General features: G+C 31.4%; 5 protein-coding genes across 10 annotated transcripts; 2 read left to right on the top strand and 3 right to left on the bottom strand.

The window, feature by feature from the left end:
* The first annotated feature begins 15967 nt into the window (after positions 1–15967).
* LOC137812067 (protein yippee-like At5g53940) lies at positions 15968–21095 on the top strand. 2 transcript variants are annotated; one of them, XM_090298822.1, is made up of 6 exons: positions 15993–16126; positions 16217–16277; positions 19379–19422; positions 19752–19860; positions 20567–20622; positions 20702–21095. In XM_090298822.1, the coding sequence occupies exons 4-6, from the start codon at positions 19789–19791 to the stop codon at positions 20865–20867; spliced, it is 294 nt and encodes a 97-aa protein (XP_090154948.1). In that variant the 5' UTR covers positions 15993–16126; positions 16217–16277; positions 19379–19422; positions 19752–19788; the 3' UTR covers positions 20868–21095. The 2 variants fall into 2 exon arrangements, with proteins under 2 accessions (XP_068470056.1, XP_090154948.1); XM_068613955.1 differs by having other exon boundaries at positions 15968–16277.
* Positions 21096–22317: 1222 nt separating this feature from the next.
* On the bottom strand, positions 22318–28602 carry LOC137812065 (receptor-like protein 4). Of its 5 annotated transcripts, none has more exons than XR_016518753.1 (10): positions 28260–28477; positions 26388–27443; positions 25688–25835; positions 24906–24988; positions 24729–24800; positions 23958–24034; positions 23747–23818; positions 23591–23668; positions 23277–23458; positions 22318–22782 (listed from the first exon to the last, which is right to left on the bottom strand). XR_016518753.1 is itself a non-coding variant. In XM_068613954.1 (9 exons), exons 1-9 carry the CDS (start codon positions 28327–28329, stop codon positions 22658–22660), a joined length of 1875 nt encoding a protein of 624 aa, XP_068470055.1. In that variant the 5' UTR covers positions 28330–28602; the 3' UTR covers positions 22318–22657. The 5 variants fall into 5 exon arrangements, 1 of the variants encoding a protein (XP_068470055.1); XR_016518752.1 differs by having other exon boundaries at positions 23963–24034; XR_016518751.1 differs by lacking the exon at positions 24906–24988 and having other exon boundaries at positions 28260–28489.
* Positions 28603–31829: 3227 nt separating this feature from the next.
* LOC137812064 (uncharacterized) lies at positions 31830–33054 on the top strand. The gene has a single exon (XM_068613953.2). It carries the CDS (start codon positions 32081–32083, stop codon positions 32894–32896), a length of 816 nt encoding a protein of 271 aa, XP_068470054.2. The 5' UTR covers positions 31830–32080; the 3' UTR covers positions 32897–33054.
* A 10119-nt stretch (positions 33055–43173) lies between these two features.
* LOC137809771 (putative E3 ubiquitin-protein ligase RING1a) lies at positions 43174–46638 on the bottom strand. Its single transcript, XM_068610855.2, has 6 exons — positions 46538–46638; positions 46374–46410; positions 44223–44281; positions 43981–44062; positions 43768–43888; positions 43174–43580 (listed from the first exon to the last, which is right to left on the bottom strand). Exons 1-6 carry the CDS (start codon positions 46611–46613, stop codon positions 43305–43307), a joined length of 651 nt encoding a protein of 216 aa, XP_068466956.2. The 5' UTR covers positions 46614–46638; the 3' UTR covers positions 43174–43304.
* Positions 46639–49882: 3244 nt separating this feature from the next.
* Positions 49883–56229, bottom strand: LOC137812063 (putative E3 ubiquitin-protein ligase RING1b). Its single transcript, XM_068613952.2, has 10 exons — positions 56098–56229; positions 55912–55957; positions 55772–55818; positions 51645–51726; positions 51423–51540; positions 51294–51338; positions 50982–51074; positions 50653–50760; positions 50393–50578; positions 49883–50140 (listed from the first exon to the last, which is right to left on the bottom strand). Exons 1-10 carry the CDS (start codon positions 56144–56146, stop codon positions 50117–50119), a joined length of 798 nt encoding a protein of 265 aa, XP_068470053.1. The 5' UTR covers positions 56147–56229; the 3' UTR covers positions 49883–50116.
* Between the last annotated feature and the right edge of the window lie 15860 nt (positions 56230–72089).

Below are 72089 nucleotides of genomic sequence, written 5' to 3'. Positions count from 1 at the left end.
ATTTGTGTCCATAATTTCTTTTTCATTTATTTTATTTTAGAGATCTAGTCATTATTGTTGAACCATGTTTTTTATTACATGGAGAACTTTTTAAGAATGATATATTTTATTTTAGATATCTGGTCATTATTGTTGAACCATGCATAGTGTTTTTTATTACATGGAGAACTTTTTAAGAATGATAGGGTAGTGGACAGTTTTATTTTAAAAACCATTATTTTTTAAACAATGGATAAAAAATGAACAGTTTTGAATAAGTATTGAATGATTTTTAAAAAGTGTTTGATGTTTTTTAAATTAACAAATTACAGTTCGGTAGAGTGAGTGGAGTTGAAAGATGAAGAAGATCGAGAAGTTAAAGGAGGCAAAAAAATATCGATTACCATGAAACGACATCGTCTAAAGTGAAGAGGACAAAAATTTTAGATTAAGAAACTTGAATGTGAGGTTGGTGTTGGTAGCAACAACAACGGTTAAAAGAGTGTGTTGAGGTGTGATAGAGAAACCGACGGATTAAGATTAAATACTTCCTAACTTTTTTAATGTAAGTAATTATTTATTAACTACTCTTAATTATATATAAAAAATACTATTAAATTGTTTAAAAGATTAATATTTTTAAATATTGTAATTCAGTGCATGATCCAACACCACTTCCCAAACCGAAAATGGTGACAAATTTCATAGATTCCATAATGGGCATATTCCATGTATGGAAACAAAACAATTACAAAACTTATAAAAACAAATATCAAAATAGAAAGAGATTGGTCATGAGACATTTTTTTAATAACAAAAAAAAACTCAATAACCTTTCTCTATTTATTTATGTAAATAAAATATTTTACTATTCATGTTCAGAAATCTGTTTTGGGAAACAATTTCTCAGCATCTTTTTTTAAACTTTTTGAAAAATTTGTTATTGGCGTCATTATTTCTGAAGGAATTATTTTGATTTTAATTTTAACAATTAGTTTAGTTTTTTGAAAAAATTATTTTTCAAATAAAAAATAATCAAAAAATGATTTTTTTTTATTATTTGGAAAATTCAATATTTTGTTTTAATAAAATTGAGGGCGTGGTTATAAATTAAAACATAAAATTATCTAGAATTGAAAAATAAAATAATTTTAGTTTAATAAAAAATATTTTTTTTGTAATTAATAAAAACTCTGTTTAAATTACATATAAGGATTTTAAAATAATAAATAATTTTGAATTTATAGTATAACCAATGTGACATTAATATAATAGATTTTAAAAAAATCATAAATTATTATGAAAAAAATAAATAAAATCATTCAGAACATGTTTTAAAAAATTATAATAAGTTTAAATTATATATATATATATATATATATATATTATACACACGTGTGTAGAGTAGATGGTTATAATTATTTAATTGTTAATTTATACAAATAGATAAATTAATTAACCTAATTATATAAAAAAGTTTTGATATTAGCTAAGATCAATATGTATATAAGAATAAAAATAATATTCATGTTTTTTTTTATATTGATTAAAATATAATAAACATTACTTATTAATTTTTAATATTATATATAAATAATAAAAATTAAAATGCGGATATACATCTATCGTAAATTTGGTAATTTTAAATGAACTGGATTAATTTAACTCCACATGGGTCAACTTGACTCTACATAGGTTCGGTGGCAAATCAATGTTGGTTCGGGATCACTTAGCTCGACATCTGTCTGGGTCGACTCCACTCGACATCGGTCTGGGCTGACTCCGCTCGACATCGATCCGGGCTGACTCTACTCGACATCGATCCGGGCTGACTCTACTCGACATCAACCCAAGTTGACTCCTATCGACATCGTCTCAGGCCGACTCCGCTCGACATCAACCCGGGCAACTCTGCTCGACATCGACCCGGGCGACTCTGCTCGACATCGACCCGGGCGACTCTGCTCGACATCGACTCGGGCCGACTGCGCTCCACATTGACCTGGGCCGTCTCCGCTCCACATCGACCTGAGCCGACTCCCCTCGCCATCGACCCGGACTAACTCCGGAAATCGGCCCGAGCCGACACTCATCGACTTCTGCCCGGGCCGACTCCGCTTGACAACGACTTGTGCCGACTGCGCTTGACGTCAGCCCAGACAGACTCCCCTTGACATCAGCCCAGACAAACTCCCCTCGACATCAACTCGGGCCGACTCTGTTCGTCATCGACCCAGACCGACTCCAATCAACATCTGTCAGGTCGATTCTGGTCGACATAGGTCGGCCCAGGCCGACTCCGATCGACATCGGCTCAGGTCGATTCTGGTTGACATAGTCGGCCCCGGCCGACTCCACTTGACATCGACCCTGGCCTACTTTGATCGACATAAACCTAGGTCGATTCCGTTCGACATCGGTCGGTGTGGACCGACTTTGCTCAACATCGATCCAGACCGATTCTGCTCGACATCGACCAAACCGACTTTGCTCAACATCGACCCAGGACGATTTTGCTCGACAGTCGGACCGACCTTGCTCGACATCGACCTAGACCGATGTTATCAGTCCAAGTCGATGATGCTCGACATCGTCTTGAGCCGATATCGAACTAAATCGGCTCGGACCGACGTAGCTCGACATGAACCTTGACCAACGCGACTTGACATGGACCCGAACCGACGCGACTCGACATCATTCTGGGTCAATTCAGCTCGATATGAATTCTGATATATAGTAAAAAAAATAAGTTTTTATTCTATTCAATATAATTTAATTTATAATTATACTTATAAATGTTTAAAAACTGATGAAAGAATATTTTATATTTTTAATTAGTTAAAAATATTGATTTTGAAGTTCGTAAACTTTGATTTTTTTAATACCATATTTTTTTTGTTATTTTCCTAACAAGTAAACTATATATACAAGACTAGTTATTCGGAAATTCTGTATTGTTTGGAATAACGTTCAGAAACAACCCTGAATAATTCCAAATTCTCTAAAAGCCATTTTCTAATTATGTTTATCATTAAATTGTAATAAAATATTTTTATTTAATATGTAGATTGAATTTATTTTCTCATTTAATACTTTTTATTAAATAGAATATAAAATACATTAGCATTTAGTACAAACACGACTACTTAAAAAATGCAATAAATACTTGAAAGTTTTAAAACTATTATACTATAATATTTATATAGTGTATTAAAATTCTTAACGTTATTCCTAATTTGGTAATAAAAACAATTTTTTTATTTCCCTAACGACTCTAAAGTCAAATTTCACAGAGAAAATAAATTAATTTATTATTGTAAGTATTAATTAAGATGCATGTTAGTGAATAAAAATATATTTATTGCAACATAATCTTAAATCAATGGGAAACCAGCTACAGCTGTGTTGATTTGTTCATAGAACATTTTTTGTATGTATAAATCACACTGATAGAGGGCTTATGAGGGTGAAATAACACTGTGAGTTCTTCTCAATCAACACTCTTTTTTCTCCTTCAATGAAGAGAGAGATTGAGGCAATGCAGAAAACAGGGTCACATAGAAGCGATCATGTTGAGAAAGTATACTACAAAAAAGCCAGAAACTCTCTAATCAGTTGCACAACTAAGATCGTTAATCGACATGAACCAGCCTTTGATTCGAAGCAAAAACGAAAAGCTGCGTACGAGGATGCCGAAATGGACCCAGAAATTCAACATTTGATAAAAGCATTGTTCTGGGAGATTGATAATTTTCCTCAAAACCTATCTGGAGAAATGTCTATGAAGGTAAGCAAAACAGAGGAAGAAGCATGATGAACTCCCCAATAGTGCATTCATAAAACTGAGTGTTGTATGCAATGCTTTATCTTGTGTTTCTCACATGTAAATAAAACTTCTTCAATGGCCTTTCTCTGTAATTGGGATTGAATACTCTTCAAATCCTTTTTAATTAATGTTATATTTGCTTATAAATTTAAATACAATGAGTTACTTCAGTTGTTTGGTTGAAATCACCCTAGTGACCCCACTGAATTGCACAATGTGTGTCAAGGTGTAACAAAATTTAAAGGCAATACATAGAAATTGAAAAATCAATATAAAAAGAAGCTAAAAAATCCATCTTTTCTTGTATGTAACCATGATCAAAATTTAAAATAATTAATTCAGGGATTGCTCTCTTATTCTCTTTCAATGATAATATTGTTTTTACGTGTATCCAATTTGACTATATACTTGCAAATCACCATATCTTATTTCCTTATACTACTCGAGAACATGATAGTGTTGCAGAAAGTGTAATGTGTAGTTGTTGTCTATTGGTATCTCTATGTTTATCATTCTTGTTGAGACAAGGATGTTAGTTTATGTTAAATTGTGTAATTCAACTTATCCTTCTCTATATTTATTATTTTTTAATTTTAAGTTTAATTACTTTTTGTTTTATATATTTGGGATTAATATTCAATTTAACGGTGGTTTTAAAAAAAATCAAGTTGGTCTCAAGGTTTTTTAAAAATGTTCGATTTGATCCCTTCGGTTAAGTTTCCATCAACGGCGTTAAGTGTTGACGACGATGGCGTACCCAATGACATTAGTTTGCACACGTGAACTACTGAACGAAATTTTAGAAATTGAGAAAAGAAAATTGAGAGAGAAAGACGAAGACAAGATTAAGGGAGAGAGAGGCGGAGACGACATGTGGTGGTGGAGCCAAAACACTAAAACATTAACAAAATAATTAAGACTCACTCACAACAACCTTACAAAGGGAATCCGAACCAAATCAACATAATTGATAAAAAGCTTTGGGAATTCAAACTTTCAAAGTTGGTACTCATCGTTTTACCTTCTTCTCTAAACATCGTCTTCTCAACCTTCTTCTTTGCTTTGCTTACTAAATCTCAAAATAACCTTTGTTTCTCTGTCGCCGCCACCATCTCTTTGGACTTCTCCAATTTGTTCAACATGTAAATCAACTCCACCATTTCTCCAAAACTCAATCCAAAAGGCTTCCTCAACTCATTAACTCTAACAAACACCTCGCTCAACGTCACAATCTCATCCTCTTCCACCAAACTTGATATCTCAGGAACTATTGGGTCCACCACACGCCGCTTCCGCCTTTCTCTCCCTCAATCTTTTTTTTCTAATTTTTAAACCCTAAATTTGCGTTCAGTCTATCTGTGCAAACTAATGTCACTGTGTGCGTCACGTCATCAATAATTAACATTCTTGATGAAAACTTAATGGAAGGAACCAAATTAAACCTTTTTAAAAAAACCTTAGGACCAAATTTAATTTTTTAAAAATTATTATATTAAATCAAATATTGACCCTAAATGTAGGAAAAAAAATATAATTATACCTTAATTTTATTATCTATAAAATCATTTTCTTCTTTCTACGAGTATAATCTGAGTTTATTTCTAAATTAATGCAATTTAAAGTCAAAATTTTGAAAATGGACAGATTTGTTTTAAATGAGTAAATTTTATATGTCGAATACGATTTAATGGGAAGGAAATGGCCAGTAAGTTTTATTAGTTTGCAAAATTATGCAGAAATTGTATTTAACACATACTAGTTTGGCACAAAATGATTTATGTAGAAATCATATTAAAAAAACGATTTTAATTACACTATCGTACAATCCAAAAAGGATTTTTAAAAATTCAATTTAGGAAGAAATCATATATACAAAATACGAATTTAAAGAATATAACTTGTTTTTATATATATAATTAAAGAATGGTTGAAAGGATTATAAAAGTATTTTAAATATAAGTTTCGTTTAAGAACAAAATTATAAAACTAAATCTAATCCATAGGATAAAACCTAAATTGGTAAAAAAAAATTAAATTCAAAACCCTAAAAATAAACTGGAAACTTTATCTGGAAAACTAGAATTGATAACGCTAACCGGAAATTGATAATAATTAGATGTTTAAAAAAATATTAAAAATAAATAAAGTTTAACATTAAGTGAATCCATTATAGCTTAATTTAATTTGAACAATTCACGTAATTATTTTAATAAAAAATTAATAATAAGATATAATTTTACATAGAATCTTCTTCGATGTTTCGATAGATATCCTATAGAAATGAACTGTCATCGTCGTTATTTTTTCCTTTATTGTCATCCGTTAACACAATTTTAACTTTCTACAAATTAAATCATATTTTAAATATATGATTAATTTAATTATAAATTTTAAAAAATCTACCAATTTACAAAAAATTAACTTTAAATTGCACTAATTTAAGAAAAAAAATAGTGTAATCCAAACTTTGTGTTATAAAAACCTAAAAAAGTTTCCCATTCTTTAACGTCTTGGAATTTGTAGTGTAGAATTTCATTATTTTGAAATAAAAAAGTGAAAAAAAATGGACAGTTTCATTGAAAGAAAAGTTTGTATTCATTAGAGTTTTGAACCACACTTAACTAATGAAATTTCAAAATTAGGTTGACGTGTTTAAGGGGTCTTAGATAGCTCATAAAGTTTAAACTTTTGTTTACATTTATTGTAGCAGTAATAGATGTAAAATGCGAAATTTATTATATTTGTTCTGCTTGTCATCTGTGTTCCTTTTGAATGGTTTAATAATAACAAAAAAATACTTTTGAATAACGCTCAAATAATTTATGTAAAAAAAAAATAATCCATATAAAAATTTCAATTCTCAATTGTACAATAATTAAAAATAAAGTATAATTCTCCCTGTTTTTACACCTAAAAGTATTGTTTTAGATGATTGATATATTTAGGTTTACTAACCCGTCATTAGATGTTACTATGACGGATTTTTTTAACCGTCGTTAGTTTTATTCGTTTTTAAACTTCTTTTTACTAATGACAAAATTATTCAAATACCCATATTTTTCGTTCACTACTTTATATATATATTAATTAATTAAAAAAACTTAACACAGAAAGTCTCTATATATTACATAATCACTATTTAATTGTTTGAAAAACAGTACCATATGTACCTTATAAAGAAGCTTATTGTAAGTGTTGAAAAAGTACATTGTTATAGTAATAAGAGCATAGCTAGCTAGTGTAATTTAATCTAAATTATAATATTTAATTTTGTTCTCAAATAACTTTCTGAAGTTAAATTCTAAAAAGAAAAAATATTTTTCTTTTTTTTGAAGAGTTTTATTTATTTATTTAATTCTTAGGATAAATGTTAATAAATGAAAAATATAATTTGTTAAACAAAACCTATATTTATAACCTTAAGCATCTTAAATCATGTAAAAATGTCACGTTAATGAAAAATAAAATAAAATTAGGGTGCACCTATATTATTTTTTTCTCTATTACCCATCATATTCTTTTCCTTGTTGACTCTATTATATTTTCAAAACCTTGCTAACCAATGAACTAAAGTTTTCATTAAAGAATTAAACGAGGAACTTTTTTTTTTTATTGAAAGCCATAGGAACACTTTTAAAAAAATCATAGAAGAGAGTGATTTCTTTTGTTATACACACATACGAGACAATAAGATTTTTTGAATGGGGTTAGATAAAACTATCTACGTCTTTTTCCAAATATTTTAACTCGACATCAAATCTAATTAAATAATAATAAGTTACTCCTTTATTAGCCATCCAAAATTATAAATATTTAATTTCAGTAATTCCGTTAATAAATAAGAGTTTCTTTTCTTAATTAGTTATTAAATATATGGGAGTTGTTACCTTCCATAATTTTATATTTAAATGTTTCCAGTCAACATTAAATACGATATTTAATTTTTTTAATATCAACATTAAATATAATATCTAAATATTGAACGTAACATCGTCAGTCAACAGTCCAATTTCCTATTCCACCATTTTGATATGATATTTGTTAATTAGCAGGGGTTGAATATAATATATTATTTCACTTTGGAACCGTTGATCTAACTATTGGGTTATATTTTTTTTTTAAAGAAAAACTTTTAAATAATTTTATTAATATTGAATAAATTATAAAATATTTTACAAAAACATTCTTTATAAACACACAAGGACATTAAGATATTTCTAAATATTTTGTCTTAATTTTTTTTAAAACTAAGAATCGAAGTATTGTTTATTATTTCTTCTAACTAAAAAAATAATAAAAAACCTAAAGAATAATATTTGTAAAGAAGATACACAATGAAGAATTCCTTATACCATGTAACTTAAAAAATTAAGAGATATTACAATTTTTCTCTATACATCTCCCTTATATAAAAACTAGGGTACGAAGAATGTAAACTTAGATTGAAGTTGAATATTCCCTACGTTCATCTTGGTCTTTTATTTATAGTTATTAAAAAAATATTATGTTATGGAGCAATTTTATATTTGATATCATTGAATAATTATGACATTATTTTTCTTTAATCTTGATGTCTATAATTATTATAATTAAATGTGTGAATTCATTTGTGTTTTCTTATTTAATGTCTTATTTCATGTGTACATGATCAACATAAAGAAGAAGTAAGTTATTTTCAAACGAATGAGTAAAACAAGTATTATGATTACCATTAAGACTTATAAATAGAAAAAGATTAATCTTTACTAATCTAATCGCATTATAACCGCTAAACCTTATGGTAATAAGGATCATTCTTAAGTGTAGTTACTTATTATTATTAATTAACAAATAGGTATTTCAATACATGGTTATATAAAGGATAATATCTAATAAGCAATAATGACTTAAATATTTGGTCCTATATTTACCTATGGTTGGTGAATAACCTTCAATAGTAATATCATGGACAGTTGCAATTAAGATGCAAAAATTATGGCAACTGGCTACGTTGTTAAAGATTTAATAGAATAACTTTGGTCTCTTGTCTTTGTTGGTACATGACATTGATTATGTGATATATTTGATATTGTCGATGATGATGGTAGTTGGTGTGGCTGAGTTGGAAAACATGGTTGGGATAGGAATGCGCCCTTTTGAATATGAAAATGGTTGTTATTAGGAGTCATTCAATTTATTACTGTTACCAAATTTATACTACTATTGCTTGCTGATCTGTTAACATCATTTTCTGATGGCCTTTTATTTTGGGCTTAGTTATGGGCTGAGTGAAATGTGATTTTTTGGTTTTATTTCTGCTTGCTTGCTTATCTGTTAACATAATTCTGGTTTTGGCAACTTCTTCCTGCATCTCTACAAATTTCTCCCTGCACGCCCACACTTACGGAAAAGACTGTTTACCCCCTTTAAAAAATATTTTCAAAATATTCCCAGAACGTCTTTTCCAAAACATGTTTTATGAATTTCGGATTTATAAATCCAGAAACTAAAAAAGAAATGTGTTAAAAAAGTAATTATTTGTCTTCCAGATTTTATATTCTGAAAATATCTTTTGCTTACGGAACTACTATTCTGAAAACACCTAAAACTGTAAAGGATAATTTCGGTATTTTCGAAGTACGGGTGTAGAAAGAAAAGTGTAGAGGTGCAGGAAGAAACATTCTCTGATATTTTGGATTATGTGGATTGACTTGAGGGTGATATGTGACAAATTCTTCCTACACCTAATTTTTTGAACCTGCACCCAATACAGTTTTAAATTTTCAAAAATGTCCTTTATTCCGGAAATGAAAATCTAAAATTAAAAATAATGCATTTTGAAAAAATATATCTGATAGAGATTATTATGTTTCGGAAATAAAGATCCCGAAACAAAAATCAAAATCTCATTCTGATAAGAAAATCCACAATAAAAAAAAATTATTACAGAAAAAAAAAATCCAGAAACATATTGTGGAAAAGAAGATCCAAAATGTATTTTTATATGTACTTCATTGTATTTAAGGGTATTTTCGTCTTTTAATACTAAAATTGGGTGCATTGATATGGTGCAGGAAGCAATTGCCGTCATATGTAAAAGGGTCCAATCTATATATGGGCTACAGTGATTGTTTTTTTCACAATTTCTTCCTCCACCTTCATAGTTTCTTCCTGCACCTTTATAAATTTTTCAATTTTAAAATTACCCTTAAGCAAAATTATCCTGAATTTTAGACTTAAGGATTTTGAATACAAAATTGTATTCCGCATTTTAGGATTTAGAATATATTTTCGAATAAAAAATTCATTTCAAACTTTAAAATTTGAAATACAAATTTATATTTCAAATTTTAGATTTCTCCCTTATGAAATCTAACAAATGTTTACTTCAACTTTCAACATCTCCGTAATGAAAGTTTGTCCATTAATATCTTCCCAATGAAAGTCTGTCCATTAAGCTAGCAGAATGCGCATATGTATGCGTGTTTTTAAAATATTTTAAAAAATTGTTGCATTTTCTTTCTTATAGATATTATATTATAAATTTATAATAATTATAGTTTTATTAAATTAATATATGACGTAAATTTATAAATGTTTTAATGAATTTTATTTTATATATATAAACACTAATCTAGACTATGATAATTTTGTAATAATAAATTTTTTTATAGGAGATTAAAAAAGAATTAGTGATTATGAGTTATTTTTTAATGTAAAAATTAGATTCACATTTCAATTGTTATCACATAAAATAATATTATTATTAAAAAAAATAAAATCTTCAACTTACCTACAATTTTTTTAATAAATTTTAACAACAAAATGAGTATATTTTTTTTAAAGGATAAATTATCTATATTAAAAAGTAAAAACTATTATATATGTAAACATTATTTCTAAAAAGATAAATTATTCAAAATTATTTATTTTATTAAATAAATTATTTTTTATTAAATGTTGAATAATCTAAATACTGTACACTTTTTTCTTTTGAAAAAAATATATTATTATAATAAATATGAAAATATATTACTTAATTATAAAAAATATATCTATTATAAAAAAATTTATCTAAATTTTTATTGTATAGGTGGTTTTTTATTGGGAAGAGTTATTTGAATTTAAAAAACTAGTTATTTAAAGGGTAAAATTGTAAGAAATTGGATTTTTTATTTTTTTATTTTCAAATTCAATTTTTTAAATTTTTTAAAAAATCAAAATTTGAATGTAAAGTAAATAATTATTAAATTTATTATATTTTAATATTATAAAGGATAAAATTGAAAAAAAATGTGTAAACAAAATTATCAAATGTATTTAATAAACTTATTACATTGCATTAATTAGTGCTATAATTTTTTTTTCAAAATATAAGTAATTTTATAGAGTAATGGGTTAAGTTAAATAATGATGAGATAAAATAGTAGAATATGAGGAGTAAATTAAGAATGTATTTAGGGGTAGCAATATCTATGGATGATAATGTGGTACAGGTTATGCGGGTTGGTCTGCAATCAACTACCAATAAGCGTAGGATATACTAACTGATCTAACTCGCTAACCCATTTAAGTTTGTCTGCATAACCCACAGTCCATACGAACCAATATTGGAGCGAAGTGGTTTGGCTAGCTAGGTCTTGTAAAAAGTAATTATTTTATTTTTTCTGAAAAAAAATAAAATTAACTCACTCACCCATTATTGTAGCGTGATCTTTATTTTATTTTATTTTAAAGAAATTGAATTTAATGTACTAAAAAAATGAATATTTTAATCATATAAAGAAGTTAATATTAGGAGTAATAGTCAATTAAGTTTTAAGTAAAGTCTTATATTTAAAATTTGTTAATAAAAAAATATAAAATGGAGATTTCAATAAGATACTTGTTAAAAAATTAGTCATCTTCATTGAAATTAGTCATGTCATTTTGGTTGAATTGGATGCTAGTATGTTGTAAGAGTTTTAAGTATATATGTCTGTCAAATAATACTCTACATATCAATGTTTTATCTCTATTGATTCTTGTGGGATACATTTACATACACGTAGAGGGAAAATAGATGCAAAATGAAAAATTTAATTATTTTTAATCAAGCCTTATCAACCCTCATACTTGAATTTCTTTATATTTTTATTTTAGTTGAATGAATTGAAAGATGAAATTTTAATTTTTCAACAGCTGAAATAAGTTTTTTTTTTATAATTAATGAAATTTTATTTTTTTACAAAAAATATTTTCCTTATGCTGGCTACCTGTTATGCGGGACAGACCATTGAAATGATCCTACATTCCTTATGTGGGACGGGCCAACAAATTCAGTCTAGTCACTTTTGTTGGCCAAATGTGGGGCAAGCCAAAATGGGGCAGGGCAACCCTTATCAATTTCAAAATTTAATTTTCAGAATTTAATTTCCTTAAATGAAAATTTAGAAGTGGGAAAAAAACATTCTAGAATAACCTTTTCGAAACAATTATTTTACCTTTTGAAATCTGGAACAACTATTTTGGCTTTCAGAATTTGATTTCTAGAATTGATGGGATATATGAATATGAATAGATTTGATGAATGTTGAAAACCCTTCTTATTTACACGTGTTAGAGGCCTGGCTTGCCTCGACCTACCCTGACCCACACCTAGCTCGTGCAGGTTGTGGTTTATGCAAGATGAATCTAATTAGGCTTCTTCTTCTGCACTCTTACGTTTTTCTTCCTGCACCTCCACAATTTTATAAATCTCGAAACTGGTCTTGACCTTTTATTTGAAAAAGGAAACTATGATGGAGTTTGTTTGTCACGATTCATCTTCTTCATTCATCTCAAGCGCTGGTGGAGGGTCATTTTAGTTGCGTGGAGCAAGGTGGAGGAGTGGGTTGTGTTGCTGAAATGTTGTTTGGTTTCTAGAGATAAGAATTAAGTTTTTTTTAGGAGCATTGGTGGTTATGGAGTTTTTGTGGTTACCGAAAATCGGGATCCGGGAGTGTGCTATGGATTCATCAATCCATAAGTGAATCATTTTGTTTTCTAGATAAGGGAGTGTTATGAAAGCAATTTTTTCATAAATTGTTGATTTTCGGATTGCTGAATTCAGAAGCCTAATTTCTGTTACGGATTGGTGGATCCAGAATATTTCTTTGAATTATGGATTTCTGAATCCAAAATGCATATTTTGAATTACGGATTGGTGGATTCAGAATTACTTTTTTTGAATTATGAATTGTTGGATCCGGAAGGAATTGTTTGACTTATGGATTCATGTATCCAAAAATTTTGCGGATTCCATAATCTGGGATTTATGCGAATTCTATAATTTGGGATGTGAAGAAACAAATATAGATTCTCTATTTTGTAAACTATCAGATTGCATTGTTTGGAATAATACATACGATCTACATATCTGAAAACCAAAAAAATTACTTACCTTTTTATCCAGGGAAGTGTCAATAGAAACCACCCTTCTCCCACCAAGTTGCCGAGACACCACCCTAAACCACTAACAGAAACACGAGATGGAAAGACACCGCTGAGAGAGGAATGTAGGCCATGGAGAGTGGCCGTGCAATCTGTAGGTAAAGGAAAAAGAAAAGAATAGTGTAAGTCTTAAGTGCATTTTAGGATTTTAAAAAAGTAATATGGACAATTTTATCTTTACATAACATTGTAGGAGTGCATGAAAAAATTGTAGGAGTGCAGAAAGAAATTGTCATCTAATTAAATTAGCAAACAAAAATAATAAATCTATCCCACATTCTTTTAGCCGTCTTAGACGACTCATACAATATATCCCATTGTCATCCCTAATTTTATTATAATAGAATGTCACATTCACCGAATTCATTTAATTTTTCGTTTTAAATAGTTAATTGTTAATAGTTTTGCATTTTAATTAATAACTACATATAAAATTAAATTGTTATCACTCAAGATCAATTGAATCGTGATTAAATATAAATAATATTAAAATAAAAATATAATAACATTCAATAATAAATTGTTACACCTTAATTTTATAATAATTGTTTTAAAAATTATATTAAAATGTAAAACTATTAATATAACCAGTTTGATTTTAAAAAAAAATCAAATAAAATATAAAAACGATTATTCAACTTAGTCTTATTTTAATTAAATATAAAAATTAATTAACTTAAATAATATTTTACAATTCAGTTTAACTAGATTAGATTTTTAATTTTATAAACATAAATTTGTATTTTTTAAAATTCTAAAATAAAAACATAATATGTCTTCTATAATTACTTCATGTTTACAATTTTAATTTGATACATAAATTACTAATCTTACCATTATAAACTATATACATATTTATACCTTTGTTACCATATTTTCGAAATTACATGTGAAAACATACAATTTTGTTACCATATTTTACACTCTCAAGGATTTTGGTTTCACATTAGCAAGTCCTTACCATAAACATAAATTTATTATTTTATAAAAATTATATAGTACAATTTATAATCAATTAATAATATCAAAATCTATTTAATATTTAATGGATTAATTAATTAATAAATACTTATTATATATACTTTAATTACTATATAGATAAACACAAACTATGTTTAAATTCATTATTAATTAAATATATATATATATATATATATATATATCTTATTATTATACAAGCATATAATAAATGTTTATTAATTTTATGATACACGTAGTTAAGACTATTACAATAAATATTTAATTTATTAAAACAATCAATTAAATATTAAACTTATTAATATTTATATTTTATATAATATTTTAATAAATTATTTTTACTTCTCCTTTAAAAATATAATAAAGTCACACTAAAAAGGAAGTTTTGCCGTTTTGGTAAATATATTTTCTGATTTAAATTAATTAAAATAATCATGACTAATATTTATTAATTGAATTATACCAAAAAAAGAGAACATGAAGATGTGAGAAACTGATTTCAGCATGTTGAATTAGAAACACAAAAGAGTAAAAAATATTTTTTTCAATTTTTTTTATTAAACAAAAATATTATTTCAGATTTAATTTAAAATATTATAAAATATCAATATAATTTATTTTTTACTTATTATTGTTATTATTTAATAAATAAAAATATTGCCAACATATAAACTATGAAAGTTGAACACTCTTTAAATACAAAGATACACCCAAACAACTAAAGAAAAGAAAAAGAAGATGGAAGAGTAGTGGAATGAGAAAGGAGTTGCTTTAAATCTAGTCATTTTCATCGCCGCCCAATAAAAGAAACAACTCATCATAAAATGAACACACTATGAAAATGGTTGAATTATAAGCACAAAATAAATAATAAAAATAGATTTATAGCAACGCGTTGAAAATGAGGAAATAAAAATATGTTTTATTTATATTCAGAAAATCAGATTCAAAATCGCTCTACCTACTCAACAATAATAACAGAATGTTTTTTTTTTCATAATTTTAAAATTTAAGATAAAATAATAAAATAAAATATATTAATAAAAATAAATTTTAAAAAAATGACGAACACAAAAAGTGAGGAGAATCTCGTTATGTATTATTATATAGTGAGAAAATGACAATTTATTTTACTTAAATTTGGAAAATCAATTCAAAATTCTTCATATCTAACAACGACGAAATGTTATTTCTCATTATTTTAAAATTTAAAATATATTAATAAAGATAAATTTAAGAAAATTCTGTATAGATCAAAACACGAGTAGAATCCTATATATTGTTGTAATATAAATTATAAATAAATTTTAAAAAAATTATAATTATTATTCATTTATTTATTATTAAATAAATAAATTGTTTTTTATTTATTAAAAGATAATATTATCCAAAATTAAAAAATAATATTAAATATAACTTTTTTCTATAACTATTAATAATAAAGATTATTTTTGTAACAATTATTTAATGTACATAATTTATTATCTATTTTATCTTTACAAATGTATCTCATTTTATTAATTTATCTTCTAAATCTTATAATTATTTTTAAATTAATTAACTATTTACCATAAAAGTATTTGCTTATTTCATAATTATATTTTATGAATATATTTTTTATAAATTTAATAATAATAATTTATTTATTTTTTAATAAAAGAAAATAGACATGCATGCGGGTAGTGGCATGTGTTTTCACTAGATAAAAAAAAGGAAATGTAAGTTAAAAGAGGTAGTCTTTAAGAATTATTTTAAGAAAGAAAAAGGAGAAAGAATGAGAATGGAGAGATTATATATATTATTTGAGCTAAATACAGTTACAGTGGGATTGCTTCTTTGGGGTGTCTGGTGTTGTTGTGTTCTGCATAGGCTGTTTTGTTGCTGCTGCTGCTGGTTTGTGTTTTGTTTTGTTGTGTTGTGTTGTGTGGGTTTATGAGAGAGGGTTGACATGGGGAGGGTTTTTGTTGTTGATTTGGATGGCAGATCCTACGGATGCAGATACTGCAATACTCCTCTGGCTCTCGCTCATAACATTCTTTCTCGGGTACGTCTTCTTCCTCTTCTCTTCAAATTCAATTTCTTTTCATTCATCTTTTTTTTATTTCTCAATTTTAATACTTGTAAAAGAAACTCTGTTTTTTTTTTTTTTTTTTTTTTTTTCTGCTGTTGGTGTTTGTTTTGGGTATGAATGAACTCTGTTTAGAGTGATGAATACGATTGGTGAAAGATTTGATTATGGCCACTTCGTTTAAAAATCAATCAGAACTAGGAGGGGACCCATTAGTTGATCGTGCAGAAAGATTCTGTTTTTTTTTTTTTTATTATTGATTGAAGCTTATTGGGTTGCAATCATTTTCTGAAAACATGGAATCGATTGTACAGTGTCTGCCAGCAATGTCCAATGGCGCTTTCAGTAGTTAGCTTAGTCTTTCTGTTTTCATTAATGAAAAATTATGTGTTCAATTTGATATTTGGAGTCTGATCGTTTGAGTCTCTCAATTGTGTCAAGCGTGTAGTACATGCAGCTGCGGTTTGCAGTTTGGAAACGCCTACCTGATTGGGTTAGTGAAGATGATGCTTTTTTGAAAAAAGGAATTACTTTTGTGGAAATTTTTAGAAATGGAGGTATATCATGTTTTATTTTGTAGCTCCATGGTAAGCTTTTGTACTGAGATCGAGTCCATGGATTTGAAAATTGATTGAATAAAAGAGTGTATCGTGTATTCGATTTTTATAAGTGTACATTTTTCTATATTCTATATGACAAGTCCCTTTGCGTAGAGCCTGTGTCCGAAGGATGTACATTGAGACAGCAGAGTTTTTTTTCCAACTATCTCAATGCAGGACACCAAAGAAGTGACTAGGAATACAAGTTATTTTCCTTCTTTTTCAACACTTAATCCACTATAAAAGTTGCTAATTTGATATGTAAGACTACTTTTGATCGCTTGCCATTCTGTTTTCCACACTTCTACTGGGCATAATTTGAATTTTTAAAAGTCCATTCAAATCTAATCCAAATCCAATTAAATGGATTAGATTTGAAATCCATATCCATTTAATTGGATAAAATTGGTTTGTATTTTTTTTTAAATTTGGTTTTAAAACCAATTTTTGATCATATCCGGTTTGGCTTTAAATTTGTTTTTATATTGCAAACCGATTTTAAAATTGGTTTTAAACTGAACGCCGATTTGATAAAATTAAGCGAGACAAAAGTAAATATACTCTAGTCGAAGCCAAAGTAGTGATACTTTAACTGAAGTTAAGTTAAATATGTCCTACTGAATTTAACCAAGAGATAATTTCATCGAATTTGATTGAAAGATATCTTGATTGAAACTAACTGAGAGATGATTGGTGGAAAGATGCTCAGATTAAGGTCATCCAAAGATTCTTTGACTAGGTTGAATTAAAAATTCTCCGATTGAGCGAACAATGTTGTGATTGAGGTTGTGTTGCGCCAACAATGCCCTAGCTTTGGTCGAGCCAGCAGTGCCCTGGTTGAGGTTGAGGTTGAAGTAATGATGAGTAGACCATACAACTGAGGTCGAGCCGGAGAAGTGCAATTGAAATTAGTTGATGATGTTCTGATCAAGGATGAACCGATGATATCTCGACCGAGGCTGAGTTGACGGTGAACCAATCAGGGATGAGGGGCTAATGGTTTGACCAAGACCAACAAAACCTATCCCAATCGAAATCAAGTAAAAAATTGAGCTCAACCAGAGCTTCCCTTACAAAGATCAAGTAAAATATTTCCCAGTTTAGACCAACTGAAAGATGCCTACATCAAACAATGCTTTAGGATGGCCATTGAATTTTGGAGTTTTTAAAATCCCAAACAACCATGTTATTAATTGGATTGGATTCGAATATCCAAAATGTAGGTGTAGTTGACTCCAGAAGGGGGAGGAGTTGAATGAATACTTAGATTCTCTTTTTGTAGCAGTGAAATAATTAGATTGTCTAGTAGACCATCTAACAAAACGTGTAGTAACAATGTCTAACAGATCGTCTAATAAGATCATCTAGCAGATCGTCAAACAATGAGAGTTAACACAAAATAACAAGAGTAAAGAGATATCAACACAAGAAATGTTTAAGAAAAGATAAAATCTTAGAGATATCCGAAAAATAGGGATGAATAGAGTCACTGCGCGATTTCAAATCTTTACGTTTTTTGGTACAAAATCTCTTTGATTGAACGTGTATATAGTAGATATGTATATTCAAAAGATTTCGTTTAATTTGTTAATAAAATTGTCCAATTTATAAGATTGTCTATCACAGTGTCTAATGGATACTGTAGTCGTAGAAACACTGTTTAGATATTTCAATATTCAAGCAAATTATTCAAATAGTTTTTGTTATCATCAAAACATAAAATTATGATTCATGAACCGTTTAGTGTCTCATCAGACTATCTAGGCATATCATCTAGATTGTCCAGGGTCTCAACACAAAAGAATGGATTCGGATATGAAACCAATCCATTAAAATGAACTTAAAACGATTTAGATATGTGTAAATTTGGATTGATTTTAATTGTTTGAATTTTTTGCACACCCTTACTACACTTCCATTGTGGGTGAGATAGGGAGCTCTCCTTTAAAATGAAGCTTTCCTAATATCAAATTGACTTTTACAAGTGAGATAACATTGGGTAGATTTAGTTTATTTTGTGAAGTTTTTCTTTTCTTTTTTCATCTGTGGCTATAGAGGATACATAGATTAGAATTTTTCTATTCTTTTGCAATCATAGATGCACATCATTGTAGACTTGCCTTTTACCCTGATCCTATATGTAAAGAGTAGACAATGAGGCAACATCTGTGATTGTTGTTCTTCTTAAAAGGAAAGTGAATTATTTCATCTGTGATTGTAATATAATTTGCCTGCTTAATGAAGATATCAGCTAACTTTATCTTGGTATATTTTGCTTCATTTTTGTAATACTAGTACAGAAAGTAATAAATATCCAAAATTATAAGTTCTACAGTTAAATTTAGCCTTGTCCTAGATAACCATCGTTAATTGCTGCTACTTATTCTACTGTGCAAATGTACCTAGTTCCTTGTATACTACTAGTCTTTCCATCTAACCTAGCAATTTGACTGTATTTTGTTTCCTTGTGATGATCAGAACTTCAACTGCAGCCAAGGGAGAGCATATCTTTTCAGCAAAGTGTAAGTTGTTTGAAACCGTTTCTATGTATTCCCTGCCCTCTCATCTGTCCCTTTTCAATACTTCAATACTTCAATACTTTTTCAGTAATTTGTTACGGAATATTTTAGTGGTCACATCCTGCCTCGTCTTCCCACCAAAAAACATCTGCTCCTCTGTTGGTTTGGGGAATTCTATTGAAGCGTTATAATTTTATCAATGACATTAAAAGAATTATGATTTTCTTCTTACTCATAATTAGCACTCTTTTTTACATATGAACACCTTAACTCGAGCCTTCGTTACTAAATTTTTCCAACATCCTTGTTTGTTAACTTTTGGCCTCAAATAGGGTGAACATAACTCTTGGGACTCCGGTGGAGAGAGTGATGATTTCCGGACTGCACACAGTTGAAGACATATTTTGTTGCTGCTGTGGACAACTTCTTGGATGGAAATATGTGAGTTTTTACCTTTTCGCCTCTAGTTTCCTTTCTTGTCGTGCTTGAGAATTTTTCTAACATCATTAATTTGTGGTTGGGTGAGTCTTGAAAGTTTAAACTAGCAATGAAGTTGATTAAGTATGTGAGCACCATCAGAAATTTATGATTATGTCTGTTACTCCGTTAGTACAATGAATATTATCCATAAAACCATTTTAAACACTTAAATTTACCGTTGTTCAAATTTGCGACAATTTTATTGCTAATAAAAGAACAATCAGACGAGAAATTTCTATTTCCCAATCTACTGTGCATCTGATCCATTTATGATCTACCATAAAAAGGGTAAACTTCATTTAGGGTCTCATTATCTTTTAACTGGAAATTAGCAAGATTTGTTTTCTATCCCTCGAGGAGATTATTGAAATTGATGCTTTCCCTTTAAGCCATGTATCTGTTTCATGTAAAATCATGTTTGGAATCAAATTAAATTAGAAATCATGGAAAGAGATTCGCTAAGTTTTTAAACATCTGATTCCATCAAGGAAAATATGTGGTTTCTGGATTTATATAGAAGCATTAAGCACCCATGGTAACATCATGCACATGCAAGTCAAGTCTTTCCATGTGTTTCTCCATCAATCTAATTGCTCTCCTCAAGTTGTGTTTTTTATGAGCTGAAAGCTGTTTGAAGTGGTAATAACGAGTGTTTGGATTGGTTTAGGTTCTGGCATATGAAAAGAATGAAGCATACAAAGAAGGGAAGTTTGTGCTTGAGAGGTATGGTGTTAAAGTATGGTTTTGAATTTGATCATGTCAAGCTAAGCTAAAGCTTAATTAGAGTTGATGCATCTAACAGGTGGAGGATTGTTGACAATGTTGAAGAGGAGTTGGAATTAAATTTGGATGCACAAGCTGGTTCACAAGGATCTCAAGCTACTTCTCAAGCTGATTCTCAGGCTGGTTCTCAGGTTGATTCTCAGGCTGATTCTCTAGCTGGCTCAAGTGACACAGAAAACGCCTAGCTAGTTGTTTCTTTTTCATGAATTTGAAGTATTTTAGCTAGCCAAATTATTTATACTTCTAGTGTTGTAGGTAGAAAATATATTATACCTTTAGTTTTCATCAAGATACAATTTACATAGAAACTCCTTAGATCAACTCAATCTTAGGATTATTTCCCGAGTCTAGAAATCTTGTAGTGGCATACTGAATTTCGCTAAATATTTATGGAGGGTATGTGATTAATCTTATTTCATGTGTCCAAGTTATTGTTGATGTCAATTGTTCAGATATATGTGAAGAGTTAGATTGTTAGATTATTGTTCTAGTTTGGAATTACAAGTTTACAATACTCCCAAACAACTACTTTTCAACTTTGTCAGAAGAAATATAAACATTTTGATCCCTTGCTCGGTAGTCTGGTCTGATGTTTCCTGAATAATTATTGCTCGTTGGATTGTTGCTCACAAGAAATAATAAATGTTGTTTGCAATTATTTTTTGCTTGACAAATAATATAAATGAAATTTTACTTAAGTGATTGATTTATATATGGATTTATTAAATATTATGTACAACCTTTTTAGGAAAGCATAAATTGAAATTGAAATTGAAAAGTGTCAATTACAATAAACTATAAAAAATGCACTCAATATCAAAATATATAGTAATAGATTTTGAGGGTATTTTTCACTAAAATGTAATATTATAAGTCATATTACAACCAAAGTAAATTTTGGAAATACAATTATAGTTTGACTTGCAATACAAGTAAACTTAATAAATACAACAAAAAATAGTTAAGTCAACAAGTTTCCTGCATATTAAAAGAAATATATTAATATAATATTTTCTTAAGCTTTGAAGAATTTATCAATTCAAGAAAGAATTTTAACCAAACAATTATCTTTATGACCAACTTCAAGCTCTCTAGTGAAAAAAGACACATGAAACAAAGGATTAAAATGAAAAACAATTAATAAGGTAAAACATTAGAAAAATATACACCACCTCATGTGCTTTAAAGATAAGTGTATGTTAATTCAAATCTAGAACACCGTCAAGTCTTGTAATAAAAGTCATCTCAGTTAATGTACTCTCTTCTCATATTCCCATATATAGACACAATCAAGTTATATTGATATAACCTACATCTATTATACCACACACATATAACTTACATAAATTATTATATCATAACTAACTTTTAATGAAATGATTTTATCTAAAAACTCACAGTTGAATTAAAACAAACCTGATAAGTAATAGCCACAAATTTTATATTGATTAGTTATTTGATACATCGACCGTATGTTGAAAAAATGACTTAATATACACTTTTAAAATATAAAAAATATGAATGATTTAAATTTCTTTTAATTTTTATAAAAAATTGGACAGAATATAAATATGTTAAATTTGGATAAATTTCTCCTCAAAACAAGTTTTCGAGAGAAAAGCACACACACAAAAAGAAAGAGAAGATTGACTGTGTATCTCAGCTACTGTAAATTCCATCCGAGGATACAGACTCATAACTTGTAATCAGTCTGAAAAGGGGCGAAAACTGAAGTAAACAGGATAATGAACAAAATTTTCTGATTTACAGTTTTCTGGAGTTCTGCTTGTAATATGTTCAATGTCTCAAGAAACTCCGTATTTGGAGTAATCACGGTATGAAGATCGATTGGATTACACTGCCATTCATCTACATTAGCAGGACGATTCTGTAATCTAAAAAATAAAAACAAAAACCACTTTCATGGCAGGAAAAAGAGGAATACTACAAATACAGTGAATAAGAATGAGTGTCATCATGAAAGTAAAATAGGTCCATTCTCAGCTGCTGTTGAGGTTTTGCCAAAATTATTATGATGCCTTGTCATCTGAATATCACGTGAAAAATGGGTCCTTGCTTTTGCATACGGGGCTGCTCTTCCTGCAAGAAAAAAGGAGAATAAATTTAAATTCAACACTCTTAATGCGTATTGCTTCACAAGGTCAAAAGAACATGTTGGTAAAATGGACCAACAAATTAGACCGATTAAATATAGTACTAGGCAGAAAATTTTGAGTTCAATTAATTTTGGGAAATATTAGTCCAACCTAAGTTTTGTTTGATCAAATTTAAACTAGTTTAATCGTGTCCTGTGTAAAATATGGGGTTTTGGGGGTTTAACCAACTTAAAAGAAAAGAGACACATCCATAGGTAACTGTGGATAACATCTTAAATTGGTAATTCTAACATAGTATTATGATTTTTAAAGTAGTTATTATAAAAATACATAACCTATTTTTTCTTAAACTTCCTTTGATATTTCAACTGATTATTCTCTAAAAATAAAATAGATCCAAACATGGTAAATGGAGGTGAAAGTAGAACATAATGCTTTGTTAGTGTAACTGTAGTGTCAAATATGAATATCCCTTACCTGCAATTTGCTGCGATCGGAGGATATTTTTCCGCCTTTTCCACCAACAAACTGAACAGGTAGTAAGAAGGAAAATTGTAAATGAAGCCCCTAATCCAATGCCAATTTTACCACCGGCAGAAAGATGAGATCCACATGTAGGTAATCCAGGTATACCACACAGACCTGCATTGTCCGTAAAACTGCAGGCATCCACAAGTTAAAAAGTCAGAAATATTTGTTATTTAGTAACAAACAAAGTGAACAAATATGTACGTGAGGAATATCCTATCATTTTCAGTAACTTGTCTAGAGTTTAATCTCTGATAACATACTTGAAGCTAGCTCTGTATAGTAGTCTTCCTCCTAGAGTTGCCGGGACCCTATCAGATAGGAGGTTGCTGTTAAGGTTCCTGCATGGAGACATTTTGATACAGATTTGTCGCCCTCGTATGTGTTTTATGGGTTAGTTAAACATTGAAGAATCTTACAGTCTTTGTAATGACGACAACTGTCCAAGGCTTTCTGGAATTGATCCATTGAAAAAGTTGTAGGATAGGTCACTGCATCATTATATGGCATTCAGAAATGACAATAACATGATAGCCAAAGCCAAGACAACAATTCATGGAGCATGTTTTCTACCTTTCGCAGACATAAAACAATGAAAACTATATCACAAGAAAAAGAGGAAGAGATTACTTAACAGCACTTGCAGGCTATTTATTGTACCAAGTGAAGATGGAATTGCTCCATGGATGTTGTTCCTACTCAAGTTTCTGCAATTCATAAGCAAATTAGCACAAGCTATGACAAAATAAATAAGGTGGTTGTTTCTGTATGTTGAAGAATAATAAGTTAAAAATTGAAAAAGTATATATATACAGAGAGAGAGCAGTGGAATCAAGTTACTCCAAGAATACTTGGAAAGAGTAACTCTACACTCACCATTTATGTTAAAAAAGTAAAGTTTAAATGTAAGTTATCAGAACTATCAGATTAAAAAAACTGGTTGATAACATGGGGAACAGCTCTTTTAAAGTTACTCTTAGAATAAGTTATCCCTTACATATATAAAATACTGGACCAAGCCTTCAACTTTTGGGATCGTCCTGGTCCTTGGCATCCAACATGTTGGACAAATTATTGAACCCGAGAAATATAAACACACTAAATTATAAACAAATTATGGAAATAATATGGTTTTTAGGCCAGATTTAGGTAACACTAGAAATAACAATATCACCATCTCATCATAACATATATAAACCTAACCCAGGACTCATAAAAAATAATTGGTCATTAACTTTCTAATACAGATTTATAACTTTCTAATTCAGAACTTATTCCTAAGTTGGTTTTGTAATCAATACATTAAGCATTATATGCATACATGATTCATCCATGCATTGACATAAATATTTACGCATATATGTTTTTTTCAAAATACTTAAAAACATGTCTGGAACTCACAAGATTTGTAGATTAAGTAGTCTGGATATGTCATCTGGCAAGAAACCTTTCAGACCTTGATTGTCAAGACCACTGTTCATCAACAGACGAAGCACTCAATAACAAGATATACCAAAACCAATATATTAAGATAGAATATTCAAAATAATTAATAATTCAACAGTTCTCAACACAAACCGCAACGTCTTTGTAGCATAGTGGAACCAATCTCTTCTCTTAGCAAGTGGAGGGTGTAGTTCTACACTTTTTTAGGGTTAAACCTTAAAACATACAAAGCGATAACCATTTTTAATTTGATAACTAAATCATTACTGTGAAGTATAGTTAGGCACCAAACAAGACATAATTCCCATGTACAAGATCCAAAATATAACATTTATAATTCTTATACGTAACACGTTTTCTATTTCATCGATATACATGACTATGTTTTTAACTCCTACGATCATACAAAGAGGGATTAATTTGAGAACTATTTTCATATAGGGGTTTAACTCAGCAATTCATCTTGAACTTTAACCTTTTTAAATAAATGGCCAAAAGGAATTTAAGAGTGGGGAGGTCCAATTCAAGGGTTACTCCCCCAAATGGGAAGCATATCACAAAACAAAGTAAAAATTAAGTTACACATTCTGAACGAGTTAAAAAAAAATATCTCGAGCCAGCCATATATTAACTAGTTTACAGGTAAGCTGTGATCGTGCATACGTAAATGCATACACCCAAAACACAAAAATCTTCTCTTTTTTTCCCTAATAGAAGGGCATCATTTCCTTCATCTAGAGGCTCTGATGCTGAACAAATAAAAATACTCTCGGATTTGGTGCCAGCTACAGCGAACAAATTAATTAAGTGAAAGGGAATAAAAGAATTATTAAGAGAACTGCAATATAGGCTACCACGGAATCAAATGAACAAAAAAAACAAAAACGCTGTACTTAGGGATAACAAGAAATTACAGTCCATCAATGATCCAGCTGCCGCGACTTTTGTTTAATTGGCAATCCACTCCACTCCATGGATGTTGTGGAGGAACACAAGGATCACCATTCCACCCAAACCTGGGTGGAAGCCTCAATGCCTTCTTCAATGCTTGTAAAGCACTAACTAGAGTAAAAATAATAATAAACTTGAAAAGTTAGTATTAATTCGAATTACGAAAAGCAGCATTTGCTACTATAGTACTATTACGAGTTCATGAACTAGAAAATAAGTAAATTGAACAAGTATTATAAAACGTACGACCAATAAATATTGCCTCTGATATAGGTTAGGAAGAAGAACTCCAAAAGCAGTCAATAATGGAAAAGTATAACGAGACAAAGAGATCTAACATGTTTGATTGGGCATAAATTCCATGATCTACTTTTGACAAGCACTCCCTAAAATTGGAGTTTCTTGAGATATATTAATTGATTAGAAATAAAAAGAAATTGCATAAGTTTACATGACTAATACAGCTCCCAAGCACATGCATATAATGCTATCAGTCGCCTCCAATGACCAAACACCAACCTTGATTGTGGATATTTCAAAGTCATTAAAGTTCTCTACCAAATTCAATATATGTTATCTTTCATAATACAATAAATACCACACGACATTAGCATGAACGGTTGTTGAAAAAACTGTAACAATAGTAGGGATGAGCACACATACCTTCCTCTGATATAGTCTTTGACTCAGCCATTATAACCTCAAATATCTCAATAGCATTTATAATGGCAAGATTACCTTCCCTTGGCTTCAATTTTATTGTTAGACTCCTCCCATTAACAGCAACAGTAGTATTAAGCACGAGGGCAGTATAGACATCCCCACTCAATTCTACAATGTCAACATGTTTGAATGCAAGATCACCATTTATTTCAATATCAAAGATCCTTTGCCCCGCAGAATAATCAATCTCAGCAAAATGTAACCAAACAGAATAGTTTCTGTTGGGATCCACCTCTAATGTATATGTTAAATCAGGCTGATTATTAGTACTAACAAGCGCAGACTGGTAAAGGGTTTCTGGATAGAAGTTTGGAGGATGTGAAGCATGCTTGATTCTAGTTTCAACAGATCTAGGTTGACCAGACTCTGAATCCTCACCAAAAGTTTTAATGCGTTGCCAAAATCTGTCCCCTCCCCAGGGATCCCCTGCATAATCTACGTCAAACTTTGATTGCCCAAAACCACAACTCAGTCTTTTAATTGTTCTAAGTATTAACCCTTGACTCCAAGGGGGAGCAAAATAATAAGCCTTATCATCAATTTGAAGAATCTCGATAGAAAGGATAGCGGGATCCCCATGACCAGTGCTATGGAAACAGATTGAGACCGAGTCATCTGTAAGAAACACTAGCGCCTCAGCAAATACTTGATCAGCCTGATGGGTCCAACCAGATTTCAAAGAATATATCTGCGTGCCTTCAATAGAAATGTCAAATAGAGGCTCAATAAGGGTACCTCTAGATTGACGAACAAGTCCAAAGAAGATTCTGATTGAGTAGTGACCCTTTGGCACCTTATCAATGATGTAACAATTTTGTGGACCTTCAGACAAAGGGAAATAGCGTAGAGTGTTGAGTGGAGGGGTGATGTAACTTGGCCGAGTTGCATTAGAGACTATGCCACCCGTATAGCCAAAATCTTCACGCCAATGGGTATTGGTTGGTCTTGTTTGAACATTTTGACGAGCCCCACAGCTTAAGCGCATAGCAAATGGGTCTGCAGTGATTTGAACCAAATCAAAATTAGAGAAACACAAAATATTCATACTCAGCTTTTGAAAACAATAATCCTCTATGGTATGTGCAAGTTTGACACTCAGATTCACTAAGAAAATAGGTACAACCATGTAGAAACTGATTCTTCAGTGGTAACATAAATTTCGTCCATTGCAAATAGACTGCGAAAAAGAAATTCCATCACGTGGCTTAAATGACGACGAATTAAATGCAATGGTTTCCGCAACATGATTGCTCATTTAAAGTGTAACAGACAAACCAAACCCGACAAATTTCAATAAGGTAAGAGTTAGTATTCATCAGAAATTCAGAATAATAATGGTGTTTAACAAACTTTCACTAACCGGAAAATTTTCAGAGAAAATTGTTAAAATTACTACATCTGTTTCATATCTACCAATGCTTAAGTTAATGCACACAGATAAAGAAACACTTAATCAATGTGAAATATTATATAATTATACTAAAATAATTTAGTTCTTTGTAATAAACTCCCTTGTTTTAGAGATTATTAAATAAGTAAAAAAAAAAAAAAAATCAACAAAAATTTAACATTTGTAAAGCCTAGTTCCGAAACAAAGAGAAAAGGCTAAAACATCAACATAGAAGCGAGGCCATAATTGGTTTCAAGTTTCAACGTTTGGACAGGCTTACATCTCTTAATCTTCTCAAGATCAAAGCAATGAAAGCATTGAGAAAATTACACAATCCAAATTTGATCAAGAAAACAGTAAAGCTCCACTTTATGGCGCATAAAGGAGAGAGGAAAGATAAGAAGGAGAGTGCTGAGGTTCACCTTGGCGTGCAGCACAGGAAACAGTAGCGAAGCAGAGCATCATCCATAGCTGAAGAAATTGAAGAAACATTGCGGTGGATTCGGTTTCCTCGCTTTTCTCTTTCTACAACTTCTTCCTCTTCTGTCTTTTCCTCTCTCTCATTCATCGTGTCCCCATTTTTGTTGAGTGCTTTTCTAGAGAGAGAATGTGGGGTGTACGCACTTTTGCACACCACTCTAGGAAAATCTTCTTCGTTCAAGTTTATTAGCGGGCGCCAAAGAAACGAACACAGTTGTGTCTGTGCTGCTGAGCATCATCATAATCCATGCACTTTCAATCGAACGGTGCAGATCTGCTCGAAGTGTTATCCCCGTATCAATATTAATCTTATATATTATATATATTATTCCAACAAACATTTCAATTAAAACTTAAAAAAAATATTTTTTTCCTTAAAACTAATTTGGTCACAAGTTACAAAATAGAAAAATATATTATAATTTTTTCTACTGAATTTAACTGTAAAGATTTTTCTTTTCTTTTTAAGATTAGGTAAATTAGTAGTTTGAGGTGGATTTGACCTTATTTATTGTTGCGATTCAAAAGTCAATGAAAAATTAAAAATGTTTATGATGGAAGAAAAAAATAACCATAATTATTAATCTTGAGAAATGAACAATATGAGTATTGATGATGATGTACTGCTTTTTGATCAACGGTGCAGAATGGTCACCGATGGGTTGATTGAACTTTTTGACTTTTGACCTATATTTGGTTAGTGGGGATGGATTAGTGCGCAATCACCGGGGTGTGTATGAGATTTTAATTTTTTTTTTCAAATAACTCATTTTCGGCAATTTCTTCCTTAACCATATCAATTTCAGCATGCACCCAATCAGCTTTAGAAAATGACAAAAATATTTCTCAATGACGAAAATAATCTTACACAAAAATAGGAAAAATTATTTTTGAAACTTTTATCTGAAATATTTTGGATTTTAATTTTCGGAACATATTTTTGAATTCTGAAATTTTTTATCCAGAATGTGTTTTTAGTTTTGTGTTTAGAATTTTTTTTCCAGAATATATTTTTTTATTTCTCAATTATAATTATTATTTTGAATTTTTTAATTTGGAATAAGTTTAGTTTTGAAAATTTAAAAAATTGATATGGTGGAGGTTAAAATTGATATGGTGTGGGAGGGTAGTTTTGGAAATTTAAAAAATTGATATGGTGGAGGTTAAAATTGATATGGTGCGGGAAGAATTTGCCCTCATTTTCGAATATGAAAAAAAAATACATATAAAAAATATGAAAATAAAAAATATATTTAAATAAAAAATTTAAAAAGTAAAAAACAAACAATTTTAATTTTAATTCATTAATAAAATTATTAAAAAAATATCTCAAAATAAAAAAATTATGTTTATATAAAAATTAAAAAAGAATAACAATTTAAAAATTTATTAATTAAATTATTATTAAAAAACCTTTAAAAAAATAATATTAAAATTTAATATAATAGAAAAAAGTTTAAAAAAAGTCGTATATGTCAAGTACTGAGTAAAGTCTCAATTTGATGTTCTATATTATTTATTTTTTGTGGATGATAATTTCTCAAAAAAGATAAGAGAATTTAGGTTTGTAGTGGGAAACGAGGAAGAGGAGTTGGAGAAGAGAAGAGAAGTTGAAGAATGAGGATTCTAGCTTTTTCTATTATAAAAGAAGAGTTCTGGTTTTCTATATATACTCTTTTCATCCACTATGTTCACCATTTCCTCTTTGTTTTATTTTTTTTCAACTTTCTTATTTATATTATAATAAAAAAAATATGTAAAATGTTTAAATTGATAAAGGGTTATATTATAATTATTTTATCAATACATAAGTGTTTATATTTTATATGAAATATTATTGAAATATGACATTTATCATTGACTCAAGCCCAAGTCAAGTAGGTTGGTCAAGTTGGGCCCAAGTTAGGTTGAGTCCAAGTTAAGCCAATTAATGTTGATAAGGTTCACATTGTGCTTAGAGGAATTGAGTCCATGTTAAGTCGAGTGCATGTTGGGTCGAGTCATGTTAAGTCTAGATCTAGTCAAGTCGAGTGAGTCCCTCATCAAGCCAAATCGAGTTAGGTAAACTTCAGGTTGAGTCATGTCAAGCCTACAACGAGTCGAGTGAAATCGGGTAAGATTTACCCAAAGAGAGTTGTGTAAACATTAGGATGAGTACTGTCGCACCCACCTCAAGTTGAGTTGAGTTGGGCCCACCTCGAGTTGAGTCAAGTTGGACTCACCTCGAGGCGAGTATAGTTGGATCCACATCAAACGAGGTCGAGTTGAACCCATCTCAAGTTGAGTTGAGTTGGGCTCACCTTTGACCAAGTTTTGTTAAACCCACCTGTAGCTGAGTCAAATCGCGCCCATCTTGGGACAAATTGAGTTGGCCCACCTGTAATCGAGTTGAGTAGAGTTGGTCCTTCATAGGTCCTAGTTGAGTTGACCCATATCAAATCAAGTGAGTTGATAACATCGGGTCGAGTTGAGTCGAGCCTTTGACCAAGTTGAACCCATCAAACGAGGCGAGTATAGTTGGATCCACATCAAACGAGGTCGAGTTGAACCCATCTCAAGTTGAGTTGAGTTGGGCTCACCTTTGACCAAGTTTTGTTAAACCCACCTGTAGCTGAGTCAAATCGCGCCCATCTTGGGACAAATTGAGTTGGCCCACCTGTAATCGAGTTGAGTAGAGTTGGTCCTTCATAGGTCCTAGTTGAGTTGACCCATATCAAATCAAGTGAGTTGATAACATCGGGTCGAGTTGAGTCGAGCCACTCCAAATTGAGTTGACTTAGACCAAGTTCATATCAGACCATACTAATTTAGGCTAAGACAAGATCGACCAAGGTCAAATCCATGTTCGACAATATTGGATTAGACCAAACTTAAGTTGTGTTGGGTCGACCTAGTCAAATAAGTTAAATTTGACATTAATCTTTTAATTAATTTGCAAATAGTATAAATTTAATTTGCAAATAATATAAATTAGTTAAAGAGTAATTTATAAATGATGTAAAATATTTAAGAATCAATTTATAAGTTATAATATTTTAACAACTCGTGAAAAGTAATTAAAAATTGAAGTCTTATATGCAAGAAGACCACTTTGATCTGACCAAGTTTGAGAATTGTTCAACCTACTGATTTGGTGGAACAATAAAAAGAAACTTATATTAAGAGTGAGTTTGGATTCTGCATGTAACATGGGTGAAATTGACAGTGCTAGATCAAATAGACACGCCCCTCCAGAAAACATGTTTGACAAAATTATGATTTGCTGGTTTACAAGAATTTCCAAGGTACTAACTATTACTACTCACTATACCTAATATACCGACTTAGCATACCAAAGACTTAAAAGATGCTCAAATATTTTTCATGCATTCCACCGCGACTTCAATAAATGATCTTCATTTCTCTCAACTAATTTAAAGTGAAAATGCTAACTTGAAGGTCATTAGGTTTGCTTTTACTTACACTTCCATAAACATTCAAACAACTTTGCAGAAGGAAATGAAATACTCGTGAAACCCTTCCTCACCCATCACGTGACAGCTATTAAGTCTCATCTAATTTCACTTGACTAAAATGCTCCATTCAGTGCCATACCACACCGCTCCCATTCACTCCATTCACGTTTCCATGCGTTTGTGTTGCACTCTCCGCTCTATACTAAAGAAATCTCAAAACCCCATTCTGAGAATCATGCAGATCCACATGCACAGGCACCTCTCTTCCTTTTCTTCTCATCGGCACCAGCCACACACTGTTCAAGGACATGCCCTTCTTTCTCCTCAAGAACTCCTTGGGAGCCAAGATGAAGAAAGGCATCAAAACCTTCTGTAACAACAACGGCTCAACCTCCACTCTCAACCAACAAAACAGCCACAGCCACAGCCAAGGTGACTTCACAAGCAAGGTAAGCTCAAGCTCCCCCTTCACAAAGCCAAACTCACCAACCCTGGAGGATCTAATACTACAACTAGAGTTGGAGGAAGAAATGTCTAGAAAAGCCAAGCTTAATGAGTACAGTGGAATGAGGGGTAGGATGTCATGTGTGAACAACTCTGACATATTGAGATCTGCAAGAAATGCCTTGAATCAGTATCCGCGGTTTTCACTTGATGGAAGGGATGCCATGTACCGGTCTTCTTTTGGGAACATGGAGGGAAGAAGATCGGTTAGTAGTGAGACAAGTTTCGGAGGAGAAATTGATTTAGATCATAAGGGTATGTGCTGTTTACCCCCAACACTGGCTGGGGAAAGTGTAGTGTGGCGTAAACCAGGGGTTGTGGCAAAACTAATGGGTTTGGAAGCCATTCCAGTGCCAGTGGGGAGCAAAATTTATGACAATAAAGAGAAGTTAAATGAAGTTGTTAAGAGGCATAATCTAAGGAGGAGATTTGAGAGGCATGACTTGGAGAGGAAACTGCTAGCAATGGAGATGCAGCAGCAGGGATATCATAACATTAAAAGACACACCAACTCCAAGAATGGTTGTTGCTCTAAAAATGGGTATTGTATTATGAAACCGGTTGCTCTAGAGGCTCTAGCTGGGGGTCCTGGCACTTGGCAGCCACGGAGATATGTTTAGGCCTAGAATTATGTCATATAGCTTACTCTAAAACAAACTTTATAATCTTCTAAGCTTTTTATTTATTCTATTTGTTCAAGTTATGCAAATGCAAGTAAAGCCTCACAAGGCTAATAATGCACAAGTTTGTTTAGAGTTTTATTGATTTACGCCTTCAAAGTTCAATCTTTCTTTTGATGCTGCATACATACACAATAACATTTCTTTGTCTTTCTGACTATTTGGACAGTAAAATGTAAATTTAGTTGTGAGTGACATTGGTATTTAACGTTTGTTAACTCATGAATGGAATTGTATCGATCTAAGGAACATAGTGCAGAAAGAAAATATGTCTGGTGTAGCATTGCATGCGCATTACACTACTAGTGACAGATTAGAACAGTAGTACAACTATACACAAGTTTCATTTGTGAACTTGTGCACTATTTGTTAAGATTCAACATACTATGTTAAAGTTTTCATAACACTTTAATAGAGAATTGAAAAAAACGACGAGTTAGAAAAAAAATCTAGTTGGTCATTAAATTATTGGGACCACATCAGTATTAGAATGATATCGACCATTTCTACTTTGATATATGATAGTACTGAGGAAATCACATAAATCCTCTATTAAAGGCTCAATAAGGCTTCACCAAAAAAAGCTTCATAAGAAACATAATGATGTTGGATTACTTTCATCATTAACATCAAGCTGATACCAAGTTGACCAAATTATGTGCTTGTTTTGTTTGGTTTAGACTTCAGAGCCAGAGTTAATTTTTAAAAGGTGAGACAATTTATTTTGGAGTTATTATAAAAAAATTGATATTGTAAAACACACGAATTAGTCTGTTTATGTCAACGTATTGGTTTTGTTTGGTACTGATATAACTTTGATCTTACCATGCGATGAGTGGGTATTTGAATTTTGCAGGTGCACGTAGACGATTAATATGATTGCTGATATATAAGGATACGTTATCCAACTTGGCTGTATATTTTGCTGTGGGTGGAAATATAATAAAGTTGAAAGGTGCTGCAATTACTCTTTAGGGGTTTTACCACTTAATGTTGCAGTACTGAATTTGGAAATATCGTTGAAAGAATTGTGCAAGGGCAGCAAAAAGAGGGATCAATCACTTTTTCCGCTAAAACCATTAGATACGTCTTGGAATCTTTTTTGGACAATTAGCAGTTTGAGATAAATGCAATAAATGACATTCCTTCGTCCCTGCTTCCTCCTGGACTCCATAACTTTTTTTTTATCATCTTATACTAAATTTAAAAATACCTTTTTATTATTTTTTTATCACTTCCATATATAATTTGAAAGATTTTATGGATCTGGAAATGTTTTTTACATTTATAAAATCTGGAAGTCTTTTATGACTTGCGAGAAGTCTATAGATTATATAATTATGATATATTTCGGATTACATATAATTTAGAAACTAATCTCATTTGAAAAAAAACTTCTTGATTATTTTATCCAAAAACTAATTTTTTTTTTTAAATTACATAATCCAGAAGTTAATATCATATTTAGAAAAACTTTCAGATTAATCTAGAAGCTAATCATGCATCTGAAAAAAAGAGTTTCCGAATTACATATTCCGGAAGCTAATCTCATATCTAGAAAAAAAACTTTTAGATTATGTAATCTAAAAGCTAATCACATAAAACTTTCAGATTATATAATTTATAACTAATTATGAATTTAGAAAAAGGCTTCTGGAGTATAATTCAGAAAGAATATTTTTAGAATAAAAAAAATTATAAATGTGGCACAAGAAGTATGAAGGTATAGAAAGAAGCCCAGCTAGTGATGTTTCTAAGCCCAACAATTAAGTAAATGTGTAGTATTTTCTGAAATATAGAATCTTGACCGTTAAACCATATCTGATTTCTGATTTTGTGTAAAGGGTTCATTTATTATTTATTTTTGTTGAAAAAAATTATTTAATGGATTGCTAATATGCTAAAAAATATAATGATAAAATTCATGAAAAAATTAATGAAAGATATGAAATAGTAATAGGTAAGAAGTAAAGTGTGAAATTGACTATTTTTATTCATATATTTTAGACACGTATTAATAATTGCTTTTTAGGTAAATTATGATTTTCATTCTTCAAAATTTCTAAAGTATACTATTAGTCATTCTATTATTTATTTCCCCCCTCAAATTTAAAAAATAACATAACATTTGGTTCTCCCAACACTATCTAAAACCACTTTTTATCCCTTTATTAACTGTGATTTAAACTACTTGGGGGATCAAAATGGTGTATTTTAAAATGGGAGGAAGCGGGCATTCTAACAATTTAAACTACATTATTCAATTTGCATTTTACTTAGAAAGTTGATGAATTATGATAAACTGCACGAGTATTGATGAGAAAACGAAATACCTTTTGATAGAGAAAAGATAATAATGCTACATTCAATAAAAATAAAATTTATGAGTAATTTATTTTAATAAGATAAAAAATTTCATAAAATTATCACAAAGATAAAACCTAATTCTCTTTAAAGATTGATGTATGTCTCATTGCATTACAAGTTATGTGCAACAACTATATAATAAGACTCATTAAATTTCAATTAATTCTTATTAAGTAATCTTTTAATGTTTATTAGCAACTAATTCTCACATAGGTGCTGCCTTTAATACTATATATGTAATTATTTTTGTGTGATTCTTCATCTTTCTATATGAAATTCAACCTCTTAATTAAATAATTTAATAAAAATTCAAAAATTCAAAATTATATTTGCTCCTATAGATTATATAAGTATTAAACTTAACTTGATTCTTAGTTGCTGGCATTTCATCAATACCTTCGTTGCATTCATGGTTGATGTAAACCAATTGATAACATTAATTAGTTTTATGTTGATAGTTTGGAACACGCAATTTTTAAAAATTAAAAATATAATTTTAGTTTTGAAGAATTTTTTAAGGTTACACACATAAAATTCATTTCATTAACTAATTTTTTGATACTATATAGTTCTTTAAATATAATCTATTGGTTATTCTTACATCCTTTATCATGTATAAAAGTAAGCTTGTAGGTATAATTTTGAAACTATTTTATATAAATAAAATTTGAAAAGAGTACTTTACATCAATTATATTTTAAAAAATAAAAAAATTAAATAGTATTCATACATTTATTTGAAAAATAATATTTTATAAATATGGAGTTATTTTTTAAAATGTAATTAACAACCTATAGGAAGAAACAAAACATAACGACTTGAATCTCTTGTTTCATATATTTATTACGATCAATTGACGATTTTGATATAATATAGTAACTTTTAGTTTGATGGTCCTTTTCTTAGCATATAGATGTTGTTTTCTTTTCTGTATATTTAACAATAGAGACGTGTCTTGGTTCTCATTGGACCGCTTAGTCTATTTTCAACCTTTGTGAAAATTTGCACATTACTTTAATGCAGAAAGAAATAAGCATTCAAACCTTACGAAAGATCACATGTAGTTTGACATCACGTAGCTCTTCATGGAAATCAAAGCTTGCAGCAACAAAATTGTTCTAACATCTTTTACTAGTCACTTCATTGCAGGCCCTGAATCTGACCAACAACCTAATGTTGGTCACCTTTGATGAAAAGGAAAGAGTTTAAGTAAAACTGGAACATCAAATTATCGACCAACACACCATTCTCGAAGGATTATAGTTTGGGATGCATCATGCAACCATTTAAGGGACATATCACAGCAAACACAAAACTATTAGATATAGTTCATGTCTCACAGACACACACACACACACATATATATATATATATTTATTACTGTGTACCACTAATCATCCTCCTGTTAAATTTAAGCTTAACAATTCATCTACAATTATAAAATTTAAGATTATTTTATCTCATAAAAACATTCTCCCACCTATATATGCGTTTCTGAAGTTGATATGAATATGGTGACAACGTAAATCAATGGGCACACGTCAAGGAAGCAAATCTCAATCTCGTGGTGGAGATGATAGCATTTCTACTGACTCACTTTCTTTTGCTGGTCTCGTTTCTGTTCAAGACCAGCACCCAAACCCTCTTACTCCTAACCACGTTACTCACTACTACCACCAGGTAAGCAAACAAGACTTAGATTTTGAATTTTCCAGCATAAAAGACTTAAGTTCTAGTGCCAATCCCTTCAAAATCACACCTGCTGATTTGCTGATTTCCGATGGAAAAATTAGACCATTTCAAGCAAATCGACCTGTCTTCTCAGATCCCCCCATTTCCTTAAGATCATTACTAGCAATTGATCATGCCAATGCCAAGATCTCAAGTGGGCAAACAAGGAAATATGATGACCAACGTGTGAAAGCAAGAAACCACAAAAGCAAGGAAAGGACAAGAGCGTGGTTTGGCCACAAAGTTTTTAGGTCTTTTCTATCTCCATGCAGGAAATGCCAAGCCAGTCAGCCAGGTGCCATTAAAGGACAGAGTGTTCCATCAGAAAAGCTGATCAGAAGATACTGACACGAAGGCTATTATCTCTATTTTATTCTTCCCTGCAAAACCTGAAAATTAATGTCGTGGGGAGTTTTGTATTTCAAAATAGTAAAGATCCAGACATTGATGTTATTCTAGGGATGCTAATGTTTTCTCGGTTTTTACATGAATTCAATTTTTAAGTACTTGAATGTAAAGTACTTTTACATTGAGACACAATCATAGATGGCTGACTGTTTATGTTGTGTTTGATTTGGAGTTGAATCACAACCAACATTTTTGTGTGTGAGATACAAGTTCAATTATAATTGGATTTGGCTTGTATCATCGTATTTATATCTTTAATGTGCCTCAAGATCAAACACACCAAAATTATTCAAATCTTATGCATTAAAAAACCAGATTGAAAAGAGAATCTATGCAATAACCACTACACCATTTTCTATCTATGGTAACATTTTTCTAGTAACATTTATTTAAAATGTTACCGTATATTAATTTTAATTATTATAATAACACTTTTTTACATAAATGTTACTATAAATAAAATAAATATAAATTTTAATTATTTAGTAACAATTTTGATATAAATGTCACTATACACTAAACAAACAGTAACATTTTATAAATAAATATTATAATTTGTAAATTTAAACTACTATTTTCTCTTAAAATTTTTAATTTAGTAAAGTTTTTAAATATTACACTTAATTAAATTTATACAAAATATACTTTCAATTTTTCACTTTCCTCTTTGTCACTCTCGCAGTCTCGTTCGTCACTCTCGCCGTTCCTCTTCACTCTTGCCGTTCCTCTTCGTCACTCTCTCAGTCTCGCCGTTCCTCTTCGTCACTCTCCCAGTCTCGCCGTTCCTCTTCGTCACTCTCTCAGTCTCGCCGTTCCTCTTCGTCACTCTCTCAGTCTCGCCGTTCCTCTTCCTCAGGTTTCACTATGTTCTCCGTGCTTCATCTATGTCCTTCTCGTTCTTTCGGAGGTAAAGATTTTCTCGATTATTCAAACGCTTCAATTTGTTATTGGTTTCATTACAGTTTTTATTTCTCATATTTCAACCTTGGATTAGTGTTTCTTTAGTAGGTGATTATTGCGGTTTCATTTTCAATGATTAATTTGTGTTTGATTTTAGTATTAAAACGCTAATAATTAGTGATTCTCTCATTGATTTGGTACAAGACGTGTTGATTCTGATTTGGCAGTGTTATGATAATATTAATTATTTTTATTTGATAGATCTTTTCTTCTAGTGGTAATTGGAGATTTTGTCGATTTGCTTTTTATTTATTTCTCGATGTAGTTAACTCTGCTCCATTTCCAGCTCGTGCTCAAGTGATAATTGTGGATTTCTATTTAGGACTACAACTGAAGGTATGTCTCGGAACATCACTGTTCCAGTTGCTATGTATAACCTCTTTTTCCATGTTTTCCCTGCCTTTTCAATGATTTTCACTATTAGGATGTCTTTGTGGGAAAACTAGAAATAATGTTGTTAATGAAAGGGAATATGTAACATGTTGGATTTAAGGATTGCATAGCAAATAAGAGAGTTATGCATGTGAAATAATGAGCCTAGCTAGCTGGTATACATCAGGACTCAATTAATTTCTCGTTGCAGTGCCTATAATCAGTGTTGTGTTTAGCAAATTAAAGTCTACCCTAGATAGCTAGTACCGAAACCAGTGGCATGTCCAGTACTTATAGAAATAGTTTCTGAAACATTGGCAAAAACCACTCCATGGAATTCTAAGTAACATGCTTATTTAGATTCGGTGGATGGTGTAATCAAGAGAGGGGAACCTTTATATTGCTGTGTGTACAATTTTGATAACATGGAACTGAATTTTAACTTTGTCAGAGAGCTCAACCAAACCACTATATTGGATACATATAATTCAGAATAGAAGCCACAAGACAAAAGATATAAAGAAGAGTGTAGGACCCTGCCACCCAAAATCTCCCTGGAGCTCATGGGTCCTAACCTTGTGCCTTTTGCCAGACTATAATGACCAACTAATCAATTTTCAAAAGATTCCAATGTTTTTCCTCACATATCATCAACAACCCTTCCTTTTATTAATCTTATCCTTAGAAGTCACTCACACTAATCAACCCACTAAACTAATGCATATTAGCTACCTAATACGTATAAATAACAACGCTCCAACCATATTCAAATTCTTTATTTTTCCTTTCCTTAACCACCTTTCTATATCTCTACGTATTACCAGAGGAAAACCTGCAATTATTATTATTATCCAACAAAACAAATTGAAAGCCACAGTTACAAGACATGGCCTATTAACATATCTAATGTAAAACGCCTTTCATGAATCTCAAAACTTTACTTAATTCTCAAAAATAGATTGAATGTTTAATTGGATTGAGTAAAACAGAGGCTAATTTTTATCTTCCTTATCCTCTACCGAGGCTACCATTTTGCCTACCTTCAATGCTTCATTGTTATTTCACATCATGTTGATTGTATCTTGTATTCTAGTTTTGATCTTTTTTTATTCTTAGAATTTAAATTGTTGAATAGTTACTCTCCTTTAATTTCTCAAGTTCATAGATAATTTTGTTATTAATAGATAATTTTTCATTTTTTATCAGGTATTTCATTTTTAGCTTCAAGACAAATGAAGTAAGCCTAAGTCTAAGTCTAAGTCTAAAAAGTAGGTTCATAAAAAGGCTTTTAAAGCATGGAAGTGTATTACAAATGAAGTAAGTCTAAGTCTTTTTGTTTTATTTTAAGTAATTTAATATTGATTGACTTAATTATGATATTTGAATCAGGAAAAAGAAATTTATTTCAATAGAGCAGCCAGACTAAGAGGAAAACTACATTTCAGTATAGTAGAAGAAAGGTTATTAGTGTAATTTATTATAAGATCATAGTTGTATATGTTTATTTTGTTTCATTATTGTTTTGTTAATGAACTCCATCTAACACAAGTATTGAAATCAGTGGTGTTCAAAAGAAACAGATTGGAAAAAGAGAACGAAAACCAAAGCTTCATTTTGATGGGACGAATTAAAGTTCATGATTAGGTAATCAGATTTTTTTTATATTCTTTATTATAGTTGATGATGGTTCCATCTATTTGTTCTCATAGTTTCTTCTTTCAATTTGATTTCTTCTTTACAATTGCTTTATTGGAATCAAACACCTCGAACAAATAGTTTTAGCATTTGATTGAGTGTGACATCATTGTATTTCATATGATTTTGAAAATATGAATAAACATGTGGCCACCTATAGCCTCCTGGAGTCACATTGCCCTTCCATGTGGAGGAAGTTACTGCAACCACTGTTTGCTTGCCTCATAAATGTAACATTAAGTTATAAACAGGTTGAAAAAATCCCCATTCATTTAATAGTCAGTTCAAGCATTTATTTTTCTTTTTCTAAACCCAATTGCTGATATTGTTGCAATAAGTTTTGCTCCACTGCTATCTTCTTTCATTCACCTACACACCCTAAAATGGATGACAAAACTTCCTTTTTTCTTGTTAGAACCTTTTTGTGGTGCCATGCCTGCCTACTCACTCCTATTCACAAAATTTTCTTTAATTCAAGATTTGGTTATGATCATCATTCACACCATAGTTAAATAAGTAGAGAAAAAACAAAGATACATTCACTAAATTGTATACCAAATGTGTGCATTAAAGGATCGCAGAAATTATTAAAATGAAATTGGGATTCTGATTTGAAAATAACAGGAAAAAAATAATGTACAAGTTTTGGTCATAAGTTGAATGTAGTAGTTAATATTTGGTACTATAATGTTTCTTATATTTTTGTAAGAAGGGTACATCTCTCACTTCTGTGTTGTGCAACTATTTGATTGATCACAGAGCACTATTTGATTGATTCCTGCCATGTCTTTAATACTGTGTGCATTTCTCAATCTATGACCAGTAAAGGCCAATGAGGCATTCTTTGTTGCTCTTTTTTCTTAGTTTTTTAGTTAGTATGACATTAAGAAAGACAATGTACTTGTCAAGAATAGGAAGTGAGGATTCTCCTAATGCTTAAAACAAGCAACACAGTAAAAACAAATTACCCCTTTATTCTGTAAAAAAAACTACCGTCCACCTATACTCCCCCTATTAGTTGTTCTGACTATCAACACTTCATTTGTCTTTCTTAGGATTTGAGATGAGATAAATTGTTGACTAGTCGCAAGCTATATTTGAAGTGTGTAATTTTAGAATTTTTGTCATTGTTTCTTTCTTGAATATCTAAATAACTTATAGTAAATGTCTGCACATGTATGTTATGAGTTTAGTTGGTTCAGAACTATTCTTGGTATTTATCCTGTATTGCATTGAATTCAGTTGATATTTTAATTTACCTCTGTTTTTCTTTCAGATTGGATATCTGCTGACTAATGTCACAAATTCAGTGTCACCAAATTTGATCCCATTGGTGAATGACTGTCATTATCATTCCCATAAACTGATTATGTGATTGTGAAACTCTAATCATAGTACATACTAGAAATTTTATGTGTGCTAGATGGTAAACACAAGTGACAATGTATTCACAAGATATTTCTAAATTCATTTTCAACTATTGAAATTATTGACGTTTGTGTTGATAGATTTTTATTACTAGCTTGTTTATAAAATAAAAACATGTAAACATAATTGACATCTTACAATCTAAATCTAAATTTAAATAATTTGTATAATTTTCTAATAAAAAAATTTACTAAAGATTTTTGGTAACATTTTTATAATGTTACTTTTTTGTTAAAAAAATTTTACTAAAAAAATTTAGTAACATTTTTTAAATGTCACTTCTTTATTAAAAAAAGTTACTAAAGATTTTTAGTAATATTTTATAATGTTATTTTTTTAAAAAAAAATATAACTAAAAAGATTTAGTAACATTTTTAAAATGTTACTTATTTATTAAAAAAAGTTACTAAAAACTTTTAGTAATATTTTTATAATGTTACTTATTTATTAAAAAAAGTTATTTTAGTAATATTTTTATAATGTTACTGTTGTATTAAAAAACATTACTAAAAAGATTTAGTAACATTTTTAAAATGTCACCTTTTTAACAAAAAAGTTAAAAAAAACTTGTAGTAACATTTTTATAGTGTTACTTTTTATTAAATAAATATTACTAAAAAGATTTAGTAATATTTTTAAAATGTTACCTTTTTATTAAATAAATGTTACTAAAAATATTTAGTGACATATTTGTAAATGTATTTGATAAAATGTTAGTAAATCTTATTAGTAACATTTTCTTTGATTTAGTAACTTTTTTTTGATGTTACTAATTATTATATACGTGTAACAAAAACTCATGATACTTAGCATCAATAGACTAAAACAGCAAAGAAAATATTGGAACATGTCGAATGCTTCGCTCGGATTATAGTACCACGAGGCCGCCAGAGGCGCCACCGTACCCCGTCGCGATGTTGTGTGAATCGCTTCCCGTGAGAGGCACTGCTGCGAGGACCGCCGCAAGGACTGCTGAGAGAGACGATTTGCAACATCACAAGAGTCGTCAACTCACACACACGAGTTTCGATTTACAATGTCGATCTCACGCGATCCGCCGGAATCACACTTTCAAAGTTATCAGAAATCGGAGATCTTGAAGAAGATCGTAGAGTCGAACTATCTTACTACTTTGATCGCGATTTTGACTACTAGGAATAACTAAAATTTTGAGTGGAAGTACCAAAACATTTTTAATTATTATTAAGAGAAACTAATTTTGGTAAATCTCAATTTCATGGACTAACAATTACTCATACTCAATGTTCAATGCATTCATAAATGTGAAGACAGTTCAGACTCTTGGATGAAAATTAAACGGTTTAAATCCCATGACTATTTTTTCCCGGGAAAGTGTACCCAGATGAACTATTATTCTCTATTGACATCAGGAATTAATATTTTCATCACCAGTTCCATCTGCATGGAGAGTCGCAGATTCCTGCAGAACTTTTGTTTCTCCACCTTCGTTTGGTTCAGCTTTTGTCTTCTCAGCATCAGATAACAACTCCTTTCCTGTATCATTATCATTCATAACCTCGTTATCATTGGATATCTGATGTTCACATGCATTTCTGATTATTCTGCGGCTCCTTGCAAAAGTTACAGCTATTGCCCTCGCCTTTTGTTTCCTCTCAAATTCTTCTGTTAGACGTCGAAGAGACTGGGAAATGGAAAATGTTAATTATAGTATGTAGAAATATTTTGTATTGACAACTAAATAAGTCGAGAGACAGATTTTAAAGAGAGCACTCAAGAAACATATTAAATTAGTGAGGCAGAAACATGAAGATGAATTAGTAATTGACATGAATGCATTTCAGAATCCAAGATTTAAAATGTTAGGTTACCTCCTCCTCGTACTTGTCAATATCTGGATGAATAATAGAAATGAGATGATCATAAATAAGGTCATCCCCTAGTGTGCATCCGCCTGGAATATGTTCACAACAAACTGGGCATTCGTTCTTACTGCAGTCAAACCAATCCAAATACTATCACAGGACTGTCCCAACAAAATTCTGAGAGATAATAACCTATTCGTTGGAAGCTTGAGGACTAACCAAAGGCGTATGGATTTCTCAATGCACTCTCCGCAAAAGCGATGCAAGCATTCCATAACAGCTTTGGTGTTTCGAATTACGCCTTCACATGTAATCAAATCAACAATTTTTAACTATATGATTTCGTAATTAGGGGAATCAAATCAAACATTCTCAGAAAAAGTTCATCCATGAAAACATACAGTATAGCATGTTCAAGAGCAATAAGTTAATAATTAAAAAATAATTAAATAATTTCATACCTAAACAGATAGGACACTGCAGATTTTCGCTTATATCAGGCAAGTTTATTTCCACACATCTGCGAATAAACACCAAGAAAATGATAGTGAAAAACGTAATTATTTAATCTTTTATGGAGATGATCATTCTCAATTCTAAAGTCCTTTACGTCAATGTATTATGCGAGAAATTAAAAGCCCCTTAACAAATATAGTCCATCTATATTTTATTGATTCAATTAATAAAAATGGTCATCCTAGAAATAGGAAAAAAAGAGAGAGAAACAAAATGTTCTGAAAAAAAATTACTTTCAAACGATTTGGCTAATTTCTGATATATACATATATAACTTTGTTCATGTGAAGATAAGAGTAATTGTAAGTAATTTCACCATAAAGTTAAGATATTTTGCCTAGGTATATATCTGAGTTAAGAACATATTACTATGCATGTTTCACATTATATATGAGCTTAGCAAAGAATACCCAAATGTCATTAGATTTTAATTTGAAAAGGTTGGTATACCCAAACAGAACCTAGTGTCAAGTTGATGTAATTTATACAAGAAAGATAAAATTCTTTCCAATGAATAAGTTTCTTTATAAAAAAAAATATTAAATAAAAAATATTATAAGTGTTTTAATCCATATAGAAAGGCAATAAGTAAGTTCATGCTAAACAAAATAACATCCTTGTTAAAAAAAGGATTTTACATAAATTCTGTAAAAGTAAAGCATATTTTCAAATTATACATGTGTTTTTATTTTACTTTGATAGCTTCATGATATTTTTTTTGTCGACAAAAATTTAAATGAATTAAAAGGAGACACTTAAGAGGTGTCTCAACCCTTATACAAATACTTAGTTCAGTGATAAGGTGTACCTAACTCAAAGTAATAACATGACAATTATAGCATCATGATATAATTGCATTCTAGGTAGGGTGAAGAAAAGTTCAGCATTATGTTGGTTCTAGGGGTGGGTGACAAAGTGGGACGGGTCGTGCAGGGCGGTCCGCGACCCGTGACCCGTGACCCGCTAAAAAATAAACGCAAGACATGTTGCTTATTTCAACTCGTTGGTCTGCTTAGGCTCGTCCCGCATAACTCGCAGCCTACGTAGGCCAAGAGCGGAGCGGGACAGATTGACCCGCATAACTTTAATATGTAGAAATATTTTTTACACCTCCATATTTTCTTCATGTAACCTCATATTTCACATTCCGAAAATTTTAATAACATCTTACTACGCATGTCTCGTGAAAATAATATTATGAGACCATTTATCTAATGCATCTAAATAATAAAAATTCAAAGTTTTTATTTAATTTAATTTTTTTTTAAATATTTCTTATGCGGGTTGGCCCGCAGGCCGGTGGGCCAACCCTTATGCGAGGCGGGCTACAAAAATTAGTCTGCAGATTCTATGCGGGACAGACCAACCCGACCCACTTTTTGTGGACCAATCCAACCCATTTTTTGCGGACCAAGTGCGAGGCAGGCCTATGTGTGGTGGACCAGCCCGCATTACCAACCCTAGTTGGTTTAAGTTCCTATTATTTTTTTATTAGTAAAGAAAAATAAATAAATATAAACATTAGTGCAGAAAATGTATTTTACAATGATATATTAAGTCGGTTAAGAACCGATGTAAATAAAAATGCAGTGACTTTTTGTAAATATTTGACATATATTACACCGGTGCAATGACCAACCGGTGTGATATCTTCTTTTTAGAACTAAAAAATAAAGTTTTTTTGTTCTTGTGGCTTTTTGTGATGAAAATATATGTCTTGGAGTCTTGGTGCAAGATGGAAGAAATGCTTAGTTTTGCGCTTATCTATGTCCTCTCATTGTTTTGCAATAATTTTAGGGAGAGATTATTTAGGTTTTGTTGGCTTTACTCATTACAATCAATCATCCACCGCCAAAATAAAAAAACACGAGACTACGTGTGCATCACTCATAAAAACATGCGAAAACTACAAAAGCTTTAAAATGCAACTGAAACACAACACGGAAAACCATAAACACAAAACGAACCATTCCAAGGCAGAAAACAAATGAACATTAAAATTCAAGAGGCAATCAAAGCGATAAAAAAAATCGAAAACAGCTTATCGCGAAGTAAATGACTGAAGAAACGTAGAACGACGGATCAGCTTAACCTACACGTCCTCGTCGCCCAATAAAGAGCTTTTATCTGATTCTGAAGAAAACAAAGAAGCATGAAAAAAATGAAAATCAAAAGCGATTCACAGAAAGCGAATTTCAGATTAAAATAGAAGAAGTTATGCAAATCCAGACACAGTAATTGAGAGGAAGATGACACATACCAACTTCATTTGCAGATTGCACTTGTTCTTGGTGTTGCTCCGGTGGAGCGTCGTGAGGGAGCTTCTGTCCTGACATTGTTTTGTCTCCAATGAAAATCTTTGGCGAAATGAAAGCTTAACACGCTTCGTAACTTGTAGTGTTACCAAGCGAAACAAGGGTAAATTGGCGAAGTGAGAGTTCATCAACGCGTTGACCTGCATAAATAGTGAGACTATGACTTGAACCTAAAGTCAATATAGCCAATCAGAACACGCCACATGTAAAATATCAGGGACAGTTTCTATGAAACTGAGATTCTGTAATGAAATAGTATTAAAATAATTTTATAAAAACCAATATATTTATTACATATATAAATGTATTGAAACAAACTTATTTATGATGAGCTGTCTGAGAAGTAAAACTCTTTATTGAATATAATTAATAAAGCATACACAAATATATTAACTAATCTTTGCTGGCTATCATATAAAATATTAAATTTGTTACAACATTTAACACATACTATAAAATATTGAAGTTATTAAACCAATTATTTAAGAAAATTATTTATTACAAGGTTTAATAAAACTATAAAATATTACATTTATTAAATGAAATTGCTTATTCAACAAAAAGTATTTTACCACATTTTAATGTAACCGCAAATAACGTATTTTTTCTGCATACTTATTTTTATAAACAAGAAAAATAAATAAATATAAGTTACTTAATGGATGGTCAAAGTCTTATACAAAAACAAAAGAGATAAACACGTCTTTCTTTCGAACAAGAAAAAATAAATAAGTATGGATAATTTCAGAGATAGTTAAAGTCTTATACAAAAGAAAAGAGTCAAACACATTTCTTTCTAAAGCGAAACAAAATCTAAAAAGCTTGTCATTGTCTAAAAAAAATAACACCAACCAAGTCATTTATCGTACAACAAAAGCTACACTAAAACAAGCTACCCCATCAATTAAAAACAATTATCAAAGCACAAAGTTCAAAACAGGAAAAATCATCTTGATCACCTACCACTCATAACAATAACAAAAGCTAACACCCCTCACAAACACAAAGTAAAAGTCTGACCAACCTATAAAAAATCATTTACTTTTAATCGAGTACTTACATACTAGGGGGGTTAGAAGACACCAATCTGAAAAAGAAAAGTACGTTGATGGAACTTTAGAAGTTATCTAGGATCAGACATTCAATTTAGTCAGGGAGACAATTTCTGGATGATCAACCACTTCCCCTTTAAAAATGTGTTTATTCTTATGTCTCCAAATCTCGCTTACTAACACAATTCATACATTTTCCAAAATTATATTAACAGATCTAGGTGCATCGAGCAATTTAAACTGCATAAAATGTGAAACAAAAGCATGATGGTCTATCAATCTCAACCCTAACCATGTGTAACAAAGATTCCAAACTAGCCAAGTAAATCTACAACAAAAAAAACAAATGACTTGTTGTCTCCTTACTACAAGCAAATCATGAAATAGAAACCAATTTTTAGAGACAAAAAATAATTAGTTGTTATAGTGACTAAATTAGAGATAATTTTAGAGACTAAAAAAATTTTGATTTCTAAATTAGTTTATATTATTGTTAGATGGTTTCTAAATTGGTGTCTAATTAACAACCAAGGCTTCTGCTACCAAATTTAAAATCTAAATAATTGGTAGCAAAAACCTTGGTTGCTGATTAGACATTCATTTATAAACCATTTAACAATAATAAAAACTAATTGTGTCTATGGTCTCTAATTTAGTCATTATAACAACTAATTATTTTTTGTCTCTAAAAAATGGTTTCTATTTCATGATTTTCTTGTAGTGCTTCTTTCACCCCGACAAGCAGCATAAGTTACTTTCAACCACAACCCCACATTTCTCAGTAGCAGTCTTGTTTTCTAACACCCTCCAAGCTCTGACATAAACTGAAGGCATAGCCTTAATCTTCCAAAAGAAATTGTACAATCACGAACTTTTCCCTTCTTACTTTCTCCTTAGCGGATTTAACTGATACATAACAAACCCGCCATACTTCCAAACCCATCTATCCTTGTTTTCCAGTGCGATTACTTGACCATTTTTTCTTCTTTTAATGGTATCAATATTATTTAAATCAAATTATCTTTCATTTTTTGCATTTGGTAATTAAAATAGATTTTTACCAAAATAAAAGATATTACCAGAAAAATAAAAATAAAAACAAGTTTGATAATAAATGTAGGTTTTACTTAATTCTATAAATTACATAATTTACTCAATAATAATAAGTATATGTTCACTTTTGATCTCTTTTTAAATCGTATATACTATAGCTTTCATTCATATACTAAACAAACATGTTAGCCTAGTTGACTCTGGTGTTATTGTTTGAGATGCGTGTTGATATAAACTTCATCTCTAACATTTAATCATTTTCTCTATTCTTCATGTAACGTAATTCTGTATTAAAAAAACGCGTCAATTCTTTTTCTATGTCACATTAATTAAATATTTTAAATGAGGTTAATTCACTATTATTAACTTTTCAAAACCTATTACAGGTAATAATTAAATTCACACTAATTAGTCATTAAGTTTTAAATTGATTTTTGATTAAAACTTAATTAACTGATGTATTTTACTTTAATTTAGCTAGTGTTGGTAAAACCATGCTAATGATTATAATTTTTAAAAATATTATTTTACAATTTTAAATAAATAGATTTCTAATCACTTGTATTTTTTTTATCTCTAACACCTCTTTAGAATTATTTTTGAAGAATGAACGGAGGATAAAAAATTCTTTAACTGGTCCAGAAGGGTTATAAAAAATCTAGTTTTGTTGGAAATCTCACTCGACTAAAGATTAGAGTCTTTCCTAGTATAAGTGGATACAAACCTCATCCCGCGAACCGGTTTTATGGGATTGAATTAGGCTTAAAGTTCATTTCGTAATATGATATCAGAGTTATTTCGATCTTATCCTAGTGAGTATTTGTGTTAAGCCTATCATGTCACCCGCTATCAGACCACCCATAATATATAGTTTCACGCACGAGTTGACAGTCTCGGCGGCGTAAGGGGACCACATCGACTAGAGATATAGTCTCTTTCATAGTATATAAGTGGGTGTAAATCTCACCTTCATAAACCGGTTTTATGAGATTGAGTTAGATTTAAAGTATTCATAATAATTTATGTTCCTTAAATGGCTGTTGCACCTACTGCACACCGGATGGAGTGAGTAATTAATGCAAGAATCCATTTCTGGCTGGAAAATGTTAAAGAAATGAATAATTGTTGAAATAAGAGACAATAATATGTAGTGAAAGAAATGTGGACGAGTGAGATTTAGGTGTAAAATATTCATGAAATATAAAAATATTTATGAAATAGTTTAAAACAGCGGAAGTCTGTAAAATGCAGAGTCTCTGCATATCCCTGCTTCAGTGAAACTGAAAAGGTTCAGCCCATTTTTCAACATGGGGGGAAATTATTGAAAGGGGATAAAACAACCACACATTTTTCAGTGTTCTGTTTAATTATTCACATAAACACATAATACTTCAGGGCCTTTTTCATCATCTGCTTCCCCTACTTCATCTTATAACCCAGGAGCTGTATAAATATCAAATTCAAGAAGAAAAAATGAGATAATAAAAGAAGGAATGCTAACAATGTAGCAACACTACTAAGAGGGAAAACGTAAAGTATTTAATCATGTCTTATACACTGAGAAAGTAAAATAAACTTTGAAAAAAATAAAATAATTGGTTCAACTTAGAAGATTAGATTATTATATTTTATTTGCTTACTTTCTGTACATAATATTTATTGAAAACTTTTTCTAGGTTGGGCTGTAGAATTTACCAGACGAGCAGAATGAGTGACATTTGGAGTGTATAGTTCAGCCAAAGTTTCTTCATCTCGTAGAACACGCAATTTGTCCTTGTCTGCATCAACTGTTATCTTCCCACTCACAGCGTTGGCTTCTGATTCTTCTATCAAGAATAATTCAACTTGATTCCTCAGCATCTTTGCATTGCGTTCAATATACTGCACTTAGAAATCCAATCAGAATTAATAAGAACATAGTACACAAAAATGTCTTACATGGGAGAGATAACAACCTTGCACACTGTCTTCACCGTGCAGCTAGGCCTGCACACAACATATGGTTCCTGCAAACTTGGTGCCCTTTGCTCGTCCAAAGAGACAAGCTCAAGGTGAATCTCCAGCTGAAATAACATAAAAATCATTGCAATAGTACCAATACCCAAGCAACAGTACAAAAGTATAAGAAAAGAGAACTTAACAACCTCTCTCAAGATTCATGGGAGATTGTCGAAGAGACATTCATTGGTTGTTCCGACATTTAAACACTAATGGGCTTTCTTGGAGGATATGTGTAAGTCCAGTACTAGTAATATTTAAACAATTGTTATCAGAAAAAAATTACCTGATCAATCTTCACATCAGAGTTACGTAGAAGATCAATAAATTTGGAGAGGCGACTATTCCTAGCCCTGTTGTCACGGACATTGGTCATAGTCTGTTCAAAATTTGCTGGTGTTAGCAGAATAAAATGATAAACTTAATGTAAAAATTTATTGTTCAAGTGACAGTACTTAAATTATAACCTAAGACTAGTTTGATATTCAAGGCCTCTTACTTTCTTTGGTCATAACAAGCTTTGTAAAGCAACAAGAATAATCAATGATATTATTATAATAAACATCCACATTTGAAAAATGTTTGGGCAAAGTTGCACCTCTTTATCATTAGTCTTCCCTAGCAAAAGCAGATCCACTTCCTCCTGTGTCAGAAAACCATGTTCATGAGTTTTTTATTCATACAAATACATTTTTCAATCCTATATACAACATGTCCATCTTATTACCTGTGTTTTGTACTTGACAATCTGTGGCACTATAGCAGAAACTATAGCATCGTATTGTGGATCTTCTTTCAGTGACAATTGACTAACATGAACATGACAAACAGGACATTCATTGACACTGCAATAAAACCAATTTGGATTTGTTAGCACTTGTAAAAATAAACTAAGATATCCCAACTAAATATGTAAGACAGTAACATAGATTGCAGTTCGTGGACCAACCCAAGGCGTATGGATTTCTCAATGCATTCTTTGCAAAACTTATGAAAGCATTCCATCAGCGTTCTTGTATTTTGAATGATTCCTACACATATAAAGAAATAAACTATCTTTTACTATATGATCTTGTAAATTGGGAAACCAATTAAAACATGCCTTAGATGCTGCATTATTTGACATATCAGTATATTGTTATAAAATTTCAACCTTGCAGACGTCAACATAAAATCTATTAGAAGCTGTAAACTGGTAAATTTGTAAAGATCATATGTTGGTTTATTGTCACATAGATTGTCTGTATGAGAATCAAAACTTTCCAGATTAATGTATCCATTCCACAAAATCTTCTGAAAGCTTCAATATATGAACATGTTTTCAACGAGTTTTTTCTTAGGTATTTTATGAGAGAAAAATAAGAAAAAAATATAATTTTTTCTATAAACTAAATTTAATTTCTGCACGGCCAGACCAATCTGTTTTCTACAACAAATTGAAGCACATTCACTCCACACACGCACACTGGCCAGGGTATTCAGCATCACAAGTGCATTGGCAAGTAATAACTACAAGCAATGCACAATCTAAAATAGAAATATAGGTGGTGTTTTTTTTTCTATTGTTTTTCATTCATGTTCAGTATGTCATTCAAAATCGTGAATTTTACAACAAGGATGCATACCTTATAAAAAAAACACCCTGATGGGAATATTTGTTTGTGCATTATGCATGTTAAAAAAAAAAACAATTATGTGAAGCATGACTACACTTTAAGGTTTGCAATAGATGAAAAAGATTACAATCACATTTCACACTAAATCCAGAAAGAATTAAATGTTAAGTTATTTTTATCTAAATCTTACCTTAGATTTCTGTCATCATGGAATCTGTAGAAAAGTCTAATAATAATTTGACAATATAGAGTTTTCTATCAAATGATACGAATACAAGGTTTATCCTTCGATACTTTCTCAAATCAAAATCCACAAAGAAGGAACTACAGAAAGTAAAAGAAAGATAGCAACCTTGCTTGTTGCAATATCGGAGGTTGTGCTAACAAAATAATGATGCTGAAAACACTCAATAAAATTTCGGGGTTTTAAAGCAAGGGCACATGGAAATCAAAAAGTGAAAGGGATGCAACCGCTGAATTGATTCAAGAATTTGAAATAATGAAGGAATCAGAAAGAATTGAAGAATAATTTCACAAACTTTTTGGTATAATCAACAATGCAAGGCTTCTTGTTACTAAATTTTCGAATGATAGAATTGCTCAAAATATTGTCACAGTGCCTAGAGGTTATACAAAATAATGTTACTAAATTCTGGATGTAATTACATGTTTTTCCTAGTAACAAATCTCAGGTTGAATGATAGAGAGCTAGATGTTTCTAGAATTATGCAGCAAATCAGCCTGCAGAACTGGTAGTGAAGGGAATCTTATGGATTGCAAAAAGAGTAGCAGCAAATGCGGCTCAAAAGTAATAACATATTTGGACTGTACAGCCATAGCTGGATGTGCATATGTAGGCAAGGAACAGAGCAGAAAACTTCTACACAGGATTGAAGCGGGGATCTTAGCAACAAGGAATAGCTTTGAAAGGGTGCTGGTACAGATAACAGGTTATACAACTCAATATGCTACATGAGGGACTATATGTTTTTTTGCTGTATTTTTTTATGGCACCTTTTCTGTTGTGCAAAACTTGTAAGAGAAAGACCAAGATTGGTATCTTAGAGGAAACTGAGCCTATGTGGAAGTTAGTATTGGCAGGTTTACAGGTTTTGTATAATGTAGGGAAAGGGAGGGTTATTTTTGCTTCAAACTTTTTATTTTAGTTATTTTTTTAATTCTTTGTTCATAAAAAAATCTTACAGTAACTAGAAAAGTAGAAGTCATAGTTGTGTTTCTACAAAACTAAGACATTTATGTATCATCACTCTATCATATTGGCTAAATGCCTTATGGACACAAGAACAAAGAAGATGATTTAATAGACAACAAAGATTTGTTAAGGGAGGACAAGAACTAAAAATAACCAATAAAACCAAAACAAAAATACACATGTATTTTCATCTTGTCCCTAGAAAAATAATAGTCTACAGTGTTCCAAGGGCTATATATAAATTTTTTAGAAGTGTGTTCAGTTAGAACATAGCAGACAAGACAAAATATGCACCTCTCTCATAAAAAAAAAGTTGTCTAAGATTACATAAGATTAACTAGATTTTTTTTTATTAGCAAATAACAATGAAATTAAATGGGATCACTTCAGGGATGGTCCAACTCTTATACAACAAAATGATGTTCACAAAGTACCTTTCCATCTACATATCAACTAAAAAGACATCCTACTGTCTATCACATGATAAAAAAGAATAACAAGGATCAACCCTTATAAAAAAAACTAAATTGAATACATACCAAGGGTTCTAAACACCAATCAGAGAATGAAAAATTAGCTGACGGTATCTTTAATGAGATCCAAGACCAAACCTTACTCTTTACAATAAACATATTTATAAAAGTTGATTTATAAATAGTAGTTATATAAAACACATCTTGAAGAGCTCTTCGTATATCTAAATGAATTTATCATTTTCAAAGCAAGAATTTAAAATGGATAACATATTGCTATATAGGAACAACTGAAACTAAAAACTTTTCAAATTTAAAATTAATTTTTAATATCTCTTGATATTAATAAAAATTTATTAAATATTGCTTAATTGTTAATAATGAAAGGATATAAAGTGTCTTTTTGAACACAAATGATGTGATTACAAGAAAAACTCTTTAAAAGTGTTTAATGTTCGTATAAAAGAAAAAAGAAGAAGTGAGACTTTAAATTTGATAAAAGAAAAGTTGATTATAAAGGAAGAAGATATAAGAAAAGAATCAAAATCTAAAAAAGAGTATAAAGATATCTATGTCATGAAGAAGGTTGATGTTCATAAGAGAATGAAAAATAACCTTCCTACATTAATCACTGGTTGAATGTTAAAACTATGAAGATGAAGTTAATAATAATAATAATTAAAAAGTTAAAAATAATAATTAAAAAGAGAGAAAATACACTGAACAAGAAGAAGGTCCGGATAAATGAAGAGGTAGTCTCGTATAATATAGAAAATGATAAAGATTACTAGAAAAAATAGAGGAAGAAAACAAGCATAAAGTGATATCAAATTTCAAACTTGAAATTCAAATTGAATGTTGAACACTAAAAACAACAATAACTAGAAACTGATTAGAGAGAATAACAATTCAATCATTATATAGACTACTTTAGAAATTGAAAATTGTTAGTCTTATCAAAATTGTGTTCTGCCATGAATCAAACTCATGTAGTTAGGGTTTTAAATTCAACAATTTGTGCTAATCGACTGTCTGGGAAGAGGTGCAGAAGTGCAGGGAACAGTGGCCTACAAGGTGGAAGCTTAACAACAAACAAGGAATTTTTTGTATAAATAGGTTGGAGTATCCTCAATTACTCCATTTTATTTATCTAATTTTCTGTTGATAAAATAATCAAAATATATTTTGTTGTAAAAAAAATAAGTATATGAATTAGTCATGAAATCAACTTCTAAAACTAATGGGTAAGGTTTTAGCTAATTTAGTATTTAGTCACTAATTCTTTAAATATAGAATTATGAGTTTAGTTTTTAGAAGCTATTTCTCTTGTAAATAAGAGGATTTGAAAATATATGCCTAAATATATAATTTGAATAAGTTAAGCTTTTAGGAGTTTTCTTTTCTTGTTATGTTTCAAATTTTAAATTATTGTTTAGATCGAGAGAAATATGAATATTATGAATTGGGAAGTTAATAGTTTAATTTCAAGATTATAATAGTGTCAGTGTTTGAATTTTTGTGTAGAGTATATGAATAAAAGGCTGTTGAAACTTTTTCATATAAGAAATCTCTTATTTTTTTTCCCAGAATATATATCTTTCCATATGAAAATATACAGTATACCTTGAACATAACATGCTCTTTTATACATGGTTGGAGCACCACAAGTAATTCTTCATGTATTAATTTTATTCGTTATTAATAAAAAAATATCAGAAATACTTTTTTATTTATTAATTAATTTTATTTATTTTTATAAAAACAAATGACTTACCTCGGCAGACAGCACACTGCAATCCTGACAAACCTATAACCCTATGCCTGTAAATAAATATTAGCAAATATTAATATTTTCTATTTTAATGAGATGATTGTGAAAAAGGCAAATTATAAAACAAAAACAACTTAGCGTACTTCTCGTCTTTGTCCAGGTTGCTCAGCGAATGGTTTTGATCTGATTCTGAATAAAACAAAGAAGCAAGAAATGGAAAAAAAGAAAAAGATTACAAATGAAACACATGATTAAATGAAATTAAGATTAAAATTGAGAAGCAGTTACGCAAATCAAAACGCAGAAATTGAGACGGAAATGGCACGTACCAACTTCATCTTCTTGGGGTTGCTCATGTGGGGGGTTCTGTGCAGACATTTTCTCTTCACTGAAACCAAATCCTATCAACAAAATGAGAGCTTAAAAACCTTTGAAACTAGCAGTGCTGTGAAAACAAACCTGGGTAACAAGGGACAGAAGGTCCCAAATTTATAAATAATGTGACTTGAACCTTAATGTTTGTGAAGCCTATCAGAAGACGCCACTTGGAAGATGTTAGGGACAGTGTTGCATCTTGCGTGATGATGCTGATGAAATAGAAGATGGTGGGGTGAACTTGGTGATTCTAGGGTTCGAGACGAATAGGACAGATGTCACTTTTTGGCACTTTCTGTCAACATGTGAATTATCAGTGAGATGTAAAAAAAACTCTATACACTATTCAAATATAATTAATTAATGCATTAATAAGTTTTTCCTTTTAATGATATAAAATATTAAATTTATTGTAACCTTTAGTACATATATATAAAAAATTCACAGAAGTTTAATATCTTTTTACACATATTTAAAAACCGTCAAACAATTTTATCCAAACAACCTCAATCTGACAATATATTGCATTACTTTTAATAATACTATGTGTAAATTTATTGCACTATTAAATTCAGCAATAATATTATATATTTAATGTAATATTTATTACAACAAAAAAAGGTTGTTTCTGATTCATTACTTCACAACTTTATCTTATTTTTATTTTATTTCATTGATATTATTCAAATAAAATTATAATTGCTATTTTATTGATATTATTCATTATTTCACAACTTTCTGTATATTTTAATTAAATCATTTTCATTATACCCAATTTTTATAAACCATTTTATCAGTTCTTAATATGTATAAGAATGAAAATTATGTTAATTATATCCACTAGAGACAACACGTCCATTAATTGTGGATCTTATATTAGCACCATCTTTTAAATGGGAAGAAACTTAAAAATCGATAAAGTGTGAGTTAAATTGGATGTTTCTCAACGCAATTATATGCATACTTTTAAAACAGAAGAAATCAAATTGAAAAATAAAATACCCAGTAAATGATTCTGCGACGTTCGAAAGTATTAAACAAAATAGATATCATTCACATAATAAAAAAAGTGTCAATTTTATTTATTCTTTTCTTTTATTTTATTGATAAATTATCTGTAAAATAACAGTGTAAATATTTCTTATGCTTGCGTCGACTTTATATTTTTAACACGGGTACTTAAATTTTATTGTTAGTAATGTTGATAAGTGTAGTATGTAAACTTTAAAAAATATCACACGCTTCGATAAACATTCACTACTAAAATAATTTTGTGAAAGAAAAACATTTCTTCACAAAAATATTAATAAATATCATCACAAAAATTTATGATAAAATCTGAAGTTTTTACAAAAATTGACGTCACAAAGTTTCTAACAAAAAAGTATCATTTTATCATATATAATGACACTAAAAACATTGACTTCACAAAGTGCGTGAGAAAGATACTGGAAATTTGTTACAAAGGTTTGGTCGCTTGAAACAAAACATATTCAGGGTCAAACGTGTCGTTCATCTGTCTCATCTCGAAAAACGACAATTCACAACAATTGAGTAATTTCAGACCAATTTCGTTAATGGATGCATTTAAAGATCATTTCTAAGATTTTGTCCTTTTAGGTGGAGAAGGTGACGAATAAAGACAGTGTTTAGTGGCTAATGAATTTCAAAAGATGGTTGGTTATATGTGCTACTAAGACAAGCTCTTTAAATGGATACTTGCAAATGCATGTTTCATACATAAAGGACACTGCCCATTTCGCTAAGTTGTATCAAATAAACCACATTATGTCAATAGAATTCCAAAGAATTTGGCAATATCATTAAACACATTTTATAAGTCAACCAAAATTAAACAACAAAAAATGTCACATCATTCAACAAAGGTCACAAATTTAACTCCACACATAAATGACATACTCCATGAAATAGATTGTCCATATAAATGACATACTCCATGAAAATGACTGTTCAATTGAGATCCTCTTTATATGTTGGAACATCTTACCCACTTCCTTTATCCTATGATAAAAAGAACATCATGTTAGCCATTGATAAATATGCATATTATATTAAACTTCATTCAATTATTAAGCAATATACTTCAATTTAAAACATAATGTATTACTTACGGTTACATTAGTAGTATCACCGAATATAATACTCAACTCTGGAGGAATGTATCCTTCTTTCATTTGTATGTATGTAAGCATAACACTTTTTAGTGTGTTTAAATTTTCTTCAACTGTTGTTAGTTTGTGCCTTAAACTAACTACTTCCTCTTTGAGTTGAGGGCTTGCAGCTGAACCAAAATTTGAGCAACTATCACTTAATCTTGTGGATTGAAATGTAAAATTATGAATGCTTCCTAATCCCAAGGATTGTACACCTCCAACATGATCTTTTTCCAGCTCATTATCAACACAATCATTATTTAAAATTCTTGAAATGCTGACATTTTGACTCATTTCTTGTTTTGCCTTTTCCTGTAAATTAAAAAAAAAATGTTAATGTGTTTCAAGTTCAACTATGCAAAGAAACAATAATATAAATATCATTCATGTCTCATTTAAATGCCTCATACATTTGCAATATCTCACCCAATCCTATTGAGCTACAGAGAATAACAAACTCAGCTACAATTATAGTCTTATAACTCAGTCCAGTTGAAAACCCATGACTTCATTGTTTTCTATTTCCCTTACTTGCCATATATAGTCTTAACAACTACTCATAGTCTTATAACAAACTAAGGATGTAAAAATTAACCAAGAGGCATGGCAACATTACAGGACCCGACATAGTAAACAGAGTTCATGGCACAGGTTAAAAATCATAAGAATATACACAGTTACATTACCAACATACATCCATATGAGTTGGCTACTACTTCTGCATTCTAATTGAGGAGTAGAAAGTATAGCAGAACACCCACAGTTATTATACAGTAATAGATTTCATTCAATACATGTAAAGGTTAGAACTTCATTGTCCTCTGTATCTCCTACAAGATGTATCTAGCACGAATTGAGGAGATAGGGCAATCAACCCAGAAAATTAATAGCATGAAGAGGGACATTATGTTATCCTAGTTTCATTTTTTCCTCCCCATGTCTGTAAATTTTGATATGATATTCAGCATTAGGTCCCTCACGAGCAGTGTTGGTGGCAGATCCGGCCCTTGTCGTAGAATTGAAGAGGTTAAGAGGAAAAGGTGCTGCAGTAAGGAACAAGGAGAAGTGGAAGGAGGAACCATGGAGTGAATTATGCAGTTCAGTCTGATGTAGTGGACTGGAATTGATGATGGCTCTTTGGCATGCCTCAGTTAGCTTTGGTTTTATTCCTGCACGGCCTATGTTGTGCATGAAGTGCAGTTCTAATGTTAAATTTGTGGAAAGAAACAGAGGTTCTGCATTATGTTTTGCTGCTGCTGGATCCAAGGCATTGGCCTTTATTCTTATTTTAAGCTGGGAATCGACCTTAGAATCTTGGATTGGGTGGGTGTTTTTCAGTAGGTTGTGAAATCTTTGTACAATTGGGTGCGCTGATGCAGTAAGCCTAAGTTTTGGCAATTGCTTTATGCACTCAATCAATTTTGAGGGAAAATTTTAAAATCTCATTATGCCTTTTTCACACATTTGCTTATGGATTTCAATGTCCAGAAGTCATTTTTATATATTACCGGACAAAATCATTATTAGGCTTAATTAGACTTAATTACAGGAATATAATCACTATTAATGAGTCTATAATTAGACTTAATTATAGGAATATAATCACTATTAATGGGTCTATAATTAGTCTTAATCATAGATGTTATGTGAGAAAAAGAATCTGTACGGTTCTAATGCTATGGTTATATATATGTATCATTGCTATAGATGAAAGCCAGATTGAATAAAACAGAGAATATTCTTTCATGGTATCAGAGCACAAAACTCTGATACCCGACAAACACAAAGCAAAGGCAACGGAGCACAACCATGGCAGATGCACCAGAAAAGAATAATGCCAACAAAGCAGAGCATGAAGGAGGAGGTGCTAAGAAGACCTACTCGTCATATGAGTGACAATCCCGGAAACATAATCACGCAAGTCCAATTGCGCGGAGAAAATTACGACGAATGGGCAAGAGCAGTAAAGATCTCGCTTCGTGCCCGGAGAAAATGGGGCTTCATTGATGGAACACATATCCAACCAGAGGATGAGGCACCCGACCTTGAAGATTGGTGGACCGTGCAGTCCATGATTGTATCTTGGATTCTAAACACCATTGAACCAAGCTTACGATCCATAGTAGCATATGCTGAGACTGCACATAACTTGTGGGAAGACATTAAAGAAAGATTCTCGGTCGTGAATGGACCTAGAATTCAACAACTAAGGTCGGACTTGTCAATATGCAAGCAGGAGGGAATGGTGGTGGCAACTTACTTTGGAAAATTGAAGGTCCTTTGGGATGAGCTTGCTAACAGTGACAAAATTCCATCTTGTACGTGTGGTGGATGCAAGTGTGGGATTGGTGCTCAGTTGAAAAAACGAAGGGAGGAGGAGAAGGTTCATCAACTCCTTATGGGGTTGGATGACGCAAGCTACGGGACAGTAAGATCAAACATTCTGGCCTCAGATTCATTGCCGTCTCTGAACCGCGTATATGCTATGTTGGTACAAGAAGAAAGAGTGAGAATGATGGCCAAATCAACGGAAGAAAGGGGGTTGGTCGTGGGTCTCGCGATGCAGGCCAACTACAAAGAAAAAGGGCGTGGAGATATGGTAGAAAAATTAATGACGTGCAGTCATTGCGGTAAAAATGGTCATGACATGAAGGGATGCTTCCAATTGATCGAATATCCCGAATGGTGGGGTGACAGAACAAAAAGTGAAGGCAAATGGAACGGCAGGGGACGCCAAGGGATGCGAAACAAAGGTAACCCGACACGTGCAAATGTGGCACACGCTAGTGGAAGCAACAATCAAGCCAACAATGATGACAAGAAACTTGAGATGGCACGTCTGACCAATGAACAATGGAAGGACCGCACTTCGAGGACGCTGATTGGAGCAGGTGAACGGAAAGATGGGCTTTATTGGTATCGTGGGGTACGAAAGACTCAAGCATGTCATGTCAAGATGGAAAATCAACTAGCACTTTGGCACCAAAGATTAGGACATCCGTCATTTCAGATTGTGCAAATGCTTCCTGATATAAGTGGGAAATGTACTTGTGACGAGTTGAATACAGTTTGTGAAGTTTGTGAAAAATCGAAACAAACGAGAGATAAGTTTTTCTTAAGTGCGCATCAAGCTTTGAATATTTTTGATTTAATTCATTGTGACTTATGGGGTCCTTATAAAACTCCTTCATCCTGTGGTGCTTCATATTTTTTGACAATTGTGGATGATTGTTCACGAGCAGTTTGGATCTATTTGTTAAAAGAAAAAACAGAGGTATCAGTGACTTTGAAAAAAAATTTCACACTCGTTGAGAGGCAATACAACAAATGTGTTAAAATGGTTCGCTCTGACAATGGAACCGAATTCATGTGTCTAAAACACTATTTCATTCAACAAGGTATCCTTCACCAAACTTCCTGTGTCGGGACCCCGCAACAAAATGGACGCGTCGAACGCAAGCATCGGCATATTCTGAATGTTGCTCGGTCATTACGGTTTCAAGGCAATCTTCCCATTAAATTTTGGGGGGAATGCGTTTTGACTGCAGGCTACTTAATCAATCTCACACCACCCTCCATTCTAAAAGGAAAAACCCCTTATGAAGTGATCCATGGATGTGTACCCAGCTACGCGCACTTACGAGTATTTGGTTCATTATGTTATGCTCATAATCAAAATAGACAGCGGGATAAATTTGATAGTCGTAGCCGAAAATGTGTGTTTGTCGGGTATCCATATGGCCAAAAAGGATGGAAATTATTTGATTTGGAAACAGAAACTTTCTTTGTCTCTCGTGATGTACATTTTTTCGAAAATAAATTTCCATATTTTGAAGCCAAAAAGATGGACACTGCACCACCATTGCAAAACCCAATTATTGCCAACTCTTTAGAAACTGGAACGGACCCACATTTTCTTCATGAAGTTGCCTCCTCAAACCTAGATGAATGCATCGTCAACCAACCCATTGCATCTCCCATCCCAGCCAAGGAGGATGCTACCCTCACAGATGACTTCGACCACACTATCAACGACTCTGATCCGTGTATAGAAGCCTCGACGCTACCCGCGGATCCACCGCCGCGTCCGACGGAGACGGCGCCGTCGGTTTCTTCACCACCGCTGACGGCCGCGGTTCCCCTTGGGCGAGGGCATCGCGCGAAGCTGCCTTCCGTACGGTTACGCGATTTTGTCGCAGCCACCACGATACCGTCAAGCCCCTCTGTTCCGTCACCTCCTTCAACAGAATCCTCAGGTGTTTCGTATCCTATACATGATTTTGTGAATTGTGATTCCTTTTCTAACCATCATCAAAGTTTTCTTGCCTCTTTACACACCGAGCAGGAACCCCTGTTCTTTTCTCAAGCGGTCCGAGAACCCCGGTGGCGTGATGCTATGGCACAGGAGATTCATGCTCTCGAACTCAATGACACCTGGAAACTCACCGCTCTCCCTCCTGGAAAGAAGGCACTTGGGTGTAAATGGATCTACAAAATCAAATACAACTCGGATGGAACAATTGAAAGATTCCAGGCTCGATTGGTAATTCTTGGCAATCATCAAGTGGAGGGTTTGGATTACAACGAGACGTTTTCTTCTGTCGTAAAGACGGTAACCATTCGCACAACTCTAGCAGTAGCAGCCGCAAAAGATTGGGAGCTTCATCAGATGGACGTTCACAATGCGTTTCTCCATGGTGATCTTGATGATGAGGTTTATATGAAACTCCCTCCTAGCTTCCGAGAATCTCAACCAGGGGCAGTGTGCAAGCTTCAAAAGTCTCTATATGGCCTCCGACAGGCCCCCAAGTGTTGGTTTGCTAAACTATCTTCTTCTCTCACTCGTTACAGCTTCCAACAATCCCCGAAGGATCATTCCCTGTTTACTCTCAATAATAATGACATACAGTTGGTTGTGCTAGTCTACGTTGATGATCTTGTGATTGCAGGGAATAATGGTACTGCCATCTAATGTTTTAAAGGCTACTTAAATCAATGCTTTCATATGAAAGATTTAGGCCGCCTCAAGTACTTCCTGGGGGTTGAAGTTGCTCGCTCCCCCAACAGAATCTTCCTTTGTCAGAGGAAATATGCCTCAGATATCATTACTGAAGTCGGATTGTTGGGTGCGAAGCCCGCCACTACACCATGTGAAGAAAATCACAAATTGAGCTCCGCTACTGGTTCTTTTCTTTCTGACCCGGCTACTTATCGTAGACTTGTTGGGAGGTTAATTTATCTGTGTTTCACTCGACCTGACCTTGCCTACAGTGTCCAAGCTTTATCTCAATTTATGCAAAATCCACGCTCCGAGCATTGGCAAGCTGCTCTTCGTGTTGTTCGATATTTAAAGGGGCATCCTGGACAAGGAATACTCCTACCTCGAGAGAACAACTTACAACTCTTTGGGTGGTGTGATTCTGATTGGGCAAGTTGTCCACTGACACGGAAATCTCTCACCGGATGGTTTATTCAACTCGGCACTTCCCCAATCTCTTGGAAAACCCAGAAACAACAAACGGTTTCTGCCTCCTTTGCTGAGGCTGAATATCGATCAATGGCTAAGACCACCCGAGAATTAAAGTGGATTAAAGACATTCTCGCTTCTCTACATGTTCCTCATCCTGACCCAATTCGTCTTTATTGTGATAGTCTAGCAGCACTTCACATTGCTAAAAACCCGGTCTTCCACGAACGCACCAAACACATTGAAGTTGACTGCCACTTTGTTCGAGATGAAATCATTCACAAGCGCCTTCTTCCATCCTATGTGCCCACACATACACAACTAGCTGACTTTTTCACCAAAGCTCTCGGTGCTAAAAAGTTTGGAGCCATCTTGGTCAAGTTGGGCATTCAAGACTTACATGCTCCAACTTGAGGGGATATTACCGGACAAAATCATTATTAGGCTTAATTAGACTTAATTACAGGAATATAATCACTATTAATGAGTCTATAATTAGACTTAATTATAGGAATATAATAACTATTAATGGGTCTATAATTAGTCTTAATTACAGATGTTATGTGAGAAAAAGAATCTGTACGGTTCGGTACGGTTCTAATGCTATGGTTATATATATGTATCATTGCTATAGATGAAAGACAGATTGAATAAAACAGAGAATATTCTTTCATTATACATTCTGAATTTTGAAATCCGAAAGGTCATTTTCATATTTTATTTAAGTTTCTGGACGATCATATCCAGAAGTGAGTTACGAGTTCTGGATTTTCATATCTGGAATTGTGTGCTATAAATGATGTTGATGATTGAGATCCATAACTTATTTATGTTTGCTTACGGATCTTGACATCGGAAATGTCATTTATGCTGTCCAAATAAGCTTTCGGATGGTGAAATCTGGAAGTTACATATTAGTTTTAGATTTGTATATCCGAAACTTTGTGATTTGACTTACAGATATAAATATCTAGAAGACAAAAATTTAAAATCATTAAGGACAAAATGGACATTTCACGTGAGTGTGTTGAATGCAAATCTGAATTGATATGGTGCAGGGAGAATCAACCCTAAAAGTTCTCTTTATTAATCTTTGAACGTTTTTTTTTAAGGATGTAAGTGACTAACTGTGGTTTGTAGTTAACTTTGAATAGGTTGTATCTATTCTGTGTAGGTTTTTTCAATTGTGTTTATTTATTTAATTTATTTATTTTTTATAAAGAAAAGGTAGATTTGTGATTCTTTCCTCTACGCTTTCTAGATTGTGTATCAATTAAAATTTTCGTAGAACCAGTTCCTAGTTCATACTAGTCTCATACAATAGATCGAAATCCCTCTTCTTATAACAAAAGATCCAAAATCTCCCTACACACATTTACCCTTTTCGTACCTAGTGTAGTACTTCTTCTATTCTTTCTGAAACTTAGTCGTTCTTGACCCTAGCGTGGTTCTAACTTTCCTAATACACAAGTTTTTACTTCTACTAACATTCTCACAACAAGGTTTTTATACATAGTTTTGGGAACATACACTATCAACATATGATAATGTAGCCTTTGGGTATTTACTAGTTATCCATGCACAAGGTTTTAGTAGTACAGTATAGAACACTTCGTATGCATTTTCTCTCTCATTTTTTAATAGAATTTTATTTCTTTTGATTCCATATATTTTCCACAATTACCACTCACATACACCTTCATATCATATTCCCCCTGATAATCTCTTCTTTGCTTTTAAGATTACCGGTTGCCAAAACTTATACTTCTTAGGGTTCCCTTCTACTCTACTAGCATTCCTAAATATGTAAAGGGGAATGTCACTTCTCTACAATTTAGTATTTATGTATGTACTGGCACGACTAAACCATTCAGTGAGGCAGGAACTTGAACTACTCGACCATGATAAGAAGGTCACGTTACAACACGTGGCAGACCGACTCATGACGACGAGTCATGGGTTGACCAAATCAGCAGAGTTAATCCATAATTAAGAGTTGTTTAGCACAACCATAAACATGAACCAAACTCCTAATTCGACCCACCAACGAAGGCCCATTAAGATAATATAAATAACACAAATTTCAAGAATCAGGTATGTCATTATCTACAGTACTCTGACAACTGAGTGCCAACACCCTGACTGACTTGATTGTCGGAGTGCCTTCTGCAGGTACCATCCCAGTCTGTGAGACAAGACGACCGAGAGGAGGAAGGCGAAGCAAAAAATTGAGAGTGACAACGACCAACCGAAGGGAGGAGCAGAGCAATCGTTCTCTAGACCCCAACCCGTTCGAGAACAATGTGTATCATATAAGGTTGAGACTCTCTACTCGTAATCTCCCTACCTTACTTTTGAAAATTGACTTTAAGTCTTGATGTTAGCTTAAAGCATCTTAATATTCTTTTAATGACAATAATTTTTTGAATAATGTCTTCCAAAAGGACAATGTGTCATCCACAAATTAAAGATGTTAATCTTAGTCCCGTTACTTTCTACCTTAATACCTTTTAACATTTGTCTTTCGGTTGCATGTCCCACTATTCGAAAAAGTTTCTTAGTCACTATAGAAAAAATGTTAGATGATTAGGGTTTAGAATTTAAGATTTAAATAATATATAATTAGGTAATATGAAAAATTAAGTAATATGTAAAAAAAAGTCACTAACACATTATTTTTTTATTAAAGGTGATGGATGTCCTGATCTTTTATGAGTTATTTATGACTCATTGATTTTAAACCCAAAATTTTTTCCAACATTAGTTAGATGTCAAATTAATATTTTTGCATGAATTATTTAAAGATACTTCTCATAAGTTATGAATAGATACACATGCAAAACTTTTACTTCTTTTATAATTTAAATACTATAATTATTTATTTATATCTTAATGTTTATTTAAATATTTAAATTTTATAACTGTTTTATTTTGTGCTTGGGATTGACTTTTATAAATTTTACATGTTGAGATTTTTCCTAAAAAGAACAGTTTATTAAAACAACCTACTTTCAACGATAGTGATGTCTAAAACCGATGTAGAAGTGTATATTTAATATCGGTTAAGACAACCACTGTGAAGCATTATACATTAATAACATTGATTAAAAAAATTCTTACAAACCTTTTCTTTTTATAAACTATCCAATGAGAACGTGTAACTTCCATAGGAATGAAAATATCATAAAAAGTAAAAGTGCATGAAGAAAACTACCTAAATCTAAATTCAAAACTGATATAAAAGAGTGATGTTGTAGTAGTGTGTCTATAATTGTTTGTAATTCTCTCTCTTCAGCTAATTTTATTGCATTAATCTTTGTACTCATGTACACCTACTACTCGTAACACATGACTTGCAGAATGGACACATATACATGTTTATGAACAAGTTATGAACCCTAGCTTAATTCCATTTCGCAGTCTTTGTGTTGGGATATCTGGGTAGGTAGACAATATTTATCATGTAGATTTTAACTATAAGACACTGTCCCTATTAACGTGACATGGTTCTAAATTGAGGTTGCCATTGCTGCAATGTGAATTGCGGGCATTGCGGCATGAAATTATCACTATTTTCTGCCAACTTTAAAAATATATTTTATTGGTGTATAAACACGTATAACATAACAACAAATACCTCGTCACTGAGTACGGTGTTGCTCTGGTCAACATTTGCAGATGAACTTATTTCTCTATCCACAGAGGTTGTTGCAGATTCCTTTGGAAATAGTGTTTCTCGTTCTCCACCTTTTCTTGGCCTGGTTTCTGTGTTCTCTTCACCAGAACACAAGTCCTTTCCTGCGTTATTATAATTCAAAGCCTCATTTTCATTGGATACCTGAAGTTTACCTGCATTTCTGAGGTTTATGCGTCTCCTCGCATATGAAGTTCGATTTTTACCTTCAGACCTCCTCATCCTGTCAAAAGCTACAGCTACTGTCTTTGCCTTCTGTTTTCTATCTGTTCCGACCTCTACTGGGCGTACCGAAACACTATCCAATGCTTCTGTTTGATGTGGAAGATTCTGGACACTGGAAGCTTCTACCTTCTTACAAAAGATAAACATTTTAATTATTAAATATTACAAGTCAAAGCGAATCTTCCAGAAAAAATATATAACAGTAAACAATTATCAACATTTTTTTTTATTCAAGAGAAAAGAGTAGAATCAAATGATAATCTTTTAAACTGATATTACTACTAAGATAGCATACAATCCATCCACTGTAAGAAAACATTAAGTTCTTTCGAACATTGAATCTCTTGCAACTACTAAATAATGATGAAACCACGAAATTTTTTCATTGTTAAGATGAAGATCTTATTTTATTATATAAAAAAATTAAAGAGATGAAAGATTTTAAGTTATTATATAGGAATAAATTAAAGATATAATACTTTACAAATGGAGACATACACTACACAAATAAATTGTGTTAATTAACTATTATTTTGATAGTTTTAATCCAATTTACCATTTTCAAATTATAATATGTTGAAGGATTTTGGTTTAACAATAAAATAAGCTGCTATGACGGGTTAAAAAATGACGGGTTAAATTTTAAAATTCAATTTTATAAAGGTAAATTTAGTTAGAAAATTCTAATTTTAATAAACATCTCTTCAATTTGATGATGTGTTAAAATTTAAAATTCAATTGAATAATCTAAATTTAAGTAAAGGTATTTGAGGGATTTTATAAATATATATATATATATATATATATATATAATGATGTACATTTTTTATAAGCACGAAATGGAATAGCAGAGGAGGAAAGGTATCATGGGACATGTGGAGACAGAGTTCTATAAATAATTGTTGTGGGAAATAAAATCTGTCATGGATAAAAATAGAGAACATCCAACCAAACATTATTTACATATTATTATAAATATTTAAGTTGTCAAAACACTAAATTTTTTATTAAATAACAATTAATTTAGAGAAAAAATAAACATTATATTGATTAAGTCAAATGCTATTTTATAAATTAAAAAATTATTTAAAATAATTTTTACTATTAATACAAATTTCTAAAAATTAATACATTATATAATGGTAATACTTAATGTCATCATGTTAAAAAAAACTAGTAAAAATTATGCCAATAAAAAAAACTAGTAAAAATTATGAGGTATTAAAATTTTAACCTAAAAGAATAAAAAACTAGTAAGATAGGCATTAGCTTGGACATAACATGTATGGTAATGCATCAAACTATAAATTTGACATATTTTTAATAAACATATTCGTACTTGGGAAATGTATGAGCAGAGTGAAACCTCTTTATTAAGTCTACTCTTATCTTCAAGGAAAGCCAACTCCTCCTGAGACAGAAAATCATGTTCGTGACGTTTCTTATATATATATATATATATATATATATATATATATATATATATATATATATATATATATATATACACACACACACCAAAAAAAAAGATTTATGAATCCAAAAGATGCAACTTCTTACCTGTTCCTCATATTTATCAATATCTGGCACAAGAGCAGAAATTAAATTATCAAAATTTGGATCTTCTCTCAATGACCGTCTACTAGGAACACGCACACGGCAAATAGGGCATTCATTGATACTGTAGTAAAACCAGTTCGAATTTGTCAGAACAGGTACAACACGGTGCCAATATCTATGAGATAAGTAACATAGGTTGCAGTAAGTGGACCAACCCTAGACGCATGGATTTCTCGATGCACTCTTTGCAGAATCGATGAAGGCATTCCATCACCGTTCTCGTATTTCGAATGATTCCTACACATATAATGAAATTAACTGTTTTTTACTCTATGACTTCATAATTAGGAAAGCAAATGAAAAATGCTCAAGATGATGCATTTGAATCATCTTTATATTATCATAAAAAAATTCACCCAGATACTAACAAAATCTATCTAGACGCTCTAAGTGGATCCTTTTGGCTCTTTTTGCCATATCCAGATTAATGAATGCATTCGAAAAAATCTTTTGAAATTTTCTTTATCTTGTAGAAATTTCGTGTACTTAAATATGCATAAAAACTTGTCATCTATTTAATGAGATATATTCATTTTCCAAAGGAAAAACAAATATTTTAACTAAAAAGATGTCTTGAAGATTACTAGATAAAAGCTAAAATTCCAGAAAGGAAAAACAGTACTTCTGATGCTATTTCATATATGCTTGAAAAAGTGGCTTCTGCAAAAAAAATAATATTAGATCTCGTGATGAATATCCAGAAGACGCTCATCTCTCTTCCCAGATGGTAACACTGCACACCTAGACCATTTCGAATCATCTCTCTTCCATCAATGACTTATGTTAATGTTTTGATAGACTTTTTTTTCTCTCTTCTCTCTCCTCTTTTCAACGTGAAACTTGAATGCAAATGGATTATAGAAGGGAACACCTTTCTTCTTTTCAAACTTTCCCCCTAATTTCATGGAGAGAACATGTAGAAGGTTTATCAAAGATGGAGAAGGGTGAGCGATATTTTTATTTCCACGAGGTTAAATATAAAGAAGCAAGCAAACGTTCGGATTTGTTAGATTCATGAGCATTCAGAATGTTAGAGAGTTGGAGAAAAGATTAAGTTCAGTTTGGATCAGGACGTGGAAAATGATTCTTAATAGACCAAAGTGATAAAGAATATCTGTTATGTTTTTATTGGGTTTTTCTATTTTTTGGGCCTCTGGATCTTTGGGCCTTTATTTCTGCTTTTTCCTTTCCAGTACCATATATTCACTTTTGTAATGCTTTGACAGATTGGGTTTTTCAGTAATATTGAATTGATATTCCTTTTTCCCTTTCTTCTTCTTTTTCTTCACGACATTGCTTTACCCTATCTCTGTTCTTCTCATTGCAACCTTAGGGTTTCTGCATCTCTTGCTTCTTGTTTCTCTCTTGTTAATCAAGGCTTCTTCCTTGGACTCATTTCAAGCTTCCGCAAGTTTGCTCTATCAATTGCATAGTCTTGCGTCGACTCTGTTTTGGTATCAGAGCTCTTCCTTTGAAGAGCTCTGCTGCGCGCTCTACTCTCCTTTCATCTTCTCTTTCTTTATGAATCTTTTATGTGTTTACGACCTGTTTCTTGTTTTCTTTCAGCGAAATGGCAGAAGGACGAACAACGAGAACAACTACACCAACGTTGGAACCCTCCACAAGCAGTTACCTGTATCTCCATCCTGGTGAGAATCCAGCAGCTTCATTGGTCTCGCCAGTGCTTGACTCGACGAATTACCATTCCTGGAGCAGGTCCATCGTAACAGCGCTGAGTGCAAAGAATAAGGTGGAATTCGTTTTGGGTACTCATCCCTGTCCACCAACGAACGACTCTACATAATCAGCTTGGATTAGATGCAACAACATGGTTGTTTCGTGGTTAGTACATTCGGTATCTCTCCCTATTAGACAAAGTATTATTTGGATGGATGTAGCTGTCGATATCTGGAACGACTTGAAAACCAGATATTCGCAAGGTGATCTCTCTAGGATTTCTGATTTGCAATCTGAAGCATCCTCATTGAGTCAGAATGATTTATGTGTAATTGACTATTTTACAAAACTCAGAGTTATTTGGGATGAGCTTGATAACTTTCAACCTAACCCTGTATGTGTTTGTCAAGTTAAGTGTACTTCCTCTGTAGCTTCTGATATCAGTAAAAGAAAACGCGAAGACCATGCTATGCAATTTCTACGTGGGCTTAATGACCAATTCAACAACATTCGATCGCACGTTCTTCTTATGGAACCGGTACCACCTATTTCTAAAAAAATTTCTTTGGTAGCCCAGCAAGAACGCCAATTAGCAAGTAACTTTTTGATTCCGAATATTAACCATGCTAGTGCTAGTCGTAATTCTGCTCCTACTTGCTCTTTCTGTGGAAAATTTGGTCACACTGAGAATATTTGCTTCAAAAAGGTGGGGTTTCCCAATCAGGAAAATAAAAAGTTTAGGTTCAATAGCAATAGAAAGATTTGTACCCATTGCGGCAAGAATGGTCATACCATTGATACTTGTTACAGGAAACATGGTTTCCCTCCGGGTTATAACCCACCTAATAGCAGGACCACTCCTTTACTCAATGCTAATGTAACTGATGATGTTTCTTCTGAAATTTGTCAACAAGAACAGATAAATGGGGACATGCCCTCTGTATTCACAGTCCAACAATATCAAGTTTTATCAGCACTGATCAAGCAAAACTCCATCAATAATATTGCAAATCAACCCCCTGTACAGTTGAATCAAGTGGGCTCTTTTGCTGTCAATAAAGATCAAAAGGATTCTTTAACGGGTAATGT

Source organism: Phaseolus vulgaris, chromosome 2, assembly GCF_051622355.1.
Source record: "Phaseolus vulgaris cultivar YP4 chromosome 2, ASM5162235v1, whole genome shotgun sequence".
Classification (NCBI taxonomy): domain Eukaryota; kingdom Viridiplantae; phylum Streptophyta; class Magnoliopsida; order Fabales; family Fabaceae; genus Phaseolus; species Phaseolus vulgaris.
The sequence above is the reverse complement of the archived record's forward strand: the minus strand, read 5'-3'. Positions and strand labels throughout refer to the sequence as shown.

Coding starts and splice junctions, on each gene's coding strand:
- LOC137812067 (XM_068613955.1), top strand. CDS start 16,182: ATGGGGAGGGTTTTTGTTGTTGATTTGGATGGCAGATCCTACGGATGC. Junction 19,423..19,751: donor GCATATCTTTTCAGCAAAGT/GTAAGTTGTTTG, acceptor GGCCTCAAATAG/GGTGAACATAACTCTTGGGA. Junction 19,861..20,566: donor AACTTCTTGGATGGAAATAT/GTGAGTTTTTAC, acceptor GGATTGGTTTAG/GTTCTGGCATATGAAAAGAA.
- LOC137812065 (XM_068613954.1), bottom strand. CDS start 28,329: ATGTTTCTTCAATTTCTTCAGCTATGGATGATGCTCTGCTTCGCTACT. Junction 23,669..23,746: donor TTGTCGTCATTACAAAGACT/GTAAGATTCTTC, acceptor GTCTCCATGCAG/GAACCTTAACAGCAACCTCC. Junction 22,783..23,276: donor CCGATCGCAGCAAATTGCAG/GTAAGGGATATT, acceptor TTTTTCTTGCAG/GAAGAGCAGCCCCGTATGCA.
- LOC137812064 (XM_068613953.2), top strand. CDS start 32,081: ATGCCCTTCTTTCTCCTCAAGAACTCCTTGGGAGCCAAGATGAAGAAA.
- LOC137809771 (XM_068610855.2), bottom strand. CDS start 46,613: ATGTCAGGACAGAAGCTCCCTCACGACGCTCCACCGGAGCAACACCAA. Junction 46,411..46,537: donor GCAATCTGCAAATGAAGTTG/GTATGTGTCATC, acceptor TGTTTTCTTCAG/AATCAGATAAAAGCTCTTTA. Junction 44,282..46,373: donor TTATTGGGCGACGAGGACGT/GTAGGTTAAGCT, acceptor GTTTATTCGCAG/ATGTGTGGAAATAAACTTGC.
- LOC137812063 (XM_068613952.2), bottom strand. CDS start 56,146: ATGTCTGCACAGAACCCCCCACATGAGCAACCCCAAGAAGATGAAGTT. Junction 51,541..51,644: donor GAGAAATCCATACGCCTTGG/GTTGGTCCACGA, acceptor GTTTTATTGCAG/TGTCAATGAATGTCCTGTTT. Junction 50,579..50,652: donor CGGTGAAGACAGTGTGCAAG/GTTGTTATCTCT, acceptor TTCTAAGTGCAG/TATATTGAACGCAATGCAAA.